General features: G+C 43.5%; 2 protein-coding genes across 5 annotated transcripts; one reads left to right on the forward strand and one right to left on the reverse strand.

The window, feature by feature from the left end:
* The first annotated feature begins 2,143 nt into the window (after positions 1-2,143).
* LOC110530076 (unconventional myosin-VIIb) lies at positions 2,144-29,403 on the forward strand. 2 transcript variants are annotated; one of them, XM_036985614.1, is made up of 48 exons: positions 2,144-2,508; positions 2,909-2,946; positions 3,614-3,715; positions 4,087-4,239; positions 5,007-5,191; positions 5,410-5,531; positions 5,623-5,765; positions 6,130-6,243; positions 8,456-8,609; positions 8,883-8,959; positions 9,408-9,527; positions 9,814-9,956; positions 10,100-10,310; positions 10,400-10,535; positions 10,673-10,842; positions 10,991-11,134; positions 11,613-11,771; positions 11,908-12,000; positions 12,184-12,278; positions 12,518-12,602; positions 12,845-13,063; positions 13,154-13,363; positions 13,563-13,877; positions 14,136-14,291; positions 14,471-14,539; positions 14,639-14,763; positions 15,031-15,157; positions 15,313-15,432; positions 16,049-16,222; positions 16,933-17,160; positions 17,913-18,080; positions 18,311-18,428; positions 18,582-18,708; positions 19,679-19,851; positions 20,360-20,541; positions 21,392-21,504; positions 21,752-21,906; positions 23,166-23,319; positions 23,468-23,623; positions 23,846-23,951; positions 24,048-24,161; positions 24,289-24,400; positions 24,619-24,725; positions 24,946-25,131; positions 27,753-27,869; positions 28,274-28,357; positions 28,635-28,754; positions 28,978-29,403. In XM_036985614.1, exons 2-48 carry the CDS (start codon positions 2,929-2,931, stop codon positions 29,074-29,076), a joined length of 6,558 nt encoding a protein of 2,185 aa, XP_036841509.1. In that variant the 5' UTR covers positions 2,144-2,508; positions 2,909-2,928; the 3' UTR covers positions 29,077-29,403. The 2 variants fall into 2 exon arrangements, with proteins under 2 accessions (XP_036841509.1, XP_036841510.1); XM_036985615.1 differs by lacking the exon at positions 2,144-2,508 and adding an exon at positions 2,543-2,655.
* A 21,093-nt stretch (positions 29,404-50,496) lies between these two features.
* LOC110530077 (angiomotin-like 2a) lies at positions 50,497-60,305 on the reverse strand. Of its 3 annotated transcripts, none has more exons than XM_021612871.2 (10): positions 60,158-60,305; positions 58,156-58,959; positions 56,793-56,961; positions 54,728-54,872; positions 54,472-54,561; positions 53,169-53,640; positions 52,900-53,001; positions 52,569-52,729; positions 52,167-52,301; positions 50,497-51,792 (listed from the first exon to the last, which is right to left on the reverse strand). In XM_021612871.2, the coding sequence occupies exons 2-10, from the start codon at positions 58,893-58,895 to the stop codon at positions 51,698-51,700; spliced, it is 2,109 nt and encodes a 702-aa protein (XP_021468546.1). In that variant the 5' UTR covers positions 58,896-58,959; positions 60,158-60,305; the 3' UTR covers positions 50,497-51,697. The 3 variants fall into 3 exon arrangements, with proteins under 3 accessions (XP_021468546.1, XP_021468545.1, XP_036841511.1); XM_021612870.2 differs by lacking the exon at positions 60,158-60,305 and adding an exon at positions 59,664-60,027; XM_036985616.1 differs by lacking the exon at positions 60,158-60,305 and adding an exon at positions 59,163-59,428.
* Between the last annotated feature and the right edge of the window lie 11,784 nt (positions 60,306-72,089).

A 72,089-nucleotide genomic window follows, 5' to 3' on the forward strand; every position in this document is an offset into this window, starting at 1 on the left:
ACATGGTTAAAACTATAATTTTGATATCATTGATTATCAGTTCTTGCATCCATAACTCTGTTTATGAATTTGAGAGTGGTTACATTTCTCCAGTCACAACCCTCAGCTTTTTTAATTTAGAAAGTGAAAACAAATGGCATTGACAAAATGATTGGCACCGAGGAGCTAGTGCTTGGTTGCACAGCCTTTGGCTAAGATAACAGCCTACAAACATTTCTTGTAGCCAAAGAGCTTTCTCCATCTTTTTTTACCGGCAATTTGGCCCACTCTTTAGTGGCAAACTGCTCCATATCTTTTCAGACCTCTCCATCGTTTTTGATGGGATTCAAATCTGGACTCGTCGCTGACAAATTTCTTCAATTTCAACTTATTTATTTTATTATTATTATATATTTGTTGTTATTTTACCCCCCCTTTTCTCCCAAATTTCGTAGTATCCAATTATTAGTAGTTACTATCTTGTGTCATCGCTACAACTCCCGTACGGGCTCGGGAGAGACAAAGGACGAAAGTCATGCATCCTCCGAAACATAACCCAACCAAGCCGCACTGCTTCTTAACACAGTGCGCATCCAACCCGGAAGCCAGCCGCACCAATGTGTCGGAGGAAACACGTGCACCTGGCGACCTTGGCTAGCGCGCACTGCGTCCGGCCCGCCACAGGAGTCACTGGTGCGCGATGAGACAAGGATATCCCTACCGGCCAAACCCTCCCTAACCCAGACTACTCTAGGCCAATTGTGCGTCTCCTCACGGACCTCCTGGTCGCGGCCGGCTGCGACAGAGCCTGGGTGCGAACCCAGAGTCTCTGGTGGCAAAGCTAGCGCTGCGATGCAGTGCCCTAGACCATTGCGCCACCTGGGAGGCCAATTTCAACTTATTTGACAAAAAAAGGGAATTATTTAAGAAATGTGCGATTGTGCCATATTAGACCGCAACTGTAAACTTACATAGGTGAAAACACTGCATCAATTTGTGTATCAGGATTTCAGCGGTAAAAAGAAAAACAGCTGATATCATAGCTTACTTACAGTAAACACATTAGCTTACCCTGACCCTTCTTCAACCCATGTAAAAAAAAAATGTAATGGCATTCAGAGGTGGAAGAAGGAGAGGACCAAATCGCAGCGTGGTTAGTGTTCATCTTTTTAATAAGAAACTGAACACTTCAAAAATACAAAACAACAAAGTGAAAACCGAAACAGTTCTGTCTGGTGCAGACACACAAAGACTGAAAATAAACACCCACAAAACACAAAGGAAAACAGGCTACCTAAATATCGTTCTCAATCAGGGACAACGATAGACAGCGGCCTCTGATTGAGAACCATATCAGGCCAAACACAGAAATAGAAAATATAGAAAAACTAACATAGACTGCCCACCCCAACTCACGCCCCGACCATACTAAATAAAGACAAAACAAAGGAATAAAGGTCAGAACGTGACATACAAAGCTAATTAAGGTCAGGGCAGTGACTAGAGGCACAGGGAGTTGTTCATTTCGTTTCCTAATTTAATTTCCTTCCAATAAGCAATCCAGGAAATTGACATACCTTTATGATGTCCTTATCAGAACTGGTTACATAAACTTGACTCATTTCTATGTAATATGACTCGTGTGGCGCCCCATCAGGTGTATATCACCTGTTTTGTTTTCTAATTCCACAAGGAAATCTACCCTCAATCTGGACCCCACTTGTTTCATATCATTTGTGTTCAGTGAAGAAACAATTACTATTTTACAATCATGGACAAAGGGTACCACAGATTGAGGGCACCACAGAGTTTAGATGTCACTCTGGAGTAGTTTGCTGTTGCTCGGTGAGATGTGCTCTTTGAATGGGACACAGCGCTTATTGTAGGAAATAAATGTCTTATTGTTGTACAGCCAATGACTGTCCGTGTGTGTGTGGTGACGCACGAGTCTTATTATCTAGAGGGAATTCCTCAACTAATCGTTATCAGAGTGACACAGGCAGGTGTGGGGACCGGTCTCCCTCCTAGTACTGTATTAGATGGCTAACTATCTCAGTGATTTACTGTGTCATTCGTGCTGTAATACCAGCGTCATCAGTGTCATCTGACTTCAACCCATAGGTCCAAAGGGCACTCCCTTAAGTGGCCCTAACTCACAAACTCTATCTAACATGTTCTGTAGTTGAAGTTGTCGCTTTTTAAATATAATATTATGGTGTTTCCACTATTAATGGTTAGAAGCAGGCCCAGAATTGAAGGGCGAATTGAGCCAAACGCATTAGGAGAATGAGTGGGTAGGAGGTGACTTTGCTCCGGTCTTCTTGAGCTGTGAGTCTGCAGCATGACAGATCAAAGTCAAAGTGCCATAAAGGAGATGTGTCAAGGGTGCCACCCACTTCCTTGTTCCTTGTGGTATCCAGGTGGGTTGGAGTGAACGTCAGCTAACAATCATTTGAGCTCCACAGCAACTGCACAGGACTTACTAAAGGACTGGGATTTCAATGAGGACCATCACTTGAGTTGCTATAAGTAAGATGGCTGATGTGTTTTTTTTGTGTGTGGTGGTTTTGGTGTAACGATGTGCAGTCATTTCAGTCGCCCTTATAGAATCGTTAGGCTGAATGGTGTAGAGTAACGATGTGCAGTCATTTCAGTCATGCCTATTTATAGAGAAAGGTAGCAGAATTATTGACTGAAGTTCTGTATTGTTTGCCATGTATAGTATGTTGTTTGTATGGATGATTGTAGTCATTGCACACCATTGTCACCATACAATCACCATTGGATCTTAAAAATGGAGTGACAGCGAAGTCTTTCATACAACATTGAGAAGACACACACTGAGATCACACTATGTCCAGACTCATGTCGTCCACAGATATGTTTTAGAAAATGCATGACTTTTGTCTTTCTTGTTTCTTGAATTTAGGGAAAAGGAGGGTTGTAATTATGGTGATGTTGAGAAAGGTAAGATCCTCAACATAATCTTTGTTGACTATTTGATCAATGTAACCCGAATGCCATCCTTTGATTCTAAAGGTTTTTGAAATGTAATGTAATCAACACTTCCATTGCCTAGTCATTCTATGGAGAATCTCCAATTGTGTCTGGATGTGATCATCTAGGGTTTGGAGTCAATGCCATTGCCATTCATTTCTGGAAATGGCTTGAAATGGGAAATCCTTAGTCTTTTCCCATATCTGTTTGCGCTGTACATATAACCAACTCCTATGGCTAATAGGAGTTGGCGAGACAGCACAAACAGTGATCTTTAGCACACTTGAAATCGTTTACATTTGAGTCATTTAGCAGACACTCTTACCCAGTGCGACTTACTGTTAGTTCATTCATCTTAAGATACAGTGGCTAGATGGGACAACAACCACCTATCTCAGTCATAGTAAGTACATTTCCCCTCAGTAAAGTAGGTATCAGCAGTCAGAGCTCGCAAGAGGTGAACGAAGTCACGTTCTCGCGTTAGTTCACGAAAGGCTCTTTTATTTATCTTTACTTTCACCAGTTTTGGTGGAATTACAAGCGCACTACTTTCGTCAATTTAATTAAATGAAGGGTAAAAGCTGCATTCTTTCGATGTATGACCCTGACCGTGACCCACTGTGCTCCTTGCTTTCAGGGTGAGTGGGTATGGGTGGACCCTGGTATCGGGGTGCCCATCGGAGCCCGGGTCAAATTGACCGATACTGGACACCAGCTACTGGTGGATGATGAAGGAAAGGTGACCATGGCATTTCTTTATTACATGTGCTGTGTTGAATTGTGTGTCTACTGTATTTGAATATACTGTTGGTCCCAAATGTAAATGCATGTAACCTTTATTTAACTAGGCAAGTGAGTTAAGAACACATTTCTTATTTACAATGACGGCCTACCCCGGACGACGCTGGGCAAATGCAACAGTATAATGCCAAACCCCCAGACTTAAATGGATGGTATAGAACCAAATCCTTAAGTTTTCAGACCTTCAGACCTCAAAAAAGTTACGTTATATGTAACCAAAGATTTCGAACAAATCCTACATTGAAGATTTGTGCAAAGGTTCACATCGCACCACCTTATAACTTCCTGAATTGTCCTATGTCATTCCAGGAACACAAGCTCTCCCAGAAGGAGGAGGGCTCCATCAGAGTGATGCACCCCACCTCAGTGGAGGGGGTGGACGACATGATCCGCCTGGGGGACCTCAACGAGGCCGGGCTCCTCAGGAACCTGCTGGTCCGACACAGGCAGGGCATCATCTATGTGAGTCCCCTAATGGATCATGATGTACTACACCCACATGAAAAAAATACTATAGTGCATTACGGTATGAATATTATTGTATTCACTGACAGCCAAAACATGAATATTGTAGTATACTGTAGTATTAACAGTTACCTATAGTATAATACTGTAGTAAAATAAAACTGTAGTATATACTATAGTAATTCATGTAGTATTTTTGCGGATTGTAGCATACAGTGAAAACGTGATCACATGTGAAGTGTTCCAAAAACACAAATTTTCACATGGTTTCACGTGAAATTTTGTGTGAAATCATGTGGTTTTTATGTAAGGGTGTACATTTCAATGTGTGCTTGTGAGTGTCTCTATGTATGAGCATTCATGTATGATGTGCATGAGTTTGTTTGTGTTGTAATTGGCAGTAGGTGGTGGTATGTGCATCAAATTGAGGGAAGTACTACATAAAAACTATTACTTGACCGGTTGAAGTTATTACACTACACATCAAAAAAGTTGTTACTCACCAGTTAATGTAATAACCACCGGTTAATGTAATAACGTTACATTTAGCTGGTAAAGTTATTACGTTAACCAATCAACATTTTATTACGTTACCCAGCAAGTTATTACATTAACTGGTTTTACTACATAATTTAAAAAAAAAGTATTACAAATAGAAAAGTTATTACATTAACTAGTGTTATAACATTAGCCGCTGTTACAGGGTGCTCCAAAACAAATGTGGGCGGCACAAGCCTAAATCGCTGTTATTGTGCTGTGTCCAGACCTACACAGGCTCTGTGCTGGTGGCAGTCAACCCCTACCAAGAGCTTCCTCTCTACACAGCCGACCAAGTGAGGCTGTACCACGGGCGTAGGCTGGGTGAGCTGCCCCCGCACGTCTTTGCCATCGCAGATACCTGCTACTTCAACATGCGCCGCCACAACCGAGACCAGTGCTGCATCATTAGGTGAGGCCAAAAGTACATCCATCCCAGACCGGCAACGTTCCGCTTTTGACACCCAAGTCATTCGATTGGACAAAAGGAAACCAAGGCAGAAGCGTCACATTCCAATGTTGTGGAAGACGCTCTTTGGAGTGGTTCAGTTATACTTTTTATATTGACATTTACACTGGAATTAAACTGAAATCCAAGAATATGACACACTATCTCTTTCTTCCTGTTAGTGGAGAGTCAGGTGCAGGGAAGACAGAGAGCACCAAGCTGGTCCTTCAGTTCCTTGCTGCAGTAAGTGGACAGCACTCCTGGATAGAGCAGCAGATACTGGAGGCTAACCCTATACTGGAAGGTAGGATTTCTTTACTATTAAAATATCTCTCTCCCACATTATCACAACTGTTGCTACCCATGACCCACTTCCCATTTCTGTGTTCCCCCAGCATTTGGGAATGCCAAAACAATTCGCAACGATAACTCCAGCCGCTTTGGCAAATACGTGGAAATCTTCTTCAACAAAGATGGCGCCATCGAAGGGGCTCGCATGGAACAGTACTTACTGGAGAAGTCTCGTGTCTGCCATCAGGTGTGGAAGCGCAGGCTGTAAAATCAGAACAATTGGTGAACCAGGATGTTTTGCTGTTGCCCTTATATTTGAATTAAATGTAGAAATCTCATAGCTAATTGCCTCAAAGTGAATTGCCTTCAAAACTATCTCTCATAAACAACAGGTTTATCTAATTTAAGTCTCGTTGACATGCTTTGTTCGTACTTGGAAGAGGGCCAAATCCATTGCTGGATTGTCCAGTCACCAGGCAAAATGGTGTAATGTCAAGAGATGTTGTCTCTCATACTCGTTTACATTTTAGTCATTTAAGCAGACACTCTTATCCAGAGCGACTTACAGTTAGCTGTAACACTACTTGTTCCTTTGAACTAATTAACCCTAGGCCATGGAGGAGCGGAACTACCACATATTCTACTGCATGTTAGCGGGGATGACGGCAGAACAGAAGAAAACACTGTGTTTGGGAAATGCCGCCGAATTCAGCTACCTCAAGAGGGTAATAGCAACGCACTACTAAAACATCATCCCTTACAGGTTTTACCACTTACATCTTCCTCATTAAGGACATTTTTACTGAGTACAACTAAGTTTTACTGACGTCCTCTTTACAATGCTCCTAGGAAACTGCCCCAGAGCTGGAAAAACAAACTCCTGTGTGATTTATGATTTGCTTTAGCATCACCATTTGAAGAGAGATTGGGTGATAGTAGCTATAACTTTGTAGAACGCTGTAGCCCCTAACAAATATGATTTGCTTTAGGATCACCATTGAAGAGAGAGACGGGTCGATAGTAGGGCTGTTGTGGTGACCGTATTACCGCCACACCTGCAGTCACAGTCATGAAGGCAGTCAAATTCCACATGACCATTTAGTCACAGTAATTAGGCTTCTCCAAACTCTGATGCTGCTGATGGTCATTAGTAGCCTACCAAACTTGCCAACTGCCTCGTACTCGGCACTCTATTGTCCCTCGAATCACTCTGGCATCAATTCAAATGTAATTCAAAATCTAATCAAACACTTCATGAGAGCCCATGAGCTAATGTTGCGCAACTTTTCTATAGGCTATGCAATTGCGTGAGAAAACAGAGTGATGGCCTCTATTAAAAAGAGGAGGATTCCATCAGTTCTCTATAGGTTAGGCCTACTATATTTATTTCTCAACTTTCCTAATATTAAGCACATTGCTTCTCTTTACAACAGGAGTATGGCCTACCGTGAAAATGAAAATGACCCACATGAAAAGCGTCCTCCATTCGCTATTTAAGTGCAGAGATGACATGTATTTTTTCCACATATTATTTAGTACATGTAAAGACAAGATTAGATCAATATTAGTCTGATGGGGGACAATATTAGCCTATCACTTGTGAATGATATATTATCACTTGTGAATGATGCCCAGCTTAAGGCAAGAAACAATTATTTAAAAAAAAAAACATTTTCGAATCATGTAGCCTAGCCCATAGACCTATACGTTTTGATAAGGTTTGTATCACAACTAAAGTGGTCAAATAACTTAACAAAATTAAGCACATTCATCCGCTTTACAAGGGGTGTAGAGTCTAACTGTCATTCATAAGCAGCGTGTGAGTTTCAAGTTTGGGGAAGATCATTTTCACCATAAAAATGCAACTTTATAATATAAGCATTACATGCATAATTGCATGTGTGATCACTTTTGATAATGGTGTTTTCCAGCTGATGGAACATTCGCACTTATAACCTACGGCCGTGTGCACATTGCTGCACATATCATGTGAAGAAATAGCCTAATAGTTTATGAACATTTTAAGCTAAACGTTCCGATCTGTTGCGTCTGCCTTTTTTTGTTGTTGATGCTAGCGGTTGTATTCATTTGGGATTTATCGCATCCCACAACTTTCTCAGACTATGTTTGGAATATTTATTTCTTGCACAGAATAGAATAGGTCAATATTGTACTATGGGTGATAGTAGATTGACATTGGCTAATGCTTTTGCTGTTCGTTAGTCCTACTCATCTTGTTGGCTAACAAAAAGTAAATGTGGACAGTTCTTCCAATATCTTCAATATGCACCTTGGAATTGGATAAGGATGCGCACAGTTGCGTCCCCATTGTGTCTGTCTTCACTTGCAGTGAGAGTGTGAGTGAGAGGTGCTTCGGAGCAGGCAGCACTCAGGTTGAAGGGCTTCAAATGGCATGGATTTTTTTAGGGTGCATTAAGGCCACACAAAGGGGATGCCGCCAGACAATTCACGGCATTATCAAGTGCTTCTCAAGTTTTGAATGAGAGACTGACAGTGTGTACAGCCTGCGCAAAAAAAAAAAAAGCAGAGCTCATGCCTTTTCAAGCAACTTTTTTCTAATGGTCATTAGAGTCGCATCATGCAGCCTTATAATGTATTATTAATCAAAACATATAGCCCTAACATATAGACCTGTCTAAATTGATTTATTGTGAAGGTGTAGGCTACACGGATTTATTAGACTCTTTAAAATGTAGACGTTCCTAAGGTCCGCATCAGTGGCTCGCGTGGAAGCCAGGAGACGCTACATGTGTGTATGTTAATTGATGGTAATTACCGTGAGACCGATAGTTATTTGCTTGACAATCACCGGCTGTCGTGACCGCCACAGCCCTTGTCGATAGTAGCTGTAATTAAGTGGAGAGATGGGGCAATAGCTACAACCGACAGTATAACCTCTGACCCTGTGTTCAATAGGGTGACTGCATTGTCTGCGATGGACGTGACGATGCTAAGGACTACACCCGTATCCGCACGGCCCTGAAGATCCTCACTTTCACTGAGACCCACTGCTGGGAGATCCTCAAGCTGCTTGCTGCACTCCTCCACCTGGGCAATGTCAGCTTCGAAGGTGGGGTCCTCTCTGGGTGTATAACTCGGTTAATGTCTGAGTGTATGATCTATGACCGGAGTTCTTAGGGAATATGACCTGCGCCTTGTCATCCCCCCCCCCCCCCCCCAACCCCAATGGCCAAATGTATTGAGACCCTGAAATACTTGAATGTTGAAAGGAAAGGGGGATGGATACCTAGTCAGGTGAACAACTGAAATGTTTATGTTGTAGATTTTTTTTCTACGTGAAAGCTGTGATTGACCAAGTTTTCTTTTGTTATTTGCCTTGCAGCCACCATCTTGAATAACATGGAGAGCTCTGATGTCAGTTTGTCGGATCACTTCACCTTTGCTGCCAAATTGCTGGAGGTATGTATGTTTATTGCCATTTTCATTCTTTGCTGGTATGTTCTGTAATAACTTATAAACTGGGAAGTTCAAGCCCTGAATGCTGATTGGCTGAAAGCCGTGGTATATCAGACCATATACCATGGGTATGACAAAACTTGTATTTTTACTGCTCTAATTACATTGGTAACCCGTTTATAATAGCAATAAGGCACCTCTGGGGTTTGTGACATATGGCCAATATACCACGGCTAAGGGCTGTGTCCTAACACTCCACGTTGCGTCATGTATAAGAACAGCCCTTAGCTGTGGTATATTGGCCATGTACCATACCCCCTCGTGCCTTATTGCTTAAATATACAGTAGTTTATTTACAGTAGCTTTATTTAACTAGGCAAGTCAGATGAGAACAAATTCTTATTTACAATGACGGCCTACTATATACATAGTCTTTGTCTGTTTCCTACAGGTGCAGCCTGCGGCTCTGGCTGTGAGCCTGACCTACCGCTCCTTCATGACCAACAGAGAGCGAGTGTCCAAACCCCTCAACTCTGAACAGGCAGCCGACTCCAGGGACGCCTTCGTCAAGGTAATGAGGCCGCTCCTGTTTGAAGGTACCAAGGCAAGATAGACAATAGGCTGTAACAAGAGAGGAGGCATAAACATAAATATTCACAAAGGCACATAGGCCCGAATCCTAACTTGAGATCTGTGGGCGAATGGACGTAACTCAAGTTTTCGCGCAAGTCTTCCATTGACATCAATACATGATTTATTTGATTGTTGAGTTAAACATGCACATTTCAAGTTAGGGTTTGGCCCGTATTCGACTCAAGTGTACAGAATGTGTGTCGTTTGTGTCATGATTTCGTCAGGCGATATATGGCAAACTCTTCATCTGGATCGTTGGGAGAATCAACAGTGCCATCCATAAGACTCCCACCAACGGTCCCAAATACGTCCGTAACTCCATCGGATTGCTGGACATCTTTGGTTTTGAGAACTTCGACTCAAACAGGTATGCCAGCCAATGTCAAATACTAATTCCCCTTGTCGTTTGTGTGGGGCAATATACTCCTTGTATGTCCTTCATCCTCTCTCCCTGATGGCATATAACCAACCAGTCAATAACACAAACCTTTTCCCCATGCTTTTTCGCAGCTTTGAACAGCTATGCATCAACTTTGCCAATGAGCAGCTGCAGCAGTTTTTTGTGCGCCATGTGTTCAAGCTGGAGCAGGAGGAGTACACTAAGGAGGACATTGTTTGGAAGAGCATCACCTTTAGCGACAACACAGACACCCTTGATCTCCTCGCTGTGAAGCCCCTCAACGTGTTGGCCCTGATCGATGAGGAGAGCCACTTTCCCAAGGTATACAATCTCACATTCCTCTATTCAACCATGTTGCGGTGGCAGTTTGAATTGGCGAGGTTTGTGACAACCTTGAATGTTTCTTCCAGGGCACAGATGTCACCATGCTGAACAAGATGAACCGGGCTCATGCGAAGTGCAACAAGTACATTCCATCCAAGAACACCCACGACATGGAGTTTGGGATCCGCCATTTTGCTGGGGTTGTTCACTACGACTCAAACGGTAAACAGACAAAAAAGGGATTGCACCTATACAACATTAGTTGATTCGCTCAAACATAGGAGTGTGATCAATTGGATATTGTCACGTTTTTCGGGGGGGAGGGGGGCACCATTTGATCCTGTCTGCTTTTCCTTCAGGATTCCTGGAGAAGAACAGAGATGCTCTTAACTCAGGCATCCTCAAGTTGATTGAAGCATCCACCAACACGCTGCTGCAACAGCTCTTTGAGAAGGAGCTCTCTGCAAATGTGGTGAAGAACCTTGCAAGCAACAACAGGATCGTTATGACACCCAAGAGCTCTCTACGGGTTTGTAGCTGTTGTTACTATTACGATTCTGACTCAACTCCCATTTAGCTATATCCACCAGTTTCTTCACATAGCTTTCCTGCAGAGATAGTCACTGACAACGGTCCAAAAATCCATGCAGTTGATATTGTGATTTTTCTACCCGCAGGTGGCCCAGACGGACGGCAGGAGGCAGGTGTCCACGCTGAGCGGTCAGTTCCGCCAGTCCCTGGACTCCCTCATGAATGCCCTGTCCAAATGCCAACCCCATTTCATCCGCTGCTTCAAACCCAACGACGATAAGAAGTCCATGGTGAATAAGGCAGCCATTTTGTAGCACTGGGTCAGATACAGGAAGACATGATTCATTGTTTTGTAGCACTGGGACAGATACAGGAAGAAATTATTAATTGTTTTGTAGCACTTGGCCAGATACAGGAAGAAATTATTCATTGTTTTGTAGCACTTGGCCAGATACAGGAAGACATGATTCATTGTTTTGTAGCACTGGGCCAGATACAAGAAGACATGATTCATTGTTTTGTAGCACTGGGCCAGATACAGGAAGAGATGATTAATTGTTTTGTAGCACTGGGCCAGATACAGAAAGACATGATTCATTGTTTTAACGGTGCAATGTCACAATCGGTAGAGGTCAAACTCACACAAAACAGAAACAATATAGGCCGTTATACAGAATGAAAATGGGACAATTCCACGAAAGTCCAATTTGTCCATACTACAGTGCACTCCACTCTACTAGTCAAGCTTAGGAATGTCTCTGTCTTCAGGTTTTTGACAGAAACCTGTGCATACGTCAGCTGCGGTATTCTGGAATGATTGATACCATCAAAATCCGGAAACTGGGATATCCGATCCGTCACACGTTCAAGCAGTTTCTGCAGCGGTACAGAGTGCTTCTGAATACAACCGTTTGTGACCCCAAAACTGTGAGACATATACCTTCATTATTTTGAATATGATGATGAAGATGACATATTTGTTAGCACAAAAAGCTCCACGGTTACAATTGCTTTTAGTGGGGTGGTTATGGTTCCCAATATCCTCCTCCTTGTCCTAACTCAGGAGTCAGCCGTAGCCTGCTGCAATGCCATCTGCAAGGCCGTGATCACAGGGCAGGATGGCTGGAAGATCGGCACGACTAAGATTTTTCTAAAGGTACAGTTATATCTACCACACTAGACAACCACAAACATTGGCACGTTGTAACAGTAGCGATGGAATCCCAAATGTCAGTCACAAGAAGCAATTCAAAGATGCTGTAATGATGTCGGTCAACCCTCACACCAAAAAGGTCACATTCACCCTCTATAACCGGTTTCTCACTTTCATCCCACTCAGGATGCCCATGACTCCCTACTAGAGCGGGAGCGAGAGCGAGAGCTCAATAGGAAAGCCCTCATCATCCAGAGGGTGATGCTTGGCCAAAGAGACAGGTAAGGGATGAACACTGAGACACACCGCTTGGGCAGAACCCAGGATAGAGAATGACCGGGCGACGTGTCATACCTGACACAGGTTTGGGATGTTGTGGGATGGCGTTATCTGTTATCCTCTAACACCCCAAATCTAAAGCTTTTACCCCAGAGTTACTTCAGTTGCTCCTATTGTAATACAGTAGGTGTTAACAGTCAGTAAATATTCCAGTTTGGTTTAAATGTATTCCTCTTTGCAGGAAGAGCTTTGTGAAGAAAAGGAGAGCTGCCGTGGTTATACAGAAGCGGTGGAGAGGTTATAGAGCGAAAAAGGAATACAGAAAAGTAAGTCACTGGCAGTCAAGGTCTACTAATGTCACGTCAACATGAGCACGGTAAGGAGTCAACTCAGATACACTTCTGAAGACAAACGGAGGTGATATTGATTCATTGCCGTAGCTTAGGAGTGCACGGTATTGTGCTGATGGAGATTTGCTCATATTTGCTTTTTTTTTTTATAGACTAATGATCACATGTACCTGCTGCTTCGGGAATCATTTCTACTCCTCTCTGTCTCGTTCAATCAGCTCCAGCTTGGCTTTGAGCGTCTGCAGTCTACGATCCGTGGCCGTCTGGCCCGAGGGCGTTACCTGAAGGAGCTGGCGGCGGCCGTCACAATGCAGTCCCAGGTGCGCGGGTACCTAGCCAGGAAGAGTTATAAGAGCAAGAGAGAAGCTGTGACAGTCCTGCAGGCCCACACCAGAGGCATGCTGGCTAGGAAGACCACCAACAAGATGAAGACCGATGTGAGTGCTGTCATTTGAGAAAAAGTGGGTTTGTGCACCTGTGTGTGCAATTGTGTGAGTTCAATATTTATGTGTGTTTGTGTGTGTTAGGTCTTCCTATCTGCCCAGGAGCGGATGGCGAGGGAGCGGTCAGCTGCGGAGCTCCAGCAGAGGCTAGAGGACGTCCTCAGCCAATCACAAGAGGCTGCTGCCAAGCCGGAGCCAGTCAGTGAGCAGGAAATGGTGGAAACTATGTTTGGCTTCCTGCCCAACAGAGTGGCAGTAGGAGGACGGGAGGGACCAGCTCCCGAGGGCTTTGAGGTTAGGCTCACAACCAATGGTAGATCTCCACAGTATATCAACATAGGCTTCTTGCTCAATGATTAACACTGCTAATAGAATGACCGAATCGTTTCTTCTCATTGAAAAGCATTATACTATTTTACTATTCCCTGCCACTTAAAGAAAAGCAAAGAAAATGAACTGAGTGTCCAACTGCACTCTCCCTACCCGTCCTCAGGACTTGGAGAGAACGCTGACCGTCCCAGAGGTGATTGAGGAGAGCCGAGAGGAGAGTCCAGCTCGAGAGGAAAGCCCAGCTCCAGTAGTAATACAAGTACCAGTACCAGCACTAGCTCGGACTGTACCAGCTCCAGAACCCGTACCAATCGCAGTACCAGAGGAGCAACCAGTGGTGGACTACGATGATGAGAATGAGGAGTTCTCCTTCACCAAGTTCAGTGCTCTGCACTTCCAGGGCTCTGCTACCTACAGTCACATCAAGCAGAGGCTGCGGCAGCCCTTGCTCTACCACGAGGACGAGGGAGACGCACTGGTGAGTACTCAATATCAGGCTTCAGTGTGATTCTCAGAGGAATCCAAAGCAAGTATGACATTTTTCTTCCTCAATGACATATTCCATATTTTCCTCTCCTCTTTTCTCTTTGTGTACCCTACTTACTCCTCTCCTTATTCCATTTCCTCTGCTTTCCTCCCTATTTTTTTATTTAATTTTTTGTTCCTCACCCCTTTTTTTCTCCCTTTGTTTTTTTCTTCCCTTCCCCACTTTCTCCTCTGCTCCTCTCCTCCCCAGGCCTGTCTGACAGTGTGGTGGATCATCCTGAGGTTCATGGGGGACATAGCTGAGCCAAAACTGATCAACCAGGAGCCCTCCGCCCCCACTCCCAACCAGAATAACCTGGGCCAGAGGCAGAACAGGAGGCTCAGCAACCTGGTGGGCCTGGATCAGGTACTGTACATTAGGACTCAACCTCAAATTCAGTTCAATTTCGTTCAGTACGACTTCATTCATCCCTGATTGTCATTTTACATGCTTCCAATAGGTTACTGTTGTTACTGAGTTTGACACACTATAACAGTTTGTCAGATGTCTAAATATAATAGATGTCATATCCATTATTCCATCAGAAAATACTAAGGAAAAATAGAAAGAAACAAGGAACGGGGAATAGAAAAGCTTCGACCATTATAGAGGAGGTATGCTACATAAATATTATTTTGTACTAAGAATTAAAATTAAGCGGAATATCCATGATGCAACAACACAGGATAATTGTCTCTTCTCACCTCCTCCAGTCAGAGACAATGACGGAGGAGAAAGACATTCTGATTGGAGAGGGGCGCACCTTGGATCGGCCAATATCCGACCTTGAAAAACTGCATATTATTGTTGGATACGCCCTATCCAGACGAGATATAAGGTACCAAACCGAATAACAACATGTGAACAATGTTACCCAGAAATGCTCCAGTTATCAATGTCTAGAAAGGTGATTTGCTTTAATACCAAGATTGTTCAATTCCGAACTGATAGTAGATTACAGTTGCAATGCAAATGAATTGGATCCATCTAAACTGGATCCCTCTAAACTGGATCCATCTAAACTGGATCCCTCTAAACTGGATTCCTCTAAACTGGATCCATCTAAACTACTTGAGGCCTTGTCTGTCCTTGTTTGTCCGTGTAGGGATGAGATCTATTGTCAGATCATTAAACAGCTGGTGAACAATAAGAACCAGAAGAGTTCTCTCAGAGGCTGGGTCCTCCTCTCTATCTGTTTGGGTATCTTCCCCCCAACAGAACTCCTTATGCAGGTCAGTCTAAAGTTTTCCTTTTTTATATTCTCTATGTCTTAAGGCGCTGTTTTATGCATAATCATCCATAATCATCATTTTATGCACAGTCAATCAATTACATACACTGTATTTATATTGTGTTCTATTCTATTCTGTTTGACTCTATTCCACAGTACCTGGAGAGCTTCCTGGGCAGAGGACCAAGTAGTTACGGTCCGTACTGTGCTGAGCGTCTGCGTCGCATCGTGGCCAATGGGGAGCGAGGTGAACCACCCTGTTGGATAGAGCTTCAGGTAAGACACAACATCCGAGACACGGAGATACTCATCTGGGTGCCATCTCCCTTCTGACACAATGCAATAGAATAGGGGGGCCTGTCAGGACTCAAATCCCGGGTCCTTTCGATTGTCAGTCCAACACTGTAGCCAAAGAAGCTTACCTCTCTTGACAATGTTGCTAGGTGTGGACTACTGCTGCTGTCAAGCAGTGTCAGCATTACAAGTCATGGACGGTATTATTCTTGAGTCGGATTTGGTCCGACGACAAAGAAACAGAAACACACCGGCACCCACCCACCCACCCACCCACCCACACTCCACCACGAGAGGTAGCATCAGAGTTATCTGGGAGAAAGTTGCTGAACTACAGCTACATTAACCAGTGTTAATGTCTGACCTGTAAAATCGATCCATTCTCTGTTTTTTTGCTCTGCCGACATACCTTTATGTGGGCGGGTTCAGCCTTGTGGGCATTTGGCAAATAAAGCGATCTTAGTCTTAATCTTATGACAGTGACTGTGTTGGTAAGGAGGACATATACAGTATATATACAGAGCATTTATGGGTGCTGTTGTAGTACATCATGCTACAAAGACGACTTCTTACCACGACTCCATCTTCTCATGTGTAGGCCGTCAAGACCAAGAAGGCCACGCAAGTGTCTGTGGCCTTGATGGACGGCCTTAGTGTCAGCCTGCCGGTAGACTCAGCCTGTACCTCCGCCGAGGTGTGCCAGGCTCTGGCCAAGAAAGTCAACCTCAAGGACATCTACGGATTCTCTCTCTACATCGGCTTCTGTGAGAAGGTGCGAATCAAATCGTATTTGTCACATGCACATGCGCCGTATACAACCTTACAGTGGAATGCTTACTTAGCAAGCCCTTGACCAACAATGCTTTAAGAAGTTAATAATAATAATAATTAAACAGCAGCAGTAATATAACAAGCGAGGCTATATACAGGGGGTACCGGTACAGAGTCAATGTGCGGGGGCACCGGTTAGTCAAGGTAATATGTACATGTAGGTAGAGTTAAAGTGACTATGCATAGATTATAAACCATTTTTAGAGGAGGAAACCCCCACGGGTTTTTTGGCACACCTAGCCATGCAAATAAAAGAAGTACACATTAACGAAGAAGAGGCATAATGAATACAGCAGTGTCAATAGGTTCTCTTCCTCGTCACATGGCTAGGGGATACATTACTGTGGTATCCTGGTTCTGGGCATCGTGCCTTCTGAATTGAGACATTTATTGTGTCAGTTGAATATTAAGAAGGAACATTTAAAAAGAATTTGGAAATTAGTCTTGACATCATTTGACTACCATTTATTAGCATATTCGCTAGCTTTCAGAACTTGCATTGACTAGCCCCGTAACATGTTTTGACTAGCCCTGTGACATTTTTGACTAGCCCTGTGACATGTTTTGACTAGCCCTGTGACATGTTTTGACTAGCCCTGTGACATGTTTTGACTAGCCCTGTGGCATGTCTTGTCACTGTGCTTTTTCCAGGTGTGGTCCCTGGGCAGTGGCGGGAGGCACGTGATGGACGCCATCTCGCAGTGCGAGCAGGAAGTGAGGCGGAAGGGCGAGGAGGAGCAGCACGCCCCCTGGAGACTCTACTTCCGCAAGGAGCTGTTCACGCCCTGGCACGATTCCTCGATCGATGCCGTCAGCACGGATCTCATCTACAGACAGGTCATCAGAGGCCTCAAGTCTGGGGAGTACCATTCTGAGAAGGTGAGCCGTTTTTTGACAGTGCACACGTCTAAGAGCCCACCCACCCAGACGATGTGGATATCATATCACAGATACGGCAATGGTGTAATTGTGAATGTGGCCTCCACGTCTCTCTCTCTCTCGAGGTAGATTGACTATGAACCAAGCGTGGATCTTAGGAGTCACATTGTCACACTGGACTCTATGTGAAAAGTCATGAAAGAAAAACAAGAAAAAAATATATATAAAGACTGTTTGAAGTGGATTATTTATTGTTTTACCCCCTTTTCGGGATATCCAATTGGTAGTTCCAGTCTTGTCCCATCGCTAAGACTCGGGAGAGTTGAAGGGCAAGAGCCATGCGTCCTCGAAACACAACCCTGCCAAGCCGCACTGCTTCTTGACACACTGCTCGCTTAACCCGGGAAGCCAGCCGCAGCAATGTGTCGGAGGAAACACCGTCAAGCTGGCGACCGTTGTCAGCGTGCAGGCGCCCGGCTCGCCACAAGGAGTCGCTAGAGCGCAATGGGTCAAAGAAATCCCTGGCCGGCCAAACCATCCCATATTCCAGACGACGCTGGGCCAATTGTGCACCGCCTCATGGGTCTCCTGGTCACGACCGGCTGTGACACAGCCTGGGATCGAACCCGGAGCTGTAGTGACGCCTCAAGCACTGCGATGCGGTGCTGTGGAAATTCTATTAACTAAACAAGACTGTCTTTCTTTGTAATTGGACCTAAACAGATGTTTTGTTTAATTTTTTTGTCATCCAGGAGGATGACTTTGTGCAGCTCGCAGCAATGTACTACTATGTGACGTTTGGGTCTGCCATCAGTGGAGAGAATGCCAAGAAGGTGGTCGAGGAATGCATCACCACTGAACTTATTGAGACCAAGTCACAAGGAAAATTGATTCAGCTGGTCAACGCAGCACACACACAGGTAAACTGCTACTCACTGGTAAAATAAGTAATGGCCAGACAATTTGTATTTTATAAAAAATGTCCTGCAATGAAATTTTAATTAGTGTATGTTATCCCAATCAACCATGGCAAAGTTAAGTAATGTAAAGGGAAGTCAAATAAAAAGTTATGTTAAGTTATGTAGAGTAGAATAACGTTGATGCCAGACAAAAATGTATCAACAAATAATCATCCCAATCATTCTTACAGGGTCCTTACATAAACAGCAGAAAGAGCACAGACAGCGTGAAGGGGGACGTGGTTGACTACGCTCGTCAGAAATGGCCCATTTACTTCTCCAAGTTCTACGAGGTTACGCAAATGTCCGGTAAGTCTAACAGGAATACGTCTGCAACAATGGACCAGGTGAGGCTGGTTTCATTTCACACGATGAACCTTTTACAGTAGCTGGTTCACATCAGGCAAAATAGAAATGTTCTTTGTCAGGATTTTTATTACTAAGCTATTTACACATCCACAGGACCTCCTCTACCCAAAAGCAATTTTATTGTGGCCATCAACTGGAATGGGATCTCCTTCCAGGATGAGAAAGAGAAGAAGCTCATTGAGCTGTCCTACCCGGAGGTGACTGGGGTGAACAAGTCAAGGTATGGACAAGGCCCTGTTCAAATATTTCAGAAATGCGTCCTTGTTTCTTTCCTTCCTTCCTTCTGTTAGGTTCTAATTGTTTTTGAGTAAACACTCTACGGACACTATGAAACCAAGTTTAACTTATCCCAGAGGATCAATACAGCTGCATTAGACAATGACATATTCACACAAGCACTGATATTTAACTAGGCTGAGTCTCCTCCTACACATCTGAACAGCCAATGCATCTCTGTTGCTAGACAGAACCTTAGTGATATCTGTTCTTCCGCACTTCATCTGACCTGACCTCTGCCCCAAACTGCTCACTTTTTCCCCAACTCACGGCTGTTATGGTGACTGCTACCAGACTGTGTCTCTTCTCCTCCCAGAGGATCCATCCCATAGGATCACTGAAGGCTAACAATAGCATATCCTGACATAATCTAAACGTTATACATGAATAAGTATATTTCATATTCTCCGAACCCAACACTTCCTTCCTACCTTCCTTCAAGTGATCACTGATCTGAGTTGGTTGGATTTGTGGAAGCAATAGAGGGATAAATGTACTTTCACCTATACAATCACTTATAGATCTGTACTTACCTCAAGGAAACAAGAAAGGATGCATTTGTTAAGTTTTCAAACAGGGCTCAGAATACACAATCCAAACTAATTTTCTACAGTGGCAGTTTATTGTTCAGTTGTCAAGTAGTGGTGGTCGTCACTGTTCACATACTCCCTCATACAGACACCCGATCCACCATGAAGTTATCACATATATTTCACATATGTTTCCACATACACTTCACACATGTTTCACATACACTTCACACATGTTTCACATACACTTCACACGTTTCACATACACTTCACATGTTTCACATACACTTCACATGTTTCACATACACTTCACACATGTTTCACATACACTTCACGTTTCACATACACTTCACATGTTTCACGTACGTTTCATATGTTCCTCAGTGATGACGGCAGGATCGACAGCGGTCAGTCGGTGAGCCTGGCCACACTGAGAGGGCAGTTCCTACTGCAGTCTGTGGATGCAGGAGAGATGGCTGACCTGATCCAGTGGTACCTGGAGGGCCTGAAGGAGCGCTCCGTCTACGCAGTGGCCCTGCAGGACGTCAACAAACAGGGTAGGAGTATGACAATGAATCACTTGATCACTCACCTCACAGCTTAGATTGACTGATTTTGGATAGGTTTGGCTTGGGTTAAACTGTGTATCTGTGAGCTCCAAAGGGTTAACTAGATGGATGCATTTGGCAGAATCATAGTATATCAATAGACAGTGTATGAGTATGACAACCCGTGGTTCATCTATTTGGATGAGATAGGCAAAGGCCATGCTGTATAGCACTGCTTAAGAGTGGTGTGTATCTGGATGTATTCCATAGAATCCTAGTGCTGTAAATTGTACTGTAAAACAATTTGTTTTATCCCTATCAGACAACGCAGTTAGTAGGTAGTCAGTGTTTAATAAAAAACAAGTATATCCAAAAAAGGACCAGTCATAGACAGTAGGTGTTTTTTGGGCTGGGGATCGTGCATGACCATTATGGTTCGTCTTATGTACGTGGGTGAGTCTACTTCTATCTCTCTCTCTCTCACGCGCGCTTTCTCTCTCGCTTTCTCACACGGCAGACGACCCCACGTTGCTGAGCTACAAGAGAGGGGACGTGCTGGTCATCGTGAAGGATGGAGAGTACTCCCCCGCCCGGGGATGGATCAAAGGCACTAACGAGCGCACCGGGAACACCGGCGCGATCTCCACGGACACTGTCCTGGTTCTGCCAACTCTTGAAAAGCCCAGCGATACCACACTGGTAAGAAGGTTCTAGACTCAGTTCAAACACTTATTCGTATGGTTAGAAGAATAGGCCGTGGAACAGTCAACTGGTCCCAGATCTATTTGTGCGGTCTTTACAACACACATAGAAGTTGGCAAGACGACACAAACAGATCTGGGACCAGGATAAAATAAACAGTGCAAAGACAGTTGTACAAACACAGAAGAGGGTGATAAAAAATTTAAAAAAATGGGATGGGACTATATTGAGATACGAACATAGTGCCAACGGGGATGTGCAAGGGTGAATGATAAGATTCTCATATGTAAGGTAATAATGGCACATGGCTGCATTCCATTCCAGACAGTTGTCCTTTGAACTGCTGTCTGTCTGTAGAGATGAGATAGGGGAAGACAATATAATGGAACCTTGGTGGAGTACACCTACATGTATGTTTTTGTATATTTATCATATTGATTGTTGATCCCATGTTCCGTATCAGCATCTCCTGCACCGATGAAAGGCTACTCCAAACTCTGTGCCGTGTACAAGCCTGTGAATTGAACGTGTCTGACTATATGGTCAGACTGGTTCTACTTTTGCGTTTTACTAAGAAAAGGCTGTATGTTTTATTTAAGTAGTCTGTGTTCAGCAAGTGGAAATGTGTCTAATAAGCTATAAGAAGTTGGTGAAGGGATATTTTTTATTTTGTGTTTTAAGTTGTCATTTCAGTTGTACTTGGTGTTTTCACTGTTACAAACAATACACTTATGGTGGGGCAAGTCCACATCTTGTCCAGTCCCCATTCTTAGGAGGATTGCGGCAGGGGAAGACTACCCTCTGCTGGTCGTACTAAAGTTGTGTTTTTGTTTGTTTGAACCATCAGAGTCTGCTGAATCTGAGCCCAGACCAGAAGAAGACAGTGGCTCAGAACGCCCACGAAAGGGAAGAAGCAATCTCCCCCGTCTCACTGAAAGAGTTTGCCCTTGAGTACTTTAGGTAGAGAAAACCCTTCAATAAATCCACTCGAAATCCACTCTCACTTTTATTTCAATTACAGATGCAACCACTGACTCACCATTTCAAATGTAATAATTACCCTGATGTTTTTTTTTTTTATGATTCCAATGTCACAGTAACCTGACCAATTATCTCACTACCACATTTTGCGTGGTTTACAGCCAATTCTACAGTTACACTTTATTCTCAAGGCATCAACTTAACTTTGTTTTCTTTGTTCCCCCAGGCAGCCTGGTAAAGAGGGCGGCCGTGGGGCGCAGGCCAGAGGGGCAGGCAGGGAGAAACTGTGGGCTGCCTCCAAAGAACCCATCAAACAGCCCCTACTGAAGAGTCTGGTGGGCAACACCGACCTTAGCCATCTGGCCTGCATCTCCTTCACTGATATCCTTTACTGAAATACATTATTTGTTAAAGGGGAAGTTCAGGATTTTGCAACATGATTGTTAGATGGTTCCTCACCCTGAATGTAGTCTGTAGGCTATGATAACTGAACCAGGGATTACAGTTTTTCTTTAAACAGCCACTACAAACTCAAGCTAACTTTAGCCACCACTAGCTACCAATCAATTGAAATGATAGGTTCTTGCGTTCATGTATTTTTTTTAAATGGCCAAATCACCTCTAAAGGCCCAGTGCAGTCAAAAATGTGGTTGTCCTGTATTTTATATATATTTTCACATATGAAGTTGGAATAATACTGTGAAATTGTGAAAATTATGCAAGAGCTGTTTAAAAGGACCACCTGAAATGTCATCCTGTTTTGGTGGGATGGAGTTTTGTGCTGCATGGTGACATCACCAGACGGTATAAATTAACAGACCAATAACAAAGAGAGTTTCAAACCTCTCTGCCAACAACAGCTAGTTTTCAGGGTTCATATCCCTCCTATTAGGCTCGTCCAATTAGACCCCTCACTCAAACCACTCCCAGACAACCCTAGCAAAATTATTGCTTGAGAAATGGCTTTTTGCAAAAAAAACAGTTTTTGTTTCTTTTTGCCCGTTTCGATTGAAAACAATCACAGTAAGGTACTTAATTGTTACCCAGAAAGGATTTGATATTGAGAAAAAAGCATCTGCATTGGGCCTTTAAATCTGCCATCCTTAATGGTAAAACTACCATGTCCCTTTGCGATATTACAACAACAAAGAAGTTGCTGCAAACCTCACACACTGGAAATCATTGCACGTGCGATAGAGCAGTAGCATATGTACTGCATTTTATTTCTTTATTTTTCACCTTGATGCATGATTCTCCCCAGCTCTGCTTTTAGCTAGCTGTGGCTAAACTTATCTGAAATTTGTAGTGGCTGTTTAGAGAATACCGAACCACGGATAACAGTTTTTCCTGGCCCAAAGATTACTTTCAGGGTGAAAAACCCATCTAATATCAAGTTGTAAAATCCTGAACTTCCCCTTTAATTTAGAGCCATTTGATGATGTTCATGTTGCTATTGAGGCTAACACTGGAGATATTTGAAGAAGACACTCGGGACTGATTATACCTGTGTTTATTAGAACTGAAGACCTCTAAAAGTGAATAAAAATAATAATAATTCAATGGAGTAGCATTTACCCAATTACCCCACAAAAATGTCTCTCCAAGTGGAGTTTTCCTGTTGTCCTTAACCTTTCCCTCACCTATCCTAAAGTACATGGGAGATTACCCTATCAAACAGGTGCGCCAGCCCATAGAGCTGACTGACCAGATCTTTGGTCCGGCCACTCAGCATGTACCTTTACAGGACGAGGTCTACTGCCAGATCATGAGGCAGATGACCAGTAACAGCAGCAGGTGTGGTAATGACCAACGATAAACTGTCATGCCAGCTATTGCACATGTATTACTAGGAAATAATCATGTATGTATGTATGTATGGTGCTCGATTTCTTATTCTATGATAAAAATTCTCTCTCTCTCTCTCTCTCTCTCTCTCTCGCAGGATGAGTGTAGACTATGGTTGGCAGCTCATGTGGCTGTGCACCGGCCTTTTCTCCCCCAGCCAGTCCCTGCTGAGGTACACCCAGCGTTTCCTAGAGTCACGGCCCAGAGAGCCCCTGGCTGCAGACTGCCTCCAACGGCTACAAATGCTGCTCAGGTACGGCTCCAAAACACACTGCAGTGAATTTGGGGGGCGACTGGGACTCGAACCAATGCCCCTGCGAATACAACACCTAAGCCAAGTTACCAAGAGGTCTCAATCTGAATCACTTGGACAAGGTTTCTGGTGTTGTGCTAACGATGCTACAATATCTGGTATTGAGGTATTACGTACTAAAATGATTGGGGGGAAATTAACGCTACTGTCCTCTGGTTGTAGTATGGAGCCCAGGAAGCTGCCTCCCCATCAGGTGGAGGTGGACGCCATTCAACAGAACAGCAGCCAAATCTTCCATAAAATCCACTTCCCCAATGACTCAACTGAGGTGGGCCACATGCTTCCATTGTACTTGTTTAGTACAGTTATCTTATGTCTGTCACAACATAATGTATCTTGTCTTGTGTGTTACTCTTTAATTTAGCTCTTCGAGGTGACTTCAACAACTAGGATTCGTGACCTTGTCCGTAATATTGCCTACAAGCTCATTCTGGCCTCAGCTGACGGTTACGGTCTCTTCATGAAAACGCCAAACAAGGTTCATTTCAAGTTCTTATCACAACTTTTTGGAGAGAGAGAAAAACCAATTTTCAAGCCACAGCTTAAGTTTGTGTTGGTAGTGTGAATTAGTGCACGTAAACATTTTCTTGCTTTGTTGCTTTCAGGTGATGAGCTTGGAGGATCAAAACTACTTCTTTGACAGTTTGAGGCAGACCACAGACCAACCTAAGAAAACAAAGAAAGTCAGAGAGGCAAGAAAAGGTGGTAAAACGGAGGGTAAGGCACAGTATTGAATTGAACAGATACAATGCATATGTGGCCACCAAGTTGTCAGTGCTTTAAGATGGTTGCGCAAAAAAACAAACAGGCAAAAGCATAATATAATGTATGCAAAATATCAAAGTAGACCCTTACACCCACCAAGTTGTCAGTGGATTGAAACTGCTATGCTATGCTATGTTATGCTAGAAGGTCTGAGGGTCCCTGTTTTTCAGGAGCTCCGGCCACCATGCCCTACCTGGTCATCTTCATGAGGAAGCTGTGGTTCAACGTGACCCCAGGAAGAGACCTGACCTCTGACCTTACTTTCCACTTCCCACAGGTCGAGCAGAAAACACACATACACATACGTACACACACGCACACACACACACACGCTCACACCCTCACACGCACGCACACACACAACACGCACACACACACATGCACACACACACACGCACACACACACACACACACACACACACACACACACACACACACACACACACCCATCCACCCAGTTCTTCACCAAAACTCATACACAAACCTCTCCCCCTCAGGAGTTCCCAAAGTACCTGCGTGGCTACCACAAGTGTACCAAGGAGGAGATGATCAGCCTGGCTGGCCTGCTGTTCAGGGTCAAAGTGGACACGGACAGATCCCAGTTTGTCATGATTCCCAGGATGCTGAAAGAGCTGGTGCCGGCTGATGAGATTAAAACCATGTCCCCAGAGGACTGGAAGAAGGTAGGAGGAGGAGGAGGGGGGAGGAGGAGGAGGAGGGAGAAGAGGAGGAGGAAGATGACACATATGACTTTTACAGTTGAAGTCGGAAGTTTACATACACTTAGGTTGTAGTCATTAAAACTCATTTTGCAACCACTCCACAAATGTCTTGTTAACAAACTATAGTTTTGGCAATTCAGTTAGGACTTCTACTTTATGCATGATACAAGTAATTTTTCCAACAATTGTTTACAGACAGATTATTTCACTTATATGTCACTGTATCAAAATTACAGCGGGTCAGAAGTTTCATACACTAAGTTGACTGTGCCTTTAAACAGCTTGGAAAATTCCAGAAAATGATGTCATGGCTTTAGAAGCTTCTGATAGGCTAATTGACATTGTTTGAATCAATTGGAGGTGTACCTGTTAATGTATTTCAAGGCCTACCTTCAAACTCAGTGCCTCTTTGCAAACAACAACACAGAGTTACACATGGAATAAACAAGCATACAGTCAATAACACAATAGAAAAAAAAGAACATCTATATACAGTGTGTGCAAATGGCGTGAGGAGGTAAGGCAATAAATAGGCCATAATAGCGAAGTAATTACAATTTAGAAAATGAACTGGGGTGATAGATGAGCCGATGGTGATGTGCAAGTAGAAATACTGGTGTGCAAAAGAGCAGAAAAGTAAATAAAAACAATATAGGGATGAGGTAGGTCGATAGGGTGGGCTATTTACAGATAGGCTATGTACAGCTGCAGCGATCGGTTAGCTGCTCAGATAGCTGGTGTTTAAATCAATCCCAGAACAACAGCAAAGGACCTTGTGAAAATGCTGGAGGAAACAGTTACAAAATTATCTATATCCAATGTAAAACGAGACCTATATCGACATAACCTGAAAGGCCGCTCAGCAAGGAAGAAGCTGCTGCTCCAAAACCGCCATAAAAAAGCCAGACTACGATTTGCAACTGCACATGGGGATAACGATTTTTGGAGAAGAAAATCTGGTCTGATGAAACAAAAATAGAACTGTTTGGCCATAATGACCATCGTTATGTTTGGAGGAAGAAGGGGGAGGCTTGCAAGCTGTGAAGCATGGTGGTGGTTTCATCATGTTGTGGGGGTGCTTTGCTGCAGGAGGGACTGGTGCACTTCAGTCAGGAAGTTAAAGCTTGCTCGCAAATGGGTCTTCCAAATAGACAATGACCCCAAGCATACTTCCAAAGTTGTGGCAAAATGGCTAAAGGACACCAAAGTCAAGGTATTGGAGTGGCCATCACAAAGCCCTGACCTTAATCCTATAGAACATTTGTGGGCAGAACTGAAAAAGCATGTGCGAGCAAGGAGGCCTTACAAACCTGACTCAGTTACACCAGCTCTGTCAGGAGGAATGGGACAAAATTCACCCAACTTATTGTGAGAATGTTGTGGAAGGCTACCCAAAACGTTTGACCCAAGTTAAACAATTTAAACAATGAAGGCAATGCTACCAAATACTAATTGAGCGTATGTAAACTTCTGACCCACTGGGAATGTGATGAAAGAAATAAAAGCTTCAATAAATCATTCTCTCTACTATTATTCTGACATTTCACCTTCTTAAAATAAAGTGGTGATCCTATCTGACCTAAGACAGGGCATTTTTACTAGGATAAAATGTCGGAAATGGTGAAAAACGGAGTTTAAATGTATTTGACTAAGGTGTATGTAAACTTCCGACTTCAACTGTATTTCTATCTATTGTACACTGCTACACTGTCAGTCCTTCATGTTATTTAGCTTTATATGAGATTTGGAATGCCTCTCTTACTCTGTCCATTACTAAGTGGTGGAAAAAGTATCCAATTGTGATACTTGAGTAAAAGTATAGCTACCTTTTTATGAAAAGTTACTCAAAGTAAAAGTCACCCAGTAAAATACTACTTGAGTAAAAGTCTAAAAGTATTTGGTTCTAGATATACTTAAATATCAAAAGTAAATGTAATTGCTTAAATTAAATAAAAGTAAAATTATAAAATATTTCAAATTCTTTATAGTAAGCAAAGCAGACACCACCATTTTTTTTACTATTTATTTTTAAAACATTAACAGATAGCCAACACTCAAACATGGTTTAATGAGTCCGCCAGATCAGAGGCAGCGGGGACGATTACAGATGTTCTCCTGTGCTTGAATTGGACCATTTTCCTGTCCAGCTAAGCATTCAAAATGTAACGAGTACTTTTGGGTGTCAGGGGAAATGTTTGGAGTAAAAAGTACATTATTTTCGGTAGGAATGTAGAAAGTAAAAGTTGTCACAAAAACAACAAAAAAAGTACAGATACCCCCAAAAAACGACTTAAGTAGTTCTTTGAAGTATTTTTAATTAAAGTACTTTACACCACTGCTATTACTAAGCAGATGGCTCATTTCAATCATTTCAATGAAGGATCCTTTCTGCAATTAGAACTACCATCACGACCTCAAGTCTAGTTATTCATCCAAAATCCCCAACAGTGTATTAATAGCATCACTATGACACATTTTGCCCAGATTTATATCATGCATATGGTAATGATTGAAAGCATATAGTAGTAAAGAAATACTGAAACTCGCATTTCTGAATCTGTTGTTTTCTTCTTCCCTTAAAGCACATCATCTCCTCCTACAACAAGCAGGCCGGGATCACCTTGGACGAGGCTAAAGTGGCCTTCCTAAAAGGCATCTGCCACTGGCCGACGTTCGGCTGTGCTTTCTTTGAAGTAAAGGTACGTTGGGAGATAGCTCAAGTCAAAGGTAGCTTAGTGGTTAAGATTGTTGGGCGTTGCTGGTTCAAATCCCTGAGCTGACTAGGTGAAAAATCTGTCAGTGTGCACTCGAGCAAGCCACTTCACCCTTGTCAAATCAATCTTTATTTGTCACATGCGCCGAATACAACAAGTGTAGACTTTACCGTGAAATGCTGACTTACAAGCCCTTAGCCAAGAGCGCAGTTCAAGAAGAAGAAGATATTTACCAAGTAGACTAAAATAAAAAGTAATAATTAAAAGTAACACAATAAGAATAACGAGGCTCTGGATAAGAGTGTCTGATGTAAATATGAAAATGATGCATGTTGACACACCGGACTTTTCATGCCAGTGTTGACTTTCTGTATGCTCTTGCTTCACAGCAAACCTCTGAACCGAGTTACCCGAGTATTGTCCAGATTGCAATCAGCAAGCAAGGAGTCAGCTTTATCGACCCCAAAACAAAGGTAAAAGCACAATAGTTGTATATGATTATTTCCATTTTATCACCATTATCAGATCATTTGACTTACATCTAGAGGGCATTTACTGCCAGATGGTCATACGCAGTAACTATGCTGACCTTTTCTTAAAACCACAAATCTGAGATGCTTACACGTGAACTCCATACGCTGCACCACAACACCAAGCTAGGATCCCACTTCTGCCACCATCAGCACTATAAAGTATTGACCTTCCCTGTTTTAACCAAACATGACCTTTTGATCTTACCCTAAACCTCAGGAGTTGCTGGTCATGCACCCGTTCAACCGCATCACCAATTGGTCCAGCGGGAGCACCTACTTCCACATGACCATTGGCAACCTGGTCAAAGGGAACTCTTTCCTTTGTGAGACCTCATTGGTAAGTGGCCATTACGTCTTCGCTCTCAAAATGAGAGATGTTACCTCCTATAAACCAGCAAGTGTACATTTTGTGTGAATCCAAAGTGCTGATAGTGTTTGTTGAGGGCGTACTAAGTGACCTTCACAAACACTTGTATTGTAGTGACTTCACTAGAGAATGTGACTTAACTTAACTGCCTCAACGTGCATACCCCAACAACTGTGTTTTGTCTCCTCTTCAGGGTTACAAAATGGATGACCTCCTATCATCTTATGTGAACATGTACGAGATGCAGAGGCAGTCTGTGCGACCCAGAAATAACTCCATGTTCCCCACCTAATGCCTGGCTGGGAAATAGGCAGGACAAGGCAGATTAATTTATAAAACAGTAAACCAAGCATGAAGGGAAACCCAATGGATACAGCTTGTAATTTGACGGAGGGATTACTTTTCATCTGGTCTAAACCCCTTTGCATAGCTTTGTAATGGTTGCCATATTGAATTGGCACTGTGCCTTGTCTTGTGTTGTGTGTAAAAGGGTTCTCATCACCATTTTGAATACCAGTATCCACAGTGTGGAACTAGAAAAAAAAAGTCAAATCATGTGTATATACAAACAAGGCTTGCCCTCACAGAACAAAATTAATAAAGCATTTTTGAATTATGAGATGGCAGCTCACGTTGTGTGTGTGTGCATAAATTGGACGTTTTTTTATTCTTCATTAAAACGTTTTGACTTTTTTTATTGGCTCACCCACCAACTCTTCAGAGGACCAAAGCTACTTTGTGTTTTTGTTTTTACAGCTTTTGTGTTACATACACACATTTGACACACATGGTACTTTCATACACAGTAGTTACGTAACAAAGATATATCGTTTTTTATATATATAGACATTACATTTAGGATAGATAGTACTCAGACATCTCCGGCATACACGATTATCTATAGTGTTTTCAGTAATAACTATTACCAATCAGGAGCTTTTTAATCCCACCCCTCAGCTCCTCTAATTTTTTTTGCCAACGAAACTCTTAGACATATTCATGTTGACATGGAGGTCCAGATGAGGCGGAGGCCAAGTGGTTCATTTTAGGAAGATGTTGTTGTTAAGAAGTGGCAGGAGATGTGGAAATGCTAGATGGGCGTGTCCATTTTTAGCCTAGTGGGCCAGTCTAAATGGGGGGTTTTGAGCATTATTATCATTATTTGCATAATAATGAGGGCCTTGAGGCAACAAAAAAAATGGGCAGGTGTGGGGGGCCTTGAGGGAAGGAATGGGCCAGTGTGTTAGAATTGCCCGGGCTAATTTCTGGTCCCAGTCCACCCCTGTGTGGATTAAAGAGGGAAAGGGCTGACATCTTTATAAGATCCTGGGAAAGGTGGGGGCAGGGAGGTCATCATTTCTAGGCCAAGAGTGGGTCATATTAGGTTGAAAGCATACTATGTTGAATAGCATAAGCAGCACCCATCTAGGAGGTGAGATTATGGCCAGGTGGAGACAATGGAACATGTCAGCAATATGGGAGGGAAAGGGAGAGTTTCCTGGTGAGTTTAACAGCATTCAGGAGGCAGATATGAAAGAGATGCTTAGTAAACCACCGGATATGTGATTTCTATATTTAAATGTTGTTTTCTTAGGGAGTTGGTGGGGGCAGAGTTCTAACACCATATTGTCAAGTTTTTTTTCCCTGCCACTGGTCCACTCTCCAGTTCAGTAGTGGGCGGTAAATAATTCACCAATGAAATTGACAATAAAATCCACAGAAGAAGAAGAACACAGAAGTAGATTGGAGGTGAGTTTGTTAGGATTTTTATAATTACTTGTTTTTTTCTTGTTTTGGCAAAAGTCCGTCCTCAGTCCTTTCTCCTCCGTGACCTGGAAACTGATAAGTGGTCAAGGAGTGTGTTAATTAGTTAGTAGGCAAACGGACCACGGTCCTCCCCTCCTCGATAGCCTCCTTTTAGTGAGGAAGCATAAGTGTATCCTATCTGAGTCCTTCACAGAGTTCTGAAATCTGCCACACACCCTTTGAATCAGCTATTGTTTCTTGAAGGAGAAAAGCGTGCAAGCATTTTCAAACAATATGCTACTTATCCTTTTATCTATAAAATGTCTTGCACAACTAGCTACATTTGATTGGATCACTTTATACATTTATTTGCAAATGTAATTTGCCTGATGAGGTGCGATTGGAAGCGCATTTTCTTTTTCAAAAGGAGGCCAGAGGACGGAGGAGAGAGGATGCAAGTTGATCAAATCTAATTGAGAAAAGGCCCATGTGGACTACGCTAGCCTGAAATATAGAAGCTAATTTGCTAACATTACACTCCTTGTACTCCATGTCATTGCTAAACATGACAAGGAGTGGCAAGGAATGAAGTCATAGCTAAACAGACTGGTACCCAGATTAAATATCAACTGAATACTTCTCTTGGTCCACTATCTGAAAATTACAGTCGTTGCGTGTGTTTTTCAATGAGCTTTTATCAGCAGCTGCCATTGAGATTTTTTGGGGCACTAGAGAAAGCAGTAGAGGAGTACCAGGAGGAAAATGATCAGCTAACTATGTCATCTACTAATCCCACTAGCTACAGTTCTACTCAATCAAAGTGTTTAAGAAATATTTTTAAGAAATATATTTTTTATTTGCGATAAATGTCTGCATCACGAACAGCATTTTGAAATGGCATGTCATGGCACTAGGCACTAGGCCAAGGTACGTCTAAAACGGTAACATACTCGATAGGCCTCTGTTCCTCTCTACTTCCTTCCAGACACCCTGCAGCTTTCTCTTCCTGTCTCTGTAGAGGAGGTTTCCCCTGGACAGGTGCGTTGTGGGGCAAGAGGACCCAGAGCCCACACAGATTACAGGGGAGCCTCAGGACCAGGAAGAGCAGCTCAGGACTCAGGAAGACTCAGGAAGAGCAGCAAGGGCTGGAGGCTGAGTTATTCAGGCATTCCTTCACCCAGCCCGAGGAAAACCTTTTGATATCCACCTACAGTTTAAGAATTCCCTGTGACCCTCCAGATAACCACAACAATGCTTGCAGCCACAGCTTAGTCATAGGCAGTGACCCAGTAAACCTACCTGTCCACCAAAGACCCATGTCTGACTCTGTCACAGCGGCAAATCGTACCCCTGCCCCGTTTGTGGCAAGAACCTCAAAACCCAAAGGGGAGAACCTATTTGGCTGTGGTGACTGTGGAAAAAGCTTCATTTGCAAGGAAAACCTGAAAGCACATACACTGAGTGCACAGAACATTAGGAATACCTGCTTTTTTCCATGACATCGACTGGCCAGGTGAACCCAGGTGGAAGCTATGATCCCTTATTGATGTCACCTGTTAAATCCACTACAATCAGTGTCGTTGAAGGGGAGGAGACAGGTTGCAGAGTGGCGCAGCGGTCTAAGGCACTGCATCTCAGTGCTAGAGGCGTCACTACAGACACCCTGGTTCGAATCGAGGCTGTATCACAACCGGCTGTGATTTGGAGTCTCATAGGGCGATGCACAATTGGTCCAGCGTAGTCCGGGTTCGGCTGGTGTAGGCAGTCATTGTAAATAAGAATTTGTTCTTAGCTGGCTTGCCTAGTTAAAAAAAAATTTAAAGAAGGATTTTTAAGTCTTGATTCAATTGAGACATGGACTGTGTATGTGTGCCATTCAGCGGGTGAATGGGCAAGATGTAAAAGATTTCCGTGCCTTCGAACGGGTTATGGTAGTAGGTACCAGGCGCAACGGTTTGAGTGTGTCAAGAACTGCAGTGCTGCTGGATTTTTTTTTTGTATCAAGAATGGTCCACGACCCAAAGGACATTCAGCCAACTGGACACAACTGTGGGAAGCATTGGAGTCAACATGGGCCAGCAGCATCCCTGTAGAACGCTTTCGACACCTTGTAGAGTCCAAAGCTCAAACGAAGTGAGGCTGTTCTGAGAGCAAAAGGGGGTGCAACTCAATATTAGCAAAGTGATCTAAACAGGTGAGAAAGCTGTGGTTACTGTGGAAAAAGCTTCAATCAGAAGGAAAAACCTGACAACACATATACAGTTGAAGTCGGAAGTTTACATACACTCAGGTTGGAGTCATTAAAACTTGTTTTTCAACCACTCCACAAATTTCTTGTTAACAAACTACAGTTATGGTAAGTCAGTTAGGACATCTACCTTGTGCATGACACAAGTCATTTTTCCAACAATTGTTTACAGACATATATTTCACTGTATCACAATTACAGTGGGTCAGAAGTTTTCATAAATTAAGTTGACTGTGCCTTTAAACAGCTTGGAAAATTCCAGAAAATTATTTAATGGCTTTATAAGCTTCTGATAGGCTAATTGACATAATTTGAGTCAGTTGGAGGTGTACCTGTGGATTCACCTTCAAACTCAGTGCCTCTTTGCTTGACATCATGGGAAAATCAAAAGAAAGATGCTGGAGGAAACAGGAACAAAAGTATCTATATCAACAGTAAAACTAGTCCTATATCGACATAACCTGAAAGGCAGCTCAGCAAGGAAGAAACCACTGCTCCAAATCTGCCATAAAAATGCCAAACTACGGTTTGCAACTGCACATGGAGACAACGATCGTACTTTTTGGAGAAATGTCCTCTGGTCTGATGAAACAAAATAGAACTATTTGGCCATAATAACCATCATTATGTTTGGAGAAAAAAGGGGGAGGCTTGCAAGCCGAAGAACACCATCCCAACCGTGAAGCACGGGGGTGGCAGCATCATGTTGTGGGGGTGCTTTCGCTGCAGGAGGGACTGGTGCACTTCACAAAATAGATGGCATGATGAGACAGGAAAATGATGTGGATATATTGAAGCAACATCTCAAGACATCAGTCAGGAAGTTAAAGCTTGTTCACAAATGGGTATTCCAAATGGACAATGACCCCAAGCACACTTCCAAAGTTGTGGCAAAATGGCTTAAGGACAACAAAGTCAAGGTATTGGAGTGGCCATCACAAAGCCCTGAAAGAACTGAAAGAGCGTGTGTGAGCAAGAAGGCCTACAAACCTGACTCAGTTACACCAGCTCTGTCAGGAGGAATGGGCCAAAATTCACCCAACTTATTGTGGGAAACTTGTGGAAGGCTACCCGAAACGTTTGACCCAAGTTAAACAATTTTAAGGCAATGCTACCAAATACTAATTGAGTGCATGTAAACTTCTGACCCACTGGGAATGTGATGAAAGAAATAAAAGCTTAAATAAATCATTCTCTCTACTATTATTCTGACTTGTCACATTCTTCAAATAAAATGGTGATCCTAACTGACCTGATTAAATGTTAGGAATTGTGAAAAACTGAGTTTAAATGTATTTGGCTAAGGTGTTCACATATTCCCGACTCACACAGGGGAGAAATCCCTTTAGCTGTGGTGACTATGGAAAATGGTTCAAGGACAACCAAACATTTTCCGCAAAAGGGCATATACGGATTCGCGCCGGGGATAAATGACATGTCTGCGGAAGAGTGACCAGCTAATAACATCCGCAAGGAAAGAGGATTGGACAGAAACAGAAACAATGCAGAAGATAAGAACAAAATGACCTTTTATCTAAGATGGGAAGAATAAGGCAGGATGTGAACAACGCTAAAGAAAAAGCAGCAACGTTTTGGATGACAGAGAGGAAATATGGAGGGAGGCTCACTCGGAGAGAAAGAGAGGTGGACCACAACTCCGTAAACATGTACTTACACTCAGCTGATCTCTCTTTTTCTGCGGAGATTGTTCACCAAAAATGTATTCAGTGCCAACAAGAGAGAAATGTGTCAAACGACTAAAGGGTAGACCCTCTACCAGGACAAAATGCCAGTTGTTCCTTGACTGTCAGATGGTTATGTGTGAAGTATACGTGACCTGGGCTGAATCTCAAATAGCACCCTATTCCCTATTTGCAATTTGGGAGACGCAGCCCTTCCCATCTTCCTCAGAGTTAGGGTGGTCATTTTGGTCCACAGCCAGACCTGCACAGAACACGCGTATTGAAATGCAAGATCGCGTTTATTATTGACTACTAACATTTTGAGTTTCTCCTAACCACGGCGCTTCTGGGGTTTTTAGGCTGAGTATCTGTAAAGCACTTTGTTACAACTGCTGATGATGCAAAAATAGCTTTATAAAATACATTTGATTGGCATATTGAATTTGATGAACCAAGCTGGTCAGAGCCACTAGGAGGCAGTATTTAGTATATAGTTTTAGCATGTCAAGGGCAAAACCACTGGTGTACAATGGAGCATTCACACAATGTAGATTTCTCCCTTTTTCCTTTTAATGCTCCCTGAAAACGTTACATTGTAAAGACTGGCGGTCATTGATTCTGGACCGCATACCCCATAATGCTTAGAGACATGACACATACTTTCCCACAAGCTTTAGCTTCACTCGCTTCATTCACTGAGGGATGTTTGGACAATGTTTGGCTGTGTGGAAAGGGGAAATGATGTCAGTGAGAGGTGGGTCCCAGATGAGTGTGAAGGACGGGCGGTAAAAAACTGAATTTTGCACCCAAAATAAAACAACACTTCTGCTTGTGTTAACATTGTGGGTGTATAGTGGGGAAAATAAGTCAAGGAAAACTCCTTCTGGAGTTATTTAGGCCTATGTTTTTGCCATCCCCTGTCCTTGCTGAAGGATTCCAAATACGAAAGCTCAATTGTAAAATTCCTGTCAGTTCATCGTCAACCGTGTCTGCCCAATGGCCACTCCCCCTAGTGATCATCAATAGACATTGATTAACGTGTCGTTTTTTTAGTTCCCTAATTAGGTCTACCCAAGTTCTAAATTGGTTCACACTCACTAAATGGTACGATCACATTAGAACTAAGTGCTCATAAAAAAAAAGCTTCAAACCTAATGAGGGAGTGAGCAAATGGGCAAATTAAAAAGGGGTTAGAGTTGCCACTAACAGCTTTTGGCTTTAGTAGGCGAATAGGTGGTGCCAGTTACCTCCCTCAAGCATTACCTAAGGTCCAAAATATGTTTTGGTTTGACGACAAGAAAAACAAATGTCGCGCGGCTAAGTCAATTCATTTCCCCTCCGGGTGTTTTAGAAATCCCAATAAACTGGAGCAGACCCGGGCTCTGAACGTTATTCCATGTGTCCATTAATCAATAGTGGAAATGTCTGCCCTTGGAAAAGGGAATCAATCTCACCACTGAAAGCGTCACAACAACATACTATGAGCTCAGCCCCAGTGGGGCGCTTTCATGGGGACTTAATTGGACACAATCCGAGTTTGGAAGATCAAAACTGGTTTGCGCAAACTTCAAACACAGATGACTGGAAATCACATTGCTTCACAGCATTCCTACCAGCATAGTGCAGAGAGCCCATCCCTCGACAAAGGCAGTAGACTGAAATGTTGAGTATTTCTTTGTGGTGTCTAATGTTTGGAATAAAAAATAAATGAATCATTAAGTATGTGTTCTTCTCTTGAATCACTTTCAAAGATTATACTTTTACAGCACTTCTTGCCAAAGCCAAAGTGAGTTTGAAATGGAGTGCTATGCATAAGTGCATCTAACGACGCATACCATGTGTTGATAGGCTCAATATAAAGATCTCTAATCTCCACTGCTTGATTCACACGATCATGCCAACCCGAAACATACTGTGCTGGCTCTGGGATTTCCTTTTCACATTGTCACTTCTAGCATGGTTCCAGCAACTATGGTGGATGCCTAACCAGGCCAGCCTAGCACAGCTTGGCTTGGCTCAGCTTGGTTTGGCTGTAATGTGACTTCCAAAGCTCCTCCCACAACACCCACTGCTCTGATATCACTTTTTCCCATCAGTTTTCTAAGCCCATCAGTGTTCTACTACAACGCCTCTTCTAGCCTATTAGGCATACATTGTAAAACGTAAAGGGCCCAAGAAGCCACAAATGCTACAAAAACAAGTGTACATCAAATCATTTCCTGTGCATAAACACATCAACTGATTTGATCTTCCAATCACAATTGACGGAGGACAAGGCAGAGCTTTCAAGTGGTTGAGCAACAAAATAAAATGTATTCTCTCCTGACATGCTAGCCCCACTGCGGAATTTCACCTGTTACCCTGTCGACATTCCTATCCATCATTTAAAGTCTGGGAAAGAGAACCTTGGTTGAAACATGTCAACCGCCTTGAAGAGAATCAGAAAGAATGTTGGCAGTTCCTCAAACTACTGTCAGTGAAAGGGGGAAGAAAAACACACTCAGTTCATAAACAAGATTGATAGCTGTGCGGCGTGCGCATACCTCCAGTTCCTGTGTTCCCATAGAGGCTTTTCCGCTCCTATTAAATCAGCCATATCTTGCCATCTGATTTCTGCTGGCTTATACAAGGGAGGGCCCTGCCAAGTTCATACTTGTTGAGGTGCCAACCTCTAACTATCAACCAACCTACAGTACCTCTGCCTGTTGGAATCGTGCCTGCCTTGGATGCTTGTATGTGAAAATCTGAGCACACCACTTTATTTAAACGTACATAATTGGGCAATATTTGGTTGAGACCTATAATTCATCCACTCAGAAAGACAGTCAAAAGTTAGGTTGAATTTCCAAAGTGTCATTACTATGCTTTCAACCATCTAAAAGCCCAACCAAATTCCAATGGCAAAACAAAGTCAGATTTTTGCTTTAGTTGTCACCCAAATGTCTATCACTGCGCTTTCAACCGTTTCAAAGCACAGCAAAGTTGAAATGGGAATACAATGTCAGACATTTTGTTTATTTATACAAGACGAATGCATTGTCACTGTGCTTCATCTAATAGCGGAACCAAATAACCTGGATTGCAGTCGAGATTACATTAAAAGTACAGTGCCTATAGAAAGTCTCTGGATTACTTCACATTTGAATATGATACCAAGTGGAATTGAAATTGATTATATGTAATTTTAAAAAACAAACATTTTTCACCCATGCATGTTTTGTATGTTTGTATTCTTATTTTTACTCTGTTATATAGGTCATTATTGTGGAGTCACTACAATGTTGTTGATCCATTCTCAGTTTTCTCCCGTCACAGCCATTGAATTTTGTATCTGTTTTAAAATCACCCCTGGCCTCATGGTGACATCTCTAAGCAGTTGTCTTCCTTTCCCGCAGCTCAGTTCAGAAGGACGACTGCATCTTTGATGTGTCTGTGTGGTTTAATACATCATCCATAGCATAATTATTAACTTTAACATGCTTAAAATATATGTTTTTTACTTAATTAGGCAAGTCAGTTAAGAACAAATTCTTATTTACAATGACGGCCTAGGAACAGTGGGTTAACTGCCTTGTTCAGGGGCAGAACGGCAGATTTTGTACCTTGTCAGCTCAGGGATTCGATCTAGCAACTTTTGGTTACTGGCCCAACACTCTAACCACTAGGCTATTTGTTATTATTACCCATCTACCAATCACTGGCCTTCTTTATGAGGGAAAAATCTCCCTGGTCTTTGAAGTTGAACCTGTGCTTGAAATTCAATACTTGACTGTGGAAGAGGTAGTCATTCAAAAATCATGTCAACCGTATTTCACACAGAGTGAGTCCATATACAGTGGGGAGAACAAGTATTTGATACACTGCCAATTTTGCAGGTTTTCCTACTTACAAAGCATGTAGAGATCTGTAATTTTATCATAGGTACACTTCAACTGTGAGAGACAGAATCTAAAAAAAATCCAGAAAATCACATTGTACGATTTTTAAGTAATTAATTTGCATTTTATTGCATGACATAAGTATTTGATACATCAGAAAAGCAGAACTTAATATTTGGTACAGAAACCTTTGTTTGTAATTACAGAGATCATACGTTTCCTGTAGTTCTTGACCAGGTTTGCACACACTGCAACGGGGATTTCGGCCCACTCCTCCATACAGACCTTCTTCAGATCCTTCAGGTTTCAGGGCTGTCGCTGGGCAATACGGACTTTCAGCTCCCTCCAAAGATTTTCTATGGGGTTCAGGTCTGGAGACTGGCTAGGCCACTCCAGGACCTTGAGATGCTTCTCACGCAGCCACTCCTTAGTTGCCCTGGCTGTGTGTTTCGGGTCGTTGTCATGCTGGAACACCCAGCCACCACCCATCTTCAATGCTCTTACTGAGGGAAGGAGGTTGTTGGCCAAGATCTCACGATACATGGCCCCATCCATCCTCCCCTCAATACGATGCAGTCGTCCTGTCCCCTTTGCAGAAAAGCATCCCCAAAGAATGATGTTTCCACCTCCATGCTTCACGGTTGGGTTGGTGTTTTGGGGGTTGTACTCAACCTTCTTCTTCCTCCAAACACAGCGAGTGGAGTTTAGACCAAAAAGCTCTATTTTGGTCTCATCAGACCACATGACCTTCTCGCATTCCTACTCTGGATCATCCAGATGGTCGTTGGTAAACTTCAGACGGGCCTGGACATGCGCTGGCTTGAGCAGGGGGACCTTGCGTGCACTGCAGGATTTTAATCCATGATGGCGTAGTGTGTTACTAATGGTTTTCTTTGAGACTGTGGTCCCAGCTCTCTTCAGGTCATTGACCAGGTCCTGCCGTGTAGTTCTAGGCTGATCCCTCACCTTCCTCATGATCATTGATGCCCCATGAGGTGAGATCTTGCATGGATCCCCAGACCGAGGGTGATTGACCGTCATCTTGAACTTCTTCCATTTTCTAATGATTGCTCCAACAGATGTTGCCTTCTCACCAAGCTGCTTGCCTATTGTCCTGTAGCCCATTCCAGCCTTGTGCAGGTCTACAGATGGAGATGGAGATGTGGATACAACATATCAATTATTAATTTGCAGACACACTGGAATTAAAGCCAGACTAAGTCAGTGGCGCTGTTCTAACTTCCCAAGCAGAAGATACATCTCCTTCAAATGTTGATATATGGTTGCATCAGGGTAGAACAACTGCCCCCTCACTTACAGAGAGTCACAGAAGTTCAAAGCTGACCTTGGTACTGCCAGGCATTGTAAGCAGATAACAGGATCCCCCATTATAGCTAATGGACAAATGGCAACCTTTGTGGTCAATCTTCATGTAAATAATTGCTTCTAACACACCAGAAGTATATCCTTGAACCGATTATTTTAAAAATATCACAGAGAAGAGTTGCTAATGGCAGCCTGCAGTACCCTGGTCGACCTTCAACTTGAGTTAATCAATGAGAGGGGGCAGCAATAAGCTAGCCTGCAACGTCACCTCCTGGAGTAGCTCAAACTGCGCATCTTATGTCTCCATGAGACGCCATCTTAACCGACTTCATTTGACTTCAATGCGCTACATCTTCACATACAGTAGGAATGAATAGTGTCACGTTATCAATGGCTTTGTCCATTCATATATACAGTCACTGGGTTGCGTTGACAACCAAACACAATTCAATATTACTAAATAATAATATAATATTACTAATATCCAACCAGATCTTGAAACCCTTGGCCTATCTATTACTTATTTGTACTTGAATCTGGGAATTAATTGAAACAATAGCTGTTGAGGACTTTGCAGAATCTAATAGCATCAATGATGATATATGAGTGATAAAGTATGGTCACATTTCATTTGCTCTGTTAAACCTACCCTTTGGAATGATTTCGATAGCAACAGTGAATCTATTTTTGTTTTTAAGTACAGATTTCTCAACAATTGTTCTCACGATAGCACATTGGTAATATTTAGTGACAAATATCATTGTTCAGCTGGGCTTGGTTAAGACCCTGGATGGGTGGCCAAAGGGTAGCAGATAAACTCTCCAGTAGGAGGTGCTGTTTAGACTATTATTTTATGAGAGTAGATATAACATTGAAGATCTGACATTGTTTTAAAGGATCCCCCCCAGAGCAAGTTGCTGCCAATATTTCTACGTTTTTTCCCAAATTTGTCCTAGAGAGGAAATGCACGTTTAGGTTCCACCTCCAAAGAATGATGAAATATACTTATACATATTCATGAATTGGGTGTGGGAAATTCCACATGGAGTTGATAAACATCAACAAATAGGGCTAGCACGCCTATCTTATCTAGCTAGCTAGCTATCTTGCCAACCTTATCTAGCTAGCTAATGTTATCTGCTGTTGCTGTTTTTTTAAACTACACTGTATTCAAAAGATTAGCCAGCTGGCTCTATGGCTGGTTCTACAGCTGAATTTGTCATCAAGTTTAGCCACCTTCCAGAAATTTCCGCCGTGAGTCTGCCATAGAAATAGTTTGAAAGAATTAAAGGAAGCTCCAGTAATATGGATCACTATTGAAAGATAGCTGATATGCGTTTTTCTTAAAAGGAAGTAAAAAAGTACAAATTATCCTATCGATTATGATCATTTTCCATTAAAAAATTAAGTGGATGTGCAAAACCATACCTTTGCAACCCCTATTGCGCCATGTCTCAGGCACCCAAGTGGGCACAAGGCTGTTTGTCTCATCTCAGTTGTGAAGAGGAAAAACTTTGCAGCTGTTTCTGATTTATGAACAATGTCTGGCTGGTGGGTGGTAACATTCATATAAAATCATTTGTATGTCATATCACAAGAAAAGACACAGCATTAATACAGATTTGCACAAAGTGGGCAGTTCGGATTTGTCACCAAACATATCACACTTTGACAAAACACGATGACTGCATTCGGAAAGCATTCAGAACCCTTCACTTTTTCCACATTTTGTTACATTACGGTTCCAAAATGGATTCATTTAAAAAAAAAAATCTCATCAATCTACACAAAATACCCCATAATGACAAAGCAAAAAATAATAAAAAAAAACAGAAATACCTTATTTACATAAGTATTCAGACACTTTGCTATGAGACTCGAAATAGAGCTCAGGTGCATCCTGTTCCCATTAATCAACCTTGAGATGTTTCTACAACTTGATTGGAGTCCACCTGTGGTTCATTCAATTGATTGGACATGATTTGGAAAGGCACACACCTGCCCATATGAGGTCCCACAGTTGACAGTGCATATCAGAGTAAAAACAAAGCCAAGAGTTTGAAGGAATTGTCCGTAGAGCTCCGAGACAGGATTGTGTTGAGGCACAGATCTGGGGAAGGGTACCAAAAAATGTCTGCAGCATTGAAGGTCCCCAAGAACACAGTGGCGTCCATCATTCAACCACCAAGACTTTTCCTAGAGCTGGACGCCCAGGCAAACTGAGTAATCGGGGGAGAAGGGCCTTGGTCAGAGAGGTGACTAAAAAACAATGGTCACTCTGACAGAGCTCCAGAGTTCCTCTGTGGAGATGGGATAACCTTCCAGAAAGACAACCATCTCTGCAGCACTCCACCAATCAGGCCTTGATGTTAGAGTGGCCAGACGGAAGCCACTCCTCAGCAAAAGGCGCATGACAGCCTGGCTTGGAGTTTGCCAAAAGGCACCTAAAGGACTCTCAGACCATGAGAAAAACAAAATTCTCAAGAATTAACTCTTTGGCCTGAATGCCAAGCGTCACGTCTGGAGGAAACCAGGCACCGCTCATCACCTGGCCAATACCATCCATTCGGTGAAGCATGGTGGTGGCAGCATCATGCCGTGGGGATGTTTTTCAGAGGCAGGGACTGGGAGACTAGTCAAGATTGAGGGAAAGATGAACGGAGCAAAGTACAGAGAGATCCTTGATGAAAACTTGCTCCAGTGCGCTCAGGACCTCAGACTGGGGTAAAGGTTCACCTTCCAACAGGACAATGACCCTAAGCTCATGACAATGCAGGAGTTGCTTCGGAAAGAGTCTCTGTTTGCCCTTGAGTGTCCCAGCCAGAGCCCGATCGAACATCTCTGAAGAGACTTGAAAATATCTATGCAGTGACGTTTCCCATCCTGACAGAGCTTGAGAGGATCTGCCAAGGAGAATGGGAGAAACTCCCCAAATACAGGTATGCCAAGCTTGTAGCCTCATACCCAAGAAGACTTGAGGCTGTAATCGCTGCTAAAGGTGCTTCAACAAGGTACAGAGTAAAGTGTCTGAATACTTATGTAAATGTGACGGTTTTTTTTGTTGTAACTTTGCTAACATTGAAAAAAACGTTTTTTTCCTTGTCATTATGAGGTATTTTGTGTAGATTGATAAGGGGATAAAACGATGTAATCCATTTTAGAACAAGGCTGTATCGTAACAAAATGTGGAGAAAGAGAAGGGGTTTGAATACTTTCCGAATGCAGTGTATTGACTTAAATCATGGTGCAACATCATGGTAAGCTCTGGCCACCATCTTTCAGCTCGAAAAGTGTATTGTTACTGGTGTGGGTGTTTAAAGATACAAATTCAACATATTTTGTAAAAGGTTTGTCTGTTTGTCTGTAGAAATTTGGTTACCATGATCACATAATCGTGTGTTTTCTATTTCACCCTAAAACACAAACTTTTTTTTTCAAATCCAATGTATTTTCCACCTTGATTCCATGTCTATGTCTAGATTCCATGTCCAATACATTGATAGATGACATTGTTGATTCAATCAGTTTTTGACCAGTGGGTTCTGACTTGACTTGAAATTAGTGTCGACAGCTCTGTATCTATGGGTCGGTTGTGCAACTATGGATCGGTTATGGATCAGATGGAACTGAATGAACAACTCAGGATACACAGAGGTCAACATGAAGTCATGGCGGTTTGACATCCCCTTGCTCACTAGAGTTAGTCAAAACTATAGAGCGGTCTGGCTTGTTTTCCACATGAATATCTGGGAGCTCATAATGACACCCTCTCTCACACACACACACACACACCCACAGGGCACATTGAGGCACGTAAGTGAACCTCTGGTACTACCATACCCCAGCACGTTCTCTGTCATTGTCCTGTACTCAGACACCTTATTGTGGTGTACAGATGAGCGCTATGAAAGCTGGGTCATGGTCAGTAGGGCAACCCTGTAGAAAAACATTTTGCAACGGAAAACAAAAATCATAGTTCTTATTGGCAAGTTCAAGTAGTACCTTCCCATTTCCCTCAGGTTCAGAACATTGTCAAATAAAATAAAATGTTATTTGTCACGTACACTGTTCAAGGCAGGTATAAAAGGTGCAGTGAAACGCTAGCTCCTTCAACAATGCAGTACATTAATCAATTACAACAATAACTGTCAAGTCAAAAATAACAAGTAATAGAAGAGGTAGTATGCATTGTAATAATTACTGTTTTTACAATGTATTTACAACTATAAAGTGAGTAATGACTTGGTGTAATAAATAGTGTATACACTATAACTACAAAAGTATGTGGACACCCCTTCAAATGAGTGGATTCGGGCATTTCAGCGGCACCCATTGCAGACAGGTGCATAAAATCGAGCACACAAACTGGCTATTGGCTGTAGAGTGGCCTTACTGATGAGCTCAGTGACTTTCAATGTGGCACCTTGCCAACAAATTTGTTTGTCAAATTTCTGCCCTGCTAGAGCTGACCTGGTCAACTGTATGTGCTGTTATTGTGAGGTGGAAACATCTACGAGCAATAACGGCTGAGCCATGAAGTGGTAGGCCACACAAGCTCACAAAACGGGACCGACTAGTGCTGAAGCGCATAGCGCATAAAAAAATAATCTGTCATCGGTTGCAACACTCACTATCGCGTTCCAAACTACCTCTGGAAGCAACGTCAGCACAAGAACTGTTCGTCGGGAACTTTATGAAATGGGTTTCCATGGCCAGGTAGCCACACACAAGCCGAAGATCACCATGCGCAATGCCAAGCGTCGGCTGGAGTGGTGTAAAGCTCCTCACCATTGGACTCTGGAGCAGTGGAAATGCGTTCTCTGGAGTGATGAATCACGCTTCACCATCTGGTTGTCCTACGGACAAATCTGGGTTTGGCGGATGCCAGGAGAATGCTACTTGTCCCAGTGCATAGTGCCAACTGTAGAGATTAGTGTAGGAGGAATAATGTGTCTGGAGCTGTTTTTCATGGTTCAGGCTAGGCCCCTTAGTTCCAGTGAAGGGAATTCTTAACGCTACAGGATACAATGACATTCTAGACTATTCTGTGCTTCCAACTTTTTGGCAACAGTTTCGGGAAGGCCCTTTCCTGTTTCAGGAAATGGTTTGTCGAGATCTGTTTGGAAGGACTTGACTGGCCTGCACAGAGCCATGACCTCAACCCCATCGAACACCTTTGGGATGAATTGGAACGCCGACTGCGAGCCAGGCCTAATTGCCCAACCTCACTAATGCTCTTGTGGCTGAGTGGAAGCAAGTCCCTGCAGCAGTGTTCCAACATAGAGTGGAAAGCCTTCCCAGAAAAGTGGAGGCTGTTATAGCAGCAAAGGGGAGACCAACTCCATATTAATGCCCATGATTTTGGAATGAGATGTTCGACATGCAGGTGTTCACATACTTTTGTGTGTGTGTGTGTGTGTGTGTGTGTGTGTGTGTGTGTGTGTGTGTGTGTGTGTGTGTGTGTGTGTGTGTGTGTGTGTGTGTGTGTGTGTGTGTGTGTGTGTGTGTGTGTGTAAGTAAGGGTTGGATGTGTGAGTAGTCAGTGCAAATAATCTCAATCTTTTGGAACTTCCTCAGACACCGCTGGGTGTAGATATCCTGGAGGGCAGGGAGCTCGCCCCCAGTGATGTAATGGACGCAGAGGACGCAGCCGGTCACGTAGCCGGTCAAGATGCTTTTGATTGTGCAGCTGAAGAACTTCTTGAGGATCCATGGGACCATGCTGAATTTCTTCAGTCACCCGAGGTTGAATAAGCATTGTTGCGTCTTCACCACAGTGGTGTGATTGGACCATGTCAGGTCTTCTGTGATGTGCACGCCAAGGAACTTGAAGCTTTTGACACTGTACACTGCAACGCCGTCGATGACAGTTGACCCCCCATTTCCTGTAGTCCACCATCAGCACCTTGGTTTTGCTGACGCTGATGGAGCAAAACCAATCCCTACTGAACACGACCCCAGTAAAGCCAATCCAGGCCAATGTGGAGCAATCTTCGCTTTCAAACAGAGTTGAATCCAATGCAACACCCTATCAAATGGCAGAAAGCATCCAAAAAGGTCTGTTTATATATACAGTATAAAAAACATTAAAGACACCTGCTCTTTCCATGACATAGACTGAACAGGTGAATCTAGGTGAAACCTATGATCCCTTATAGATGTCACTTGTTAAATCCTCTTAAATCAGTGTAGATGGAAAGGGAGAAGGATTTTAAAGCCTTGAAACAATTGAGATACGGATTGTGTATTGTGTGCCACTCAAAGGGTGAATGAGAAGGACAAACTATTTAAGGGCCTTTGAACGGGGTATGGCAGTAGGTCCCAGGCGCACCGGTTTGTGTCAAGATTTGCAATGCTGCGTTTTCCCCACTCAACAGTTTCCAGTGAGTATCAAGAAGGGTCCACCACCCAAAAGGACATCCAGCCAACTTGACACAACTGTTGGAAGCGTTGGAGTCAACACGGGCCAGCATCCCTGTAGAATGCTTTCGACACCTCTTAGAGTCCAAGCCCCCAAAGAAATGAGTCAACATGGGCCAGCATTTTTCAAACAGAAATTTGTATGCTGTAGCACAAACTCCCAAAAAGTTCTGGGACACTGTAAAGTCCACGGAGAATAAGAGCACCTCCTCCCAGCTGCCCACTGCACTGAGGCTAGGAAACACTGTCGGAACCAATAAATCCACGATAATTGAGAATTTCAATTAGCATTTTTTTTTTAACGGCTGGCCATGCTTTCCGCCTGGCTAACTATTACTCACATATTCAGCCTCTCTTTCGTAACGTCTGAGATCCCTTCAGAGGGGGAGACACTCTAGACCCAAACTGTTTCAGATCTACAGTTGAAGTCGGAAGTTTACATACACTTAGGTTAGAGTCATTAAAACTTGTTTATCAACCACTCCACAAATTTCTTGTTAACAAACTATAGTTTTGGCAAGTCGGTTAGGACATCTACTTTGTGCACGACACAAGTAATTTTTCCAACAATTGTATACAGACAGATTATTTCACTTATAATTCACTGTATCACAATTCCAGTGGGTCAGAAGTTTACATACACTAAGCTTGGAAAATTCCAGAAAATGATGTCATGGCTTTATTGACATCGTTTGAATCAATTGGAGGTGTACCTGTTAATGTATTTCAAGGCCTACCTTCAAACTCAGTGCCTCTTTGCTTGACATCATGGGAAAATCAAAAGAAATCAGCCAAGACCTCAGAAAAAAAATTGTAGACCTCCACAAGTCTGGTTCATTCTTGGGAGCAATTTCCAAATGCCTGAAGGTACAAACAATAGTACACAGGTATAAACACCATGGGACCACGCAGCCGTCATACCGCTCAGGAAGGAGACGTGTTCTGTCTCCTAGAGATTAACGTACTTTGGTGCAAAGTGCAAATCAATCCCAGAACAACAGCAAAAGACCTTGTGAAGATGCTGGAGGAAACAGTTATAAAAGTATATTTTTCCACAGTAAAATGAGTCCTATATTGACATAACCTGAAAGGCCACTCTGCAAGGAGAAGCCAATGCTCCAAAACCGTCATAAAAAAAGCCAGACTACGGTTTGTAACTGCACATGGGGACAAAGATCGTACTTTTTAGAGAAATGTCCTCTGGTCAGATGAAACAAAAATCAAACTGTTTGGCGTTTGGAGGAAAAAGGGGGAGGCTTGCAAGCCGAAGAACACCATCCCAACCGTGAAGCACGGGGGTGGCAGCATCATGTTGTGGGGGTGCAGGAGGGTGCTGCAGGAGGGACTGGTTCACTTCACAAAATAGATGGCGTCATGAGGAAGGAAAAGTATGTGGATATATTGAAGCAAAATCTCAAGACATCAGTCAGGAAGTTAAAGCTTGGTCGCGAATGGGTCTTCCAAATGGACAATGACCCCAAGCATACTTCCAAAGTTGTGGCAAAATGGCTTAAGGACATCAAAGTCAAGGTATTGGAGTGGCCATCACAAAGCCCTGAACTCAATCCCATAGAACATTTGTGGGCAGAACTGAATAAGCATGTGCGAGCAAGGAGGCCTACAAACCTGACTCAGTTACACCAGCTCTGTCAGGAGGAATGGACCAAAATTCAACCAACTTATTGTGGGAAGCTTGTGGAAGGCTACCCAAAACATTTGACCCAAGTTAAACAATTTAAAGGCAATGCTACCAAATACTAATTGAGTGTATGTAGACTTCTGACCCACTGGGGATGTGATGAAAGAAATAAAAGCTGAAAAAAAGAATTCTCTCTTCTATTATTCTGACATTTCACCTTCTTAAAATAAAGTAACTGACCTAAGACAGGGAATTTTTACTATGATTAAATGTCAGGAATTGTGAAAAACTGAGTTTAAATGTATTTGGCTAAGGTGTATGTAAACTTCCGACTTCAACTCTATATCTATCCTACCCTGCCTTTCTAAGGTCTTCGAAAGCCAAGTTAACAAACAGATCACCGACCATTTCGAATCCCACCGTACTTTCTCCGCTATGCAATCTGGTTTCCGAGCTGGTGATGGGTGCATCTCAGCCACGCTCAAGGTCCTAAACGATATCATAACCGCCATCGATAAAAGACAATTCTGTGCATCCGTACTCATCGACCTGGCCAATGTTTTTGATTCTGTCAATCACTGCATTTTTATCGGCAGTCTCAACAGCCTTGGTTTCTCAAATAACTGCCTCGCCTGGTACACCAACTACTTCACAGACAGAGTTCAGTGTGTCAAATCGGAGGGCCTGTTGTCCGGACCTCTGGCAGTCTCTTTGGGGGTGCCACAGGGTTCAATTCTCGGGCCGACTCTTTTCTGTGTATGATGTCGCTCTTGCGGCTGGTGATTCTCTCATCCACCTCTACGCAGACGACACCATTCTGTATACTTCTGGCCCTTCTTTGGACACTGTGTTAATTAACTGACCTCCAGATGCGCTTCAATGCCATACAGCTATCCTCCCGTGGCCTCTAACTGCTCTTAAATGCAAGTAAAACTAAATGCATGCTCTTCAACTGATCGCTGCCCGCACCTACCCGCCTGTCTAGCATCACTACTCTGGATGGTTCTGACTTAGAATATGTGGACAACTGCAAGTACCTAGAGGTCTGGTTAAACTGTAAACTCTCCTTCAAGACTCACATTAAGCATCTCCAATCCAAAATTAAATCTAGAATCGGCTTCCTACACTCATGCTGCAAAACATACCCTCGTAAAACTGTCTATTCTACTGAACCTTGACTTCGGCGATGTCATTTACAAAATAGCCTCCAACACTCTACTCAGCAAATTGGATGCAGTCTATCACAGTGCCATCTGTTTTGTCACCAAAGCCCCATATACTACCCTCCACTGCGACCTGTATGCTCTTGTTGGCTGGCCCTCGTTCATTTTCGTCGCCAAACCCACTTGCTCCAGGTCATATAGTCTTTGCAAGGTTAAGGCCCGCCTTATCTCAGCTCACTGGTCACCATAGCAGCGTAGCTTGTGCCTGCCCATAGCATAACCCCACCACCCCCATGGGGCACTCTGTTCACAACACTGACATCAGCAAACCCGCTCGCCCACACAACGCCATACTGCCACCTGCCCGGTAAAGTTCAAACCGGGATTCATCCGTGAAGAGCACACTTCTTTAGAATGCCTGTGGCCATCGAAGGTGAGGATTTGCACACTGTCAGTTACAACGCCGAACTGCAGTCAGGTCAAGACCCTGGTGAGGATGAGCACGCAGATGAGCTTCCCTAAGACAGTTTCTGATAGATTGTGCAGAAATTCTTTGGTTGTTCAAACCCACAGTTTCATCAGCTGTCCGGGTGGCTGGTCCCAGACGATTATCCCACAGGGGAAGAAGCCGGATGTGGATGTCCTGGTTACATGTGGTCTGCGGTTGTGAGGCCGGTTGGACATACTGCCAAATTCTCTAAAACGACGCTGCAGGCGGTTTATGGTAGAGAAATTAACATTAAATCATCTGGTAACAGCTCCTTCAAAACTTCAGTCATCTGTGGCAACATGCACATTTTAGAGGGGCATTTTATTATCCCCAGCACAAGGTGCACCTGTGTAATGATCATGCCGTTTAATCAGCTTCTTGATATGCCACAACTGTCAGGTGGATGGATTATCTTGGCAAAGGAGAAATGCTCACTAACAGGAATGTGAATACATTTTTGCACAACATTTGAGAGAAAAAAGCTTTTTGTGTGCATGGACAATTTCTGGGATCTTTTATTTCAGCTCATGAAACATGGGACCAACACTTGTACATGTTGCTTATATATTTTTGTTCAGTGTATATACGTATCGAATTGCCTTGAGAGGGAAAGATGCACATGCCAAATATATATATATATATCCATATACCTGTATATATAGCAAACCTAACTCAAAACTATACGGCACACACTGTAAATATACACACAGGGGTGGTAAAGCATTCAAAGTTACTATAGGTGGTCTGAATTTCATTGTGCGTGGCAACTTCAACCAGGATCAGTTGCAATGTTTTGTTTGTTATTTATATTGTTCCATGTCTGTTTAAGAATGCTAACCATGTCAAGCGTGCTCTTAAAAGGTGCAAAGGGATAACAACAGAGCTAGCCATTTGGGAAAATTGAGCCTGAAGAATGCTTCTCTGGCTTTCATTAACTAACGAGAGCCCTCAATCCCTCTCTTCCTCCGGAAAGAAGGAATGAACGTGTGAAGAGAAGATGAGAGGTAGATTGAGGGAAAGAGAAAAAATAAATAGTAAAAAATTTGCCAAAAAGTTTTGCGTCGACGTCAAAATTCTTCTCAGAAAGATGTTTTTTTCCAAGAAAAATATGGCAACAAAGTAACAGGAGTTATATATTAGAATATTTTATTGCTTTACGAAATGTTGTTTGAATTCAAATTCACAACCTTCATATTGTTAGGAGTTCACAGAAATGTATTTGCTGGAGGTCAACGCTTTGTCTGTTGTTGGACAGCTGGACAGAACCATGATTGTCAGCACATAACTTACAACACACAAACCTCTTTGGCATCCTGTTCATAGCACTACATATCTAAAATAATTACACAAACATCTGTATAAAATATATATTAACCTGTTAGTTCAGAAAAAGGCTCACGGTAAACGAAAACCAAATGGTGTAGTTTACAGCTTAAATCCCTATGATGAATCTGACCAGCGGATTCACCACATCAGAAAATACACACAAAGAAACATTTGGAAAATAACAATAACAGAACTTGCTGAAAAGCAAAATATCGTATTTAGAAATCTAAAGAAAAAAAAAAGACCATCACAAGTTATATTTCTAAACCTGTAGAACCGGCTACTCAGGCTTAGGGAATATGGCTGGTGAAAATATGAACGTTAAGAGTTTTTGGCATTTTTATTAAATGATGGAGATGAGGGAGTTTTGCTCAACTCTGAAGAATTCCATGGCACAGGAATGTGGCCAGATTCACTCGACATTTCTGCACAGGGAGGGAACAGGGGTTAAAAAGTCCATAAAAATATACATTCTACAGACAAGGTTATCTGGAAAAGCGTGAGGCTTTCAGTTAATATTTGGAAATGAGAAAAAACAGATCTAATTATTTAAGAAGAGAATATGAAGTTCCCGAACCCCATGGATCATCATTGTACACGACAGAACATGAGAAAGGTGTTGTGAATATGTGAAAAGCAGCAAATATAAATACGTTGGCATACACTGACAGGACAGTAGTATGTTGCCCGTTACAAAACAGCAATACTGTCCAAGTACCTAGAATGTTTCACATTTTGTCTCATAGACCCAGATGGCTAGCCTGCAGTCGCCTGACTAAGAGAGAAAGAGATAGAGGAATAGCACAGTTCCCCTCTAAATGTGAAAGCACAAGTCCTTTTTCCATACGTTCCTCTCTCATTCTGCATCATTCTTGTCTTTTGTACATTTTTCTTCAGAACTCTGACCATTGACGTAGTCGGTACTCTGCGCAGCTTCCCGAGAGCTCACACCCCCTCGAGTGAATCGCTTGTCGAAGATCAAAAGTCTGACTTCCTCAAATGAAGATTTCCACTGCCTCTGCCTCCAAGTCATCCAGGCCTCTCAATGTGTTCAAGGAGGAGGACTTTAGTTGTTGAGCAGCAGCGTTGTCTGGAAAACAGAGAGAGGTCAAATGATTAGAGGAATGTGTGGGAAGAGTAGAAATGGTGGAAAAATACGCCACTATTACAGTACATCACCTTTAACCAAATAAACATGCTGATTGTTCTACATTGGGATGAGCCATTCGGTTAAATCAGTGCAGTCAATAATCAGGGCTAAGTGTGACAACATAGCACATTCCGACAGCCCACAGACGACCTCCGACCTACAAGGCCATCGCCGATTGGCTGGTTCTACGGGGGTATGGTTGGTAAATCAATGACTGCTCTGACACAGAGTGTGATGCAATTACAAAGAATGGTTTGGGTGTTTGGGTAACTGTGTGTGCGTGTGTGTGTATGTGTGTGTGACAGACTACTCACCAATGCTGAGTTTAGAACCAGTGGTTGGCTCCTTGACCTTAGCTCCATCCTCTGATCCACAGCTCTGGCTGGGGTGAGCTGGGGAGGAGCACCGGAAAGGAGAGACAGGAGTCTGGTCGTCTGACAGACTCTTACCTACAACACAGAGCATGTGAAATATCAACCACTGTCTGGCACACATTTAAATGATAAACATGTGCTCTAATTCTACCCTCAATCCACTTCAATGTCCATCAAAATGATCTTTGACAATAACTCCCTAGTTCATATTCCGATTAGATTGCATGTATGAAGCGAGCAACAATGCCTCCTGAACAGAGCCCTGAGAGACCCCTCAAATAATAGTTAAAAAGGTGTTAAAAAGTTTTTTTAGTCTCTGACAATATCGTGACTCGTCCTTACCTTTGCTTACGCTGGCGCACTTGGCCGTGCTGATTGAAGAAGTGGACATGGCGGCGCGCAGACAAAACCCACTCTTCTCGACCTGGTCCTGGTGCAAACGCTGGTGGAGTACCTTAATGACAGCATCTTTCTCCAGGATATGGGCGTAGAGAGCGCGGATCCTACGTGCAGGAGAGAAATGGCGTCAGAGTAGACAAATGGTGGCTCTCTGAGCATTGCTATCTGATACAACGAAGTAGATCAGACGTATTAAATGCATACAAAGTGTCAAGACGGCAACAATGCTACAAATGGCGGATCATTTCTCGGGAAAAAAGTTCCATCTTCATACCGGTTTTCCATCTCCTGGTTTCGGTAGTCAGATACAGGCAGGTCCTCGTTGAAGCTGTTGTTTGAAGAGTGACAGGGGGAATGGTTGATGATGGTTGTGTCTCTGGAAGGGAGAAAATAGATTATGTTAGGAACTGGATGCAGGTAAAAAATGGGAAGTATAATGAACGTATTTAGCCCAGACGTTTTGAAAATGTTCTCTCTCGTATGTGCATACAGAACATAACCCTTGAACCATCGATCCCCTAACGTTAAACCTCTGACCCTCACCTCTGAGCGGCGGCGGTGGCGGCCACGTCCATGGCGAACTGCCTCATGGTGCTCTCCTCTAAGTACTTCTGCTCCCAGCGCATCATGTCCGCCTCCAGGGCTAGGATACGCTCCTCTCTTTCCCTCAGACGCTCGTGCAGCGAGCCCACAGTCACGCCCGGCGGGTGAGACTGCCTCTGCTGCGCCCTAAGGCTCTTCAGCTCTTGCTCCAGGCGTGTCCTCAACCTCATCTCCAGGCCCTCGCGCTTCTCGCAGGTGGCCTGCAGCTGAGCCAGGGCGCTCTGCAGCCGCTCCACCTTCTCCACGTAGGCCCGCTTCCGCCGCAGTTCCTCTTCCAGCTGCCGGCCCCTGCACCGCTGGGACTCTAGGGCCTCCTCGAGCTGCTCCGCCCTCAGGCCCTGCTCCTCTGCGAAGTTGCGGAGCCTCTGGAGTTCGCGCTCGGCACGCTCACGCTCAAACTGCTGCTCCTCGCCTGATGGGGGGAAAGAAAGAGGAGAAGAGAAGGGGGGAAAGAAAAGTCAGACACGGTAAAGCCACAAAGCTACAAAACGGTACAACATTCACACACAGGATAAATTGACAGGATACATCAGGATACAAGCTAGTCTTGGGTACTGGGACGGACACAAGGCATGAACCAGTCTAAGGCCACATGAAGATATTTCGAGGGGGAAAATGAGAGCTTGGTCGAAGTCTTAAGCCATCACACTACCATCGCTCTAACCCAGCTAATACGTCCCAGAGTTCAGCCATCACACTACCATCGCTCTAACCCAGCTAATACGTCCCCGAATTCAGCCATCACACTACCATCGCTCTAACCCAGCTAATACGTCCCCGAATTCAGCCATCACGGCCGACGGTCTTCATTTGCTCAAGCATTTGTGGAATGTCGAGGGTTAGAAAGAGGAGGGGAAGCTCCTATCCCTTTGACCCACTTAACAAGGAACATTCCTCCAATCAAGGCCGTACACCTCCAACCCTCTCTCATCTGGCCCTGGGAAAGGCCCACTGCTTAAATAGACAACGTAAATCAAAACCAACAACCCCAGGAACCTGATGTTAGTTCAACAGTTCTCATTTATAGCTCCCCTTCCTTCCTCGTAGCTGGGTTGCGTTTACTGTTGAGGCGTTCTCACCAAATAAGCGGAGGTTATGCAATGGAAATTCTTCCATACAGGATGTAGCTTAGCTACCGAGTGGCCCTGTGCTATGCTCCAATCCTGTGAGGAATGCGCAACATGGCTGAAGTGGGTCTAAGACTTGGAGTGGTAGGAAAGGAGATGGGATGGGTGACACTTACTTTGCTCGAGCAGTTTGGTCATGACGTGCTGGTTGTGGTCAGCAGCTTCCACTTCTTTGGCGGCCTGTGTTCTGGCATTTTCCAGGCTTTCTGTAACGCAAATATTGAAAGTTAAGCATTATACACTAAAACTGATTTGGGAAAAAGTTTCTCTGCAACCAGTTCCACTCTTTATAAACCATTATAATCTTTAAAAAAATGGCTCTGGACTAAAGTGCTAACCAACCGGAGATGTTCTGGTATTTGTAGTCCTTACCTCTAAGGTCCATGTTGAAGTCCTGCAGCCTCCTGATCTCGGCCACCAGTCTGCCCCTCAGGGTCTGCTCCAGGCTCTCCCTCTTACTGCTGCCCTGCATCAGAGCCTCATAGGCCTCTGAGATCCTCTGGATCTCCTGCTCCAACTGAATGGACAGAGAGAAGCAAGGAGGGGAAAGAAAAACATTCTTGGTCAGCCATCTTGTTTGTTTGTTTAATATCTTTATGCGTGCTGGAGATGGGGGGGGGGGGGGGGGGGGGGGGTGTTGGTTCAGACCTAGTACATCTGTATGTGCAGTACAGCACATAAACATGTGGGCACGTATATAAACATACATATGGGCATATATACATAAATATACCTGGGAGCACATTCCATACATGTGGCACATAGCCTCATACTGTGTTTATACGGTACATACACTACATGCCTATAATCCAGAGGAATTTGAGCTAACACCACTCCCCGTGTGTGAGTGGTTTATATCTGCATTCCTGGGAGCTAACAGCCATGGTTCTAGGTGTGGGTGGTTCACGATCACATGCACAGACAGACAGAGACAGACAGAGACAGACAGAGAGACAGAGAGACAGAGAGAGAGATATGGGCGGGTTGTCATTGCGGGGAAGGTGTGCACGCCTGTGCTGTGGAAACAGAAACAGGCAGAGAAGTGAAGAAGTAGAAACGCCCACCATTACAGCAGCCACTAAGGCATGTTTACTCAGGGCTGCGGCCCGACGGTCAGGGGAAATTTTCCAACCCAGTAATTATCATTCTTTAAGGCTGAGGGAGCACAAGAAGTGGGGTGACGTAACTCCACAGGAGAGCAGCAAAGTCTTGCTACAGTATGCATTTACCATAAGATATAGGAAGATGGATATAACCTATTTTAGTCCTCCATCTACCTCTATTGCATCTACCAAGATAAATATGTGAAGTCTGTCAGCTAATGATGTTGCCACTATCTTGATTTATAAGAGGCAATAACATACTCAATTAGTGATGGGAGGTGGGGGGGAAACAGATAACAGACATATCGCAATATTATTTTTGCGCTAGTTGGCTGTACCTGCACCAAAACTACAGTATTTTCCCTTTATAGCTTGATCTTGATCTTTTTAAATAGGGAGCCAATTTGTTTCCGGCACTTTTATTTCCCTGATTCATCAAAACGTATTTTCTCATGTTCTTTAGTCTCTTTGCAGCAGACGCATAGTTAGCAATACGTTTGGAACATCAAATCGCAATAGAATCACAGTATCGAAAGGCAATACATATGGAATTGTGAGAATCGCAATAGAATCACAGTATCGAAACGCAATACATATGGAATTGTGAGAATCGCAATACATATCATATCGGCACCTAAGTATCATGGAAATATCGTGACGTCCCTGGCAATTCCCAATGGTTCAGTTTCAACACAGAGTAGCCCTGCCACCTGCCATGGCGAACAGAATATCTCTCTCTCTCTGGGCACTCTTGAGCATTTCAGGGGTTACAACCCTATCGACTGCTGTCTGACATGCCCTGGATAGGACCAACAAAAAAAAAAATCTATGGCTAAAGGGCACATGCTCACAACCCCCTGGCTGCAGCACAATGCAGGGAGTGTGGACACAGTAGCAGACTCTGGCCTCTATATGTTCTCTATTTGCAGCCAGTGGTAGCAGCAGTTGTACAGATGGGGCAGTGTGCCTGAGGTGGCTCTACACAAGCTATCTGCTATTTGGGTTTCCCTCCATTCCCTTCATTAAGCGACACATGTTGCAGACTACAGTCCTTTGCTATTCAGCGTGGGCAGCGTGGGCATGCCTACTTCAGAAGTTCCACGTGCTGTGTGTGACTCAAAGTTGTGCATTCCATCATGCAATCGATTTCAATGGGAGATTTGCCCAAAGTTGAACATGATTTGTTTCTCCAATATAATATCAGTCCTTCATGCATATAGCAGTACAAACGTATCCTATGGCATGTCACCATTTTAGAGAGGGACTGAAAGGAGAATATTCCCACCATATAGATACAATATAATTCTCTTCAATGAAAAATGTGTGATTCTCACCTTGTGGATGCGGCAGGCCTTCTCTCGGTGGCCCTCCAGCTCCTGCCTCAGCCTCTCGTTCTCCAGCATCAGCAGTTCCACCTGCTTGGGCTCCTCCACGACACCAGGGGGCCGACTGGTGAACATGCTGTAGCAGGTCTCCGTTTGCTGCTGAACTGGGGCCACATACCTGCGAAGAAGGACGTGTGTTGTTGAATTGAGTGTGACTGGCCACTACCGTCTCCCCATGAGTGACTAGCTAGCAATAGTACCTTAGCTCATAGAGCTGTGGTTACGTGAGCAACCTTTGCTCGTTAAAGTTTACCACAAGCTTCCCGCCGCTGAGCTACGTATGTCCGTGCATGGAGTGAGATTTTTTTGAGTCGCTGACACATTTTGGTAACATGTTCTTGCCAGTCCCACTCCCATTCACAAGGGGGCGATTCAACGCTTTTTTGTTTTTGTCTTTTCATTTTGTGAAAGCAAGGAAGAGTCGCCATCCCTGGCTAGTGGTAAATAACTGGCTTTAGCCTGGCTAAAAAAGCTAGCCTTTTCAGCTTCCCACATCTCTATGTAAATAAATATGCCCCGGCAAGTATTCTCATAAAACATTATCCCAGTTTGATATGCTGCTTTTGTATTCATTCCCATATCGGCTAAAAATAGAATGTCATGTTTTGGTCACGGAGGGAAAAAAGCACATGGCTAGCCAGTTGGCTACCGCAGGTTCTACCCTTTACAATAGCCTGTAATTACTAGTTTCTGGGTGGATTCTTTTCATTTGATTTACTGTTTGAACAGTCGCTGAGATTATATTTGGTTATCAATGCATAATTGGCTACTTTGATGAATTGCCTATAGCCAATATATGGCTATAGATAAAAGAACCAAGAGTCAACACTGCCCCCACTGCTGTGAGTCCTGAGGCGTGTATCATTTTCAGGTAGTAAAAAAATATGTTGAATGCCGGCGCGTATTACAAGAAGCCGCCCCTTTTGTGATGAAAAACGACACTGCGACATTCCAAAATTGGCATCCACAGATATCACAACTATCTTATATTATAATGAACACATCAACTCCACCCTAGACGGGTTGACATAATAGTGTTTCAGAAAGGCGATCGGAATTCCAACCTACGCATGTAATGATTCACAATGCATGCTAGGGAGGTAAGGAAGGCAGGACGCACAATGACAAGGCTTGGAATCCATTATGCGAGCGGCTACGGCCACAGAAATTAGCACGCTATTTAATGTGTGATCGCTGTTGATTCATGGCAAAGACATTGGGAACACACCAACAGCGGGAACACCTTTACATGATCTCACTGTATAGCCAACACCCACACACACAGTTGTGAATGGCCGTAATGCCTTAGTACCTGTGCTGCTCGGTCTGGATTGGCTGGGGAATGTCCCTGTACACACACTGGGGCTCTTGGGCATGGATGGGCATATATCCTTGGGACATGATGGGAACAGATGAGTACTCTGGGTGTGGGCTACATTTGTCCCGGAGGCCTTGTGGGGGGGCGCAGTAACCCAGCTCCGGGTAGCTATGTGAGGAGCTCTTGACCGCCTCAGACTTCGCCATGGCACAATTCCTCTCCAGAGACAGCTGCAGGAGATGCTCACTCAGCGATCGCATATGCCCTCGCTTCAACTCAATCAGCTCCTCATCCGCCGCACGGCAGTCCCGTTCGCGCAGCTGCTTGTGGGCGCCTGTGGCGGGTGCCCAATGCTGAGCCAGGTACTGAGAGTGGGCTTTGGCCTGCTCGTAGGTGGGCAGCTCCTCGCCGTGGAGCTGGTAAAGCTGGTAGCTACTCTCCGAGTGCTGGTAGTCTCCCTGGTGTTCCTGGCCCTGGGGCTCCTGGCGGGCTGATAGTTGGAGGAATGAGGAGTCTTCCTGGGTGAGGCTCTCCAGAGAGGAGCGAGGACTTCCACCGGGGCCCTCTCCTGCTCCACTCCCAGGCCCCCCACCAGGGGACCCTCCGCTGCCTCCGCGCAGGGCCTGCTGCTGGATGGCCAGGAGGGTACGTGCGTCTGTGGGGTTGCCGTAGCGTAGTTGTTCCTGGATGAGGCGGTGCAGGACCGTGCCAGACGGCTCTTCTGTGGATGACATGATGGTTCTGTTGTTTGAAGCTAGTGATCAAGTGTAGACAGAATTTTTATAGATGGCTGTGAACCTGGAACAGGATCAAAAAAATGAATCAATAAGCATACTTACAAGTAGTCCTACACCTAAAACAGTATAGTTGATCATTGCTAATGTACAACATTTACAAGATCATGCAAATGATTTGTGCTCCTCCAAAACACTACTGTAGAATACTGTAAAGACTGCAAAAAAAACCAACATAATATTCATGATTTGTTGAATATCCCATACATTACTCAAGGCCTTTGTCGTCCAGGTAGAGTGAAGCAAAAATCAAGTATGCTCTACTTTTGAGTGATGGCATTCCATGAATTTCCTAATGGAAATACATTTTCCCTCTTAATTGTATAAGTATGCCATCACTATTTCACTAACAGATGTGTTTTTTTCTTAAACATGTTCCATTTTACATTAGTTAAATTGTCAACATTATGGATCAAATGTTTGTTGGTCGTGAAAAGTAACATTCATACAAGCCACATAGCGACAGAAGGGAAACGTGGTTGCTCCGTGGTACTACTGCTGTTAAAATGTGCGTCGAAATTCCATTCTCACCCAGGAGTCAAGCGCATATTTCTACAAACAGTTTTCAGAACCAACGATGGAACAATTAAGTTGCATAATAAATTAGAAACCACAATACAATATGTTTTGTGTTAACGCGCGATAACCGACTGTTTACAATTCAAGCCTCGAATGTTACAAAGTAGCCGAAATAAAAACAAATCTTACCAGTTCACGCTGTCATCCCAGCAAAAACGTTTTTTTTTTTTTTTTTTTAAACGTTCAACTTTAAAATAAGGTCAAAAGTAATGCACAATGTTTCGCTTAAACAGTTATCATCCTTCCACCGCGAGTTTGTGGTTTACTCTGGTCAGAACTTGCTCAACACTGAACCGGTTGTCGAGAGCTGAGCGAGTATAAGTAACTGGGGACGGAGGGACTGAGGTCGGGAATGCCAGGAATGTGAGAGCGCGAGTTCCCTCGGGGATCAAAAGCGTAACCCACACGGTTCCAATATGAGAGAGGAGGCCAAACGGAATAGCTGCAATTCTCCTCACAACCATGAGGACAGCGATAGTGTTCCAGGTAATAAACTACAAATGGGAATTAATCACAGGGAAACCAGCAGGCAGAAGTTACGTAGGCCTAACAGCATGTCAATAACATGTTATAATGATGAAAATAACCTGAATGTAGATAGTCCACGTTGACATTTTCCTTACCTCTCTGAGTGTCTGTCTGCTATTGGCATTTTGCAGATACTGATTGAGCGGATAGGAATAGCCTATAGACTAACTCTATAGATCTGTTTTGACATTTCATTCAAGGGCAACTGTGCATGTGACCTTGTCCTGTCTCTGTTTGCTCTGGGGGGGGGGGGGGGGGGGGCTATATGGCTCTAGGATTTATCTAAAGAAAAAATGCCTATAGATTCAGGACTACTAAACTATAAACTATATAATTATCTAGTGATGAAAGTAGCCATTGACTTGTATGGGAGATGAGCGTCTCAACAGGACGGGACAGAGTATATGGATAGGCAGCTGTCCATTGGAATCTGTGGCTTTTCCCTGTGACCAAAGACATAGAAAGTTGTTGAGCCCCACAAGCACTACATGATGCAGAGTGGTAGAGAATGTCAAACAGAAGCACCTGATTGAACTATGGGTTAAAATCTCAAATATGTCGGAGCATAAGGGCTGTGGAATGAGACATGAGGTCAGCATGCTTCATGAATTAACATAATTTGCCTCCATAGCCCAATGAACTAAGAACACAATTTTAGTGGCATTCTGTGAGGCCACAAAGCTTCTAAACCTTTCAAAACACATAATGAAGGCAAAAAAAAGGCACAATAAACCACCATGTTGATGGTTTTTCTCTGGAAGTTTACAGCACACATTCCACATATGTTTTGGGTGGTGGTAAGCACAGGAGGTTGGTTTCACCTTAATTGGGAAGGACAGGCTCGTGGTAATGGAATGGTATCACATACATGGTGTCACATACATTAAATATGGTTTGATGCCATTCCATTTGGTCCGTTCCAGCCATTATTATGAGCCGTCCTCCCCTCAGCAGCCTCCACTGGTGCTAAGTATTCTTAAACATACTTTTTTTTACGCAGCCAAGTTGTCTGAATGTCTAGGCGGCCATTTGCAAGGTATTAAAAGCGTGTTTGAGTTTCCCCTCAAATGTTGACAGTGGTGGATAGTGGAAGCACCCTTTAAAAGCGTGGCTTTTCATTTAACACCTCCCCACTACTTCCTCTTCCACCCCCCCCCCCCCCCTCCTCCCACTGACCCTCACCCCCCTTCATCTCCGCTGGTTAACTCGCAGCCTCTAGCCATTTGCCCCCATTGTGGCAGACTTCCTGTGAACTTCCAAAGGAATGCTGAGTGGAGTGGCCCTTTGAAATCATGGACATTGAAAGGAGCCATTCCCGGTGTTAGTGGACATTCAAAATCGCTGGCCATAAAAATTCCTGCTGTCTGCAGACTCAGGCGGGCTTCAGTTGACCAAATGGTTATAGGTTATACTTTATACGATATGTGAGAACAGCACTGCAAGAAAGATGTCACATGGTTCTATTTAGTCCTTTTTCCTTATTCCCTCATGTTTGATTTATTTTCAATTCATTTACTTAGAAGTGCTTCAATATTTATTTATTCCTATCAGGTGCTGTGTTTTGGTTTACTTCTTATTTACTTATTTGAGCGACTTCCTTGGAATTGGTTAACCCCTTTTGAGTGTTTGTCTTGGTGTGTGAATGAGGGCATTTGATTAACCCGAGCGCCCGGGTAGGTATAGTTGGAACCGGACTGCCTCCCGGGTATGAGCCGTGTGCCCCGATCTGGCCGACGGCTAGGTTGGCTCAAAACAAATGTGATTTAGGTTAAGCACATGGAGTAATGAGTAGAATTCTGTGTTTTCACATTCAAAAGTGAATGCCTTATTTTTTTTAATTTTTTTAAAATCAATCTGCCTTCCTAATTAAAACTAGTTTGAAAATTCAAACATCTATTTGATGGAAAAGAGACGTATGTTTCCGAACAATGCACCATGCTGCCTTGTTGACAACATGACCAAGCGGCACAGATGGCTGTTTATTTGAGCAGGGCGTACCTCCCTCACTGGCTTCACCCAGAATCCCCCCAATGGGGGAATGGGTGTGTTAATTAGAGACCTGAGCTAGCCCCCCCCGAGGAGTGTCGGGGTTAATGAGCACAAAGCCAGCTCTCAGTCAAAGTTTGTCAGATGCCTAAGGGAATGGTATGGAAAGTGGTGGTGCAGAGCTGGCAGGAGCAGTGGGACAGAGACACTAAGGGCAGGCGTCTATTCCAAGTATAGAGTAAAGTCAGGGAGGGCGGCAGGAAGAGACAGAAGAGAGGAGGCCATCTTTAAAAGGCTAAGGGTGGGACACATCCGGTTGAATACGACGTTAAATGTGATAGGAAAGCATCCAACAGGAAGGTGTGATTACTGTGCCAGGAAACCGAGACAGGTGGCGGCAATGCACCATACCATTGGATGCCAACCGCCGACAAACCCCACAGAAGAAGTTTGTCAGATTCTAGCCAGCAATAGGAGAGGACAGGTGCCACAGGCCGTGCTCAGCCACACCCCTACCACTACCGCCGCCGCGTCTGGGGGAAAGGGGAACCAGATGAGTGTGACCCTAATCGGGACCTGCTGGGGATGAAGAGCCAAATGACGTGTGAGTGCGTACCAATGGTTTCCAGTATGATGACGTTACTGATGAAGCTTTCTCCACCCTCCCCAGAAGTGGCCTGCTACGACTATGGACTGTAACGTGTATGTGGTGTGAGTGCCTGGGCCCGTGTGTTCTGTGTCGCTTTTATCCTGTAACCCCCCCATTTAATACTGAGAAAATACAATTATTAAAGAACCATAAACTGATTGCTTGCCTCCTGCCTCTGTTTGTGGTTTTGGGATTGAAAGAACGTTGTTTTTTTTGACAAAGACACAATACTTTGCTGTTACACCAAACCGTTTTTCTTTGTTGTTGTTTTTATGTCACAATATGACATCATTCCATTTTATTTTTTTGTTCAAAGTGAACACAATATTACACTGAACAAAAGTTCCAGTTCATAAAAGGAAATCAGTCAATTTAAATAGGCCCTAATCTATGGATTACACATGACTGGGAATTCAGTTATGCATCTGTTGGTCACAGATACCTTAAAAAAAAAAGGGAGGGGCGTAGATTGTCATGCTGAAACATGAGGTGATGGCGGCAGATAAATGGCACAACAATAGGCCTCAGGATCTCATCTCTGTGCATTCAATTTGCCATCGATAAAATACAACTGTTTGTTGTCTGTAGCTTATGCCGGCCCATACCATAACCCTACCACCACCATGGGGCACTCTGTTCACAACGTTGACATCAGCAAACCGCTCGCCCACACGACGCCATACACGTCTGCCATCTGCACAGTTGAAACCGGGAGCACATTTTCCCAGTGTGCCAGTGGCCATCGAAGTCGAGCATTTTCCCACTGAAGTCAGCTACGACGCCGAACTGCAGTCAGGTCAAGACCCTGGTGAGGACGACGAGCATGCAGATGAGCTTTCCTGAGACCGTTTCTGACAGTTTGTGCAGAAATTCTTTGGCTGTGCCCCAACCCACTGTTCTATCAGCTATCCAGTGGCTGGTCTCAGACGTTCCTGCAGGTGAAGAAGCCGGATGTGGTGGTCCTGGTCTGGCGTGGTTACGAGGCTGGATGGACTTCCTGACAAATTCTCTAAAACAATGTTGGAGGCTGCTTATGGTACAGAAATTAACATTCAATTCTCTAGCAACAGCTCTGGTGAACATTCCTGCAGTCAACATGCCAATTGTATGCTCCCTCAAAACTTGAGACTGTGGCATTGTGTTGTGAGACAAAACTACACATTTTAGAGTTGCCTTTTATTATCCCCAGCACAAGGTGTGATGATCATGCTGTTTAATCAGCTTCTTGATATGCCACACCTGTCAGGTGGATGGAAAATCAAAGGAGAAATGCTCACTAACAGGGATGTAAACAAATTTGTGCTCAACATTTGAGAGAAATAAGCTTTTTGTGCATATGGAAAATTTCTGGGATCTTTTATTTAAGCTCATGAAACATAGGACCAGCACTTTTCATGTTGCGTTTATATTTTTGTTCAGGGTACATTATTCAAATGACCAGTTGTAGGACGGAATACATCCTGAAGAGGGACTGTGTTTTGGTCCGTGTTCAGCATGCTATGATAAATTACTTTCTAAAAAAAAAGAGCAACACAAAATGCAATGGATTTTGATTTGACACAAGACATTTTGGAAGGAAGGAGCTTTCACCGAACTGTGATAGGCCAAGCAGGTTGGCATTACTTCACTGAATGACTTCCTCTAAAAGAGAGTAGGAAGAGAGGCCATCTCACTGATGACTGGGTTTGGGCCTAGAGGCTCAGAGTGGAGTGGACAATCGAATGGGATTGAAACTGGACATGACAGAACCGGGTAGAGTAGAATTCTAAAGGGGTGAGATACAATGGGGTAGGATAGTGTGGGAAATAATTGGACTGAATGGAATACAGAGTATTACGATAAGGTGGGGTTGGATTTGGGTGGGATGGATTCCTTCTCTGGGCATTCACATTCAAACAGAGAGCAATAGATATGGATATGGATATATAGGGATATGATGGAATGTGTTGTGATGGCATTTTGTTCTGGTACGCCAATGACATTGGATATTCCCAAGTATTCATATTTCAATACAGAACGACTGACTTTGACTGTTTATGTGCATTTGAATGATTCTGGGAAATGGTCTCCGATAGGACTGGCTAGTGTTGTTTATTTGGTTCAAATTCCTCATTATTAACTTCTGAGAAGAACCATCATGAGGAAACGCAGAAATATTTCTGCTATTACTACAGCAAGATATCGAGCAATCTCCTGCTTGCTCCATCCACTCCAGTTGAAGGTCAGAGAATTTCCAGCACATTTTCTGGCAGACACAGATCCGACAATGACTCGTAGGACCGTAATCCCAGAAGTCTTTGACTAGGCCACACCGCTGTTGCAGGATTGTGTAAATACAACACTATTCTTGGCTGGCCTACATCTTGGAAACAACTTGAAGGCTTACAGCAAATATCGAACCTGTTAAAAGAATTCAGGAACCGTTTGAAAGAATTGAACAAATGTGTGCTTGTGTATTGTTATTTGCTGCGTGTACTGTTTCTGAACACACGGTAAGCAGCATTCCCCCTATCGCCTGACTTTCTGTGTCAAACCGGACTGGTGACATTTTTTTTCCTGTGCCTCGATATCTGAGACACTCTTCTCATGAACGCATTAGCTTACACAGGACGAGGCTCAGTGCCGTTGGGAATGAATACAGCAAAGGAAAACGAAAAAGTCCTAGGCCATTTTCCACTTTTCTATAGGAGCATTTGACTCTTCCTGCTTTGTACTTAAGCTCTTATGCCACCATTCCTCTCCTCCATATTGAAAATACAGAGTATGTCATGACATCGCCATGGGGACTTGATGGTTGTTCCCCTTTGTCTGAGAACACTCTAAATAGTTGGCGTCTGCTCTCACACATGTTAGTCACACGCCTCTGATCGCAAATAGTTGAGCGTCACCGTAATGATGTTCTCTGTTCCCCCTCTCTCTATCTATCGCTTTCACTCACAAACACATACATGTGGCCTGCCTTCACTGTTTTTAAGTAGCTCGGAAAACACCAAAGAACTTGGCAAGTTCCTGTTCTTAAGATGACACTTTTCTTTTTTTTAGTTTAGTTCTAAAGAGGGGAGGAAACAAATCATTAAGACAGACATGACAACTCTGGTGAGAAAGAATGCTGTTTGAATGCTCATGAACTTTTCAACCAGGGTTTGCTTGTGGAGCAGGGATGGGCAACTTTGATGAATCTGAACTCATCACGAGCGGCTGAAGTGGCTCACGGTTCTGTGTACCCACATCCATATCCATACATGCAGTCAGAGCCAGCCCTAGCCTTTTGGGGTCCCTAAGTGAACTCGCGAGCAAAACATTTTAGCGGCCCCCCTCTTGACAGGGGAGAGAAAAACGTTTACTGCAATTCTACACATTTTGCCATGGAGTGGATTTTTTTGGTTGTTGCAGTTTTACGGCTAATGTCCTGCAATTCTACACAATTTGCCATAGGGTGGAGATGTTTGGCGTTATTAATATAATATCGGAGTGAGGGTGACTAACGATATCAATGGGGGGCCCGGTCGGTAATTGCACCATGATTACTACAAGTTTAGAAAGCTGGCGAGACTAGTTTACCTTTATACTGTTTTTTTTTTGTGCACATGAGGCTTTTCCTTTGCAGTCACTCATCCAAGTGAGAGACAAATGACACAGCAGTTCTGTGTCCAACGATGACATCTGTTCCTAAAACGGTCCTCCACCAGCCAGGGGGGGGGGGGGGGGGATCACAGGAATGCCAATCATTCAGCCACGCTCGGCATGTGTGCCCACAGTACATAGCTATCTGCTGCCGCTGCTGCCTCTGCCATTGCTGACCCGGCACATAGCGGAAGAGCAGTCATGTTGGCCACCGGCAGCGTGGTGGAAAGAGAGAGCCCTTTATGACTGGAGCTGGGAGCCGCTGAGGGACTTTCCGTCGACATACATGGCCTGGAGGGGAGTTTAGATGTGTTTGCGGATTCGTTGATCATGATTATGCTTAAAATTTGATTGGACGACGGATATCAAATGAAGTGAATGTAGTTTTGCCCCTAAGAAACATTGATGGTTGAAACATTGACTTGGACTGATGGAGGATGCAACCTCTAAGTCAGGCACACTGAGAGTTGGAGTCTCTATAAGTTGAAAGTGACTCATGACTCTCTACATGTGAACATATGATTCAGCCATGAAGCATGTCAATGGAGGTACCTCGTAGCTCAACACGTCAGCTGGTCTCACATGAGGCACCGTGTATTGTTTGGTGCGCAAAAAGAGGGGCATTGTCTATTTCCGACAGAGACTATTTTTAAGACATTGGGGGGAAAAAACATCTATTTTGGGATGAATCAAAATCTAAGTGATGTACGACGTGCAGTGGAACAAACACATTCGAATAGTTCTGAAGATGAGGAGATGAACAGTGCTACTGTTCATTAACCACGATGGACGGAGCGGGCCAGTTAAAGTTGAACTCGGGTTGAAATTTGAACTCAATACTTCTGTTGTACACAGTTCATTGTGTTAAAATAGAACAAGTGCGCTCCTGATGCAGCCTGTTCCAAAACTTAAGTTCCTGTCAATCACATTGTATTATCATGTTACCGTAGATCCCTTAGAAAGGAGTACCTTTATTCATTATAAAGGAATTAGATGCAGTTGTCCTAGTCCACTGAAAACACTTGGATTCACTCTATTATTGAACCAGTCAAGTTTTATCATACTATCTTTCATACTGTGGGAACTCTAAGCTCGCTCCAACTAGCTGCCACAATCTAATATACTATGTTATATTTCATCTAGGAATTCTGTGCAGCTACCTTCATAGAGCATCAATGTCTAGGGCCAGAAGTTTGGCCCTTAAATCGGGAGGAGGAGTGTTTGCTGACCACCTGATCTGACCATGAATAAAATGTGGGCCCTATTTACAGTAAAATGTGGGCCCTAGTTACAGTAAAATGTGGGCCCTAGTTACAGTAAAATGTGGGCCCTAGTTACAGTAAAATGTGGGCCCTAGTTACAGTAAAATGTGGGCCATAGTTACAGTCAAATGTGGGCCCTAGTTACAGTAAAATGTGGGCCAGAGTTAGAGTAAAACCTCAAATTTGTTCATCTGGAGTTTAATCCCAGTCAAGTCCCTTGGTCAGGAAAACTCCTGGCCCAGCTATGTCCTAGTCCAAATTCCCGGAGACGCACAACATCGGCAAGCCTCCACTTCCAACCTCATCTATAATTCTCACTCAGGACAAGGCAGTGATCACAGGCAAGCACTGTTAGCACCAACACTCCACTTCTCTGGGGGAAGAATGCAAACACGGAGCGCTTCCAAGAATCCCAGGGACATTCCGGAATGCCCAAAATGGGATTCTACGGGTCAGTGTTTACCGTTCCAGGCCGACGTTATCCTACAATTTCCCTCCAACCATGTCATTATCTTGGCCTTGCTCGGGGGGAGAGTTGGAGTACTTTAACATTTTCTCCTGTCTTATTGGATGTCGTGGACGTCTCTCCATCTGACCCTCTTACGCCGGAGAACACTTAAACCACAGACAGCTATGTGTGTGTCTCATACCATGTCTCTTTAAGATGCAGTAAACACTATTAGGAGGAGATGTCTAGACAAGCATCTGGGCTCTTCTGTTATGTTGCATAGTTACATGTCCCACTAGAAGGCTATACTTGTCATGCCTGCTGTTGGGTGGTTTCGTCACATTAGTAGTATGCCACCTCTTGTCATTGCATTTTTTTTTGAAGAATGCTTGAGGACATTGTCAACCCGACCAATGCGCATTAACTTAGTTTTACTCACAGTAGCGATATTGTTGGTTGTCTTACAAAGTACATATTTTACTTATCCTTCCTTATCTTTGCGTACTGTATCAAAATAATACAAACAAAACGCAGGACAGAGCTAGAAAGTGGGGAGGCTGCGTAGCCTAGTGGTTAGAGCATTGGACTAGTAACCAAAAGGGTTGCAAGTTCAAATCCCCTAACTGACAAGGTACACATCTGTCCTTCTGCCCCTGAACTAGGCTGTCATTGAAAATAAAATGTGTTCTTTACTGACTTGCCTAGTTAAAATAAAAGTGGAAACCTACTTTTTGCCTACCCTTATAATGGAGCAGCTAAGCAAAAACAATTGGGCATTTTGTGATATAAGCAGTAAATTTGATTTATGGACCCTGAAAATATTTATATATGGCGCCGCCCCAGATTTGACCCCTGGGGGGCGTGGCAGCCATTTAAAAAGAAACTGCCCCTCCCTACCTTCAGGCTATGCTGAAACGCTTCAACCCAACCGGAGTACTCCGTTCTGCCATCTCTGGTCAGTATGAAGAAAGTATGAAAATGTATGCACTCACTGCTGTAAGTCAATCTGGATAAGAGCGTTTGCTAAATGACTAAAATGTCAAATGTAAATGGTCTCTTGGCCCTCCAGCTCCTGCTCAACCCAATTAAACCTCCTCTCTATCCTGACACCCCGATGGTGGAACCTGCTTCACCCTGAGGCTAGGACAGCTGCCCTGCCCATCTTCCGAAAACATCTGAAACCCTACCTCTTCACAGAGTATCTTAAATAATCCTCATTCGGTGTGAAAGTAATGTTGGCAGGCTGGTAGGGATAACGTTATCAGGCTAGTAAGGCTATTGTTAGCAGGCTAATTGGCTCGCAACCTTGCAAGTTATTTTGTAACAATAAATTCGTAAAGTATTTGCTTGTAAAGTGAACATTTTACTAAAACCAGTAGTCATGAGTGCAAATTATTTGTTTTAATTTGAAGTTATACATGGAGTTTACATTACAGGGAATAGGTTGGCATGCCGGGTCCTCCATGTTAAGTCACACCGCCTGGAAAAATATTTTCTGACATGACTTCGTCATTCTTCAGAATTCTGATCAGTTGTATGTAAAAAAAAATCTAAAAATAGAAAAGTGAGGTGTAACTTTGCATTGAGACTTTTGATGTGTATGAAAATGTATACTAATGCAAATCCATATGTTGCATGTGGTTACGTTTATGCTACCTACCCTTTAAGTTGCAGGCAGTGCTACCTCATCCCTAGAGCATTTTAACTTACGTCCGCTACACTCATCCTAGAAATGTTTACTTTCTTCTACAATTTGGCCTACATGACTGCTGTGTTTCACTCTGTAATATTATACTGTAATATACTGTGTGTTACTGTTAAACCTTTGACTTTCAGTAGATACAGGGCAAGGAGTATAGGCAAGAAATATATGACTTTCAAAAAATAATTAAGTATAGGCAATTACTTTTTGTAGATTAAAGGTTTGTAAAATAGTGGTAAAGTCTGCAGCCTTTTAGTAAAAAGGCTACCACGGCCCCCAGGGGCCAAATCTGTAGTGGCTTCATATCTAAATATTTTCAGGGTACCTAAATCTACCTCAGTGCCAAATTTGGTGTGTTAATCTCAAAATATGCCTTCTAAACTTTCAGTGGCCATTTCATAAGATGACTGCCAAGGCCCCCAGGAGCCTACCAAGCTCCCCAGGGGCCAAATCTGTGGTGGCTCCAAATCAAAATCTTTTTAAGCTACATGAATCTACCTCTGTGACAAATTTGGTGTGTTTACATCAAAATAGTCCTTCTGAATTGTAAAATAGTTTTACCGTATAGGTCCATTTTGGATATTGGCTACCACGTCCCCCAGGGTCTAAATCAGGGTTGGCTTCATATCTAAATCTTATCAGGGTCTACAAATTTAACTCTTTGCCAAGTGTGGTGCTTTTATCACTAAATGCACGATTGTTTCGATTGTGTTTGTGCGTGCCTGCGTGTATTTGTGCATGTATCCGCGCGTGTGTTCGTTCGTGTGTGTGTGCACGTGCGTAAGTTCGTCCGTGTGTGTGTGTGTTGGCAGGGAATTTGCCCCCGTGACTCTATGTTCTGTTCCACTTCAGTGAGATGTGAAAGAACAAATAGGAACAAAGTCTAGCTGGCTTGATTGACTTTTAAACACGGTTATATAATCGAGTAGTAGTAAATAGAGTACAATACTATACCAAAGCTGGCTTGAGTGTCACATTCCACAGGAAATGGAATGTACAATACAAAATCCCTGGGTTAGGAACTGTACTGGATCCATGTAATAAATGATCTCCACCTCAGCAAACTATCCATTCACTAGCACTTAAATACCGTAAATGTACATGTACAGTACCTGTAGGGCTCAGTTCAATCAAATCAAATTGCTTGACATGTTTCAGTACTGTAAAAACCTACTGCTACATTTACTATTACTACTACTAATAATACTACTAATACTACTACTAATACTAATACTACCACCAGACTTCACATTTAGATACTATCAGTTTTCTGGCTAAGATGTGTTGATCTGGTAGTAGTTTGTAAATGACGGCTTTGCTTTGGCAGCTTCAATTGAATTCCAGCGTCAAGTGTCAACTGCATGTCTGTTGACTTTTAAGTCTTACCCCCCAGTGTCAGCCCCAGAGCCCACCCAACCACTGCCCTGCCATTCACTGATTGAGGACCCCAGCCTAGGCTGGACCCACAGAGGCAAAGACAATAAGCACCATTTCATCTCCATACCAATGTTGGTGTTGCAAGAGAGGGGTCCTGCCTGGAATTCAAGCTCACCTCATCTCCCTCAGATCAGTCATGGAACAACAGGAACACCCGTGTGAATGCTGCACCCAAATAATGCCTGAGTAGATTCTCTGCAATGTCGAAAAGCTGTGAAAAGAGTTCAAATTTAGGTTATTACATTATTGCATGGAATTCCAGGGCATGAGCAACAGCACAGTGACAGAGTCTGGTGGAAGCTCACCTTGAGAAGTAGAATGAGAGATCACCTCTGTATGTGCACGCACACATATGGCCCCGTTTTAGCACAACTCACAGCCCAAACATGAAACAAAAATGGCGGAGAAACATTCCAGCCTTTCAAAACAAAGATGACTTAAGCGTAGGGTTGAACCACAAAGATACTTAGTGGTAGAGGGAGTACAGTAGTTTGGACATTTGTAAACAGCAACATACACAGAACTTTAGAAGCCTTTTTAAACCTCAAATACTCTACCTGTTTGCATTTCCAAGAACATTCTCACTAACAAACACTTTTACATCTATCTGTATTTAGTTTTAAACTTGTCACGTAAGGCTGGCATATACAGTGTACTTTAGTCTGCAGAAAGATGTAACAATGTCTTGTTCTTTGGCAAATGTGGCATGACCCTTAAGAACAATTTCTGCATAATCTATATACGCTTTATAAAGAGTTCATGAAGGCCTTGTTAGGAGAGTTTTCTTTTATTAGGATCCCCATTAGCTACCCATCCCCATTAGCTACTGCACATGCAGCAGCTACAGTACTCTTCCTGGGGTCCACAGAAAACATACACATACATGGCAAAGTACAGAACAGTAATAGACAAGAACAAC

The sequence above is a fragment of the Oncorhynchus mykiss genome, chromosome 8 (assembly GCF_013265735.2).
Source record: "Oncorhynchus mykiss isolate Arlee chromosome 8, USDA_OmykA_1.1, whole genome shotgun sequence".
Lineage (NCBI taxonomy): Eukaryota > Metazoa > Chordata > Actinopteri > Salmoniformes > Salmonidae > Oncorhynchus > Oncorhynchus mykiss.

Bases quoted from the DNA above. Each gene is read 5' to 3' on its own strand.
- LOC110530076 (XM_036985614.1), top strand. The intron at 8,610-8,882 runs GTGGGGTCCTCT...TTTGCCTTGCAG, and splicing joins GGGCAATGTCAGCTTCGAAG to CCACCATCTTGAATAACATG. The intron at 25,132-27,752 runs GTAGGAGGAGGA...CTTCCCTTAAAG, and splicing joins CCCCAGAGGACTGGAAGAAG to CACATCATCTCCTCCTACAA.
- LOC110530077 (XM_021612871.2), bottom strand. From the start codon at position 58,895: ATGTCATCCACAGAAGAGCCGTCTGGCACGGTCCTGCACCGCCTCATC. The intron at 54,562-54,727 runs GTAAGGACTACA...TTTGCGTTACAG, and splicing joins CTTCAACATGGACCTTAGAG to AAAGCCTGGAAAATGCCAGA. The intron at 52,730-52,899 runs GTATGAAGATGG...TCCTGCACGTAG, and splicing joins AACCAGGAGATGGAAAACCG to GATCCGCGCTCTCTACGCCC.